We start from the raw sequence: 72,089 nt of genomic DNA on the forward strand, positions 1-72,089 counted from the left end.
TGGTTTAATTTATTACAACAATAAGTACACACACGTTGATCCGATCCCAAATCAAAATAATTTTCTACCATCAAGTATGTGGCTAAATCCTTCCATTCACTATTATTTTCCCTTTCACTTTTTGCATATAAATCCACTACCTTAGTCTGATTCTTATAATAAGTGCGTCGACAACATACACAAGTGAAATTAGGCCTCTCACTTGATTTCATCTGAAACGTGGCAATTTCCTTCTGAAAATTATCTGTACTGGAAACCTGTACATTATCTACCACATTACCCTCTACTTCAGGGTCAATTTGAACATTCTCATCTTTACTACCAAAGTAACAAAATTCAATTTCTTCACAAAGATTCTTCACATCTATTTCAGAACCATGCAAAAGAGCAGCACATAACTGTTTAAGCATAATTGCCTGACTCTTAGCATAATACAACATTCTCACTAATTTTCTCACTTTATTATGATGCACTGCTAGCATCCTGAAATGATGAAAAACACTCTGGCATACTCTCCTGGAAAGACAAGCCAGTGAATGACCACGCAAACCTGTCATTTGTCTCACTCTGCAAGGATCTAAATCTTGCAACAACTTCATTTTCTGCTTCAAACTTTTCTTATTAAATGTCCGTATAAAATCACAAAGCAAATTGATGGAAACCTGTCGCACACTGCAAATAGAACTACACTTCCAAATGTACACAGGACCCTTAGGACGTCTTCCTAAAACCTCATCACTTAGCGCCTCTTCTGTCTCTGTTGTCACAAGTTGTTCTTTTTCAACTGGACAACCATCCTTCACTTCATAAGCTCGACCACTGATGTCAACTGCATGCACCAAATCATTATCCTGAAAATAAGTCTCCTCATTAAAAAATGCCTCAGAACTTGAACTATGCATCCATTCTCCAGAAAAAACTTCACAAAAGTTAGTACGATTTACTACTCTCTTCCATCTACTTTTTGTTTTGAAATCAGAAATTACCTTGCTTAGTTTCCTAATTCTATTGATTACCAAAATAAACAACTTTCGCTTGATTTCAAAAGCATGATCAATAATTTTCTCTACATTTTTCTTCTTCCTATAAAATGCCGCTTTCTGTTGGCCTTTCTTTTTAATATTTTTCAATAAATTAACTAATATCCTATTACGGAACATTCGTTGTCGAATGTCCCTAAACTGTTGTTTCCTTCTACTATCATGCACAGAGTTATCTCTTCCTCTACCAGTAACATTTGTGATGTGTCTCTCCTTTCCATTTAAATTACTTTTCTTTTTGTGAACAGACACATTTTTTTGAGCAAAATTTTTTTTACTACAAATATTTCTTAAGAATGATTTCGTGCTCTTACCCGGACCTTTCTTGGTGTTTTGACAAGTATTTGGGGAAGAGGACTGCTGCAATAAAACATCATCCTGCTGTCTTTGACGTTTTCTAGCCTTTCGTATTCGACTTCTGGAAGGCATTTTCCAAACTATGAAAGAATCTGCAGTTGAATCTGTGAAAAAATATAATATAAAATGTTATTAACCACTATTACCAAACAGTAAATAAATAACAGTCATCTAAAACTTAATGCCGTACTAATTATTTAACATAGCAAATATTTTCCACCAGCACTGCATCACAAAAATGACACTCAATGGTACAAAACAGGCATACAACACTCATAAATCACTCCCTAATATTTTAAATCATTAATTCAGGATGACGATAAGATGTAGCCTATCTAAAGGTTTGTTTAGGCCCAGATCTTTGGACTGGGGTGAATGTGTGTCATTGATCCACATTCAGTCCATCACCTGTTTTGTTTATTTGAGGTGAAGCCAACACATGGTTGCAGATAAGATTTTCACTGAAAAAAAAACCAAGGTAAAAAAACATGTGAAGGCCTACCAATGAAGTAAATCATTAAATGAAAACCAATACATTTCTGGAAATATGCACTACTAGTGCTTCATAAGATGTTTTGGGTCATATTTATAAGTTATTTGAGTATCTAGTATGCTATTTTACATTCTTCATGGTGCAAATTTATTGTAAATACGCTCCCACCTGCGGTTGGCAAATTTAGATTTTGATTATGGGAGTTAGATAGGCATGTTAATAATTTCCCAAAAATGGTATATAACCCCAAACAACCTTTGAAGCAAATGCTCTTAGCCATGTTATCCACCTTCCATTGGATAACATGGCTAAGAAGTGCTTGCAAATGTGATAATAAAAGGCCTGCAATGCATGAATATCGCAGAAAAATCAGCGATATTCATGCATTTTCCAGCAAATGCTCTTAGCCATGTTATCCACTTCCTATTAAATAACATGGCTAAGAACTGCTCAGGGCCCCATGAGGAACGCTTTCCATTTAAAAAGGGAAAAATAACATCAAAGACACTAAAATGCCTTCTAAATATGAACCCAAACAACCTATGAAGCAATGTGAAAAAAACGGCCGCAATGCATGAATATAGCAGAAAAATCAGCGATATTCATGCATTTTCCAGCAAATGCTCTTAGCCATGTTATCCACTTCCTATTAAATAACATGGCTAAGAACTGCTCAGGGCCCCATGAGGAACGCTTTCCATTTAAAAAGGGAAAAATAACATCAAAGACACTAAAATGCCTTCTAAATATGAACCCAAACAACCTATGAAGCAATGTGAAAAAAACGGCCGCAATGCATGAATATAGCAGAAAAAATCAGCGATATTCATGCATTTTCCAGCAAATGCTCTTAGCCATGTTATCCACTTCCTATTAAATAACATGGCTAAGAACTGCTCAGGGCCCCATGAGGAACGCTTTCCATTTAAAAAGGGAAAAATAACATCAAAGACACTAAAATGCCTTCTAAATATGAACCCAAACAACCTATGAAGCAATGTGAAAAAAAACGGCCACAATGCATGAATATAGCAGAAAAATCAGCGATATTCATGCATTTTCCAGCAAATGCTCTTAGCCATGTTATCCACTTCCTATTAAATAACATGGCTAAGAACTGCTCAGGGCCCCATGAGGAACGCTTTCCATTTAAAAAGGGAAAAATAACATCAAAGACACTAAAATGCCTTCTAAATATGAACCCAAACAACCTATGAAGCAATGTGAAAAAAAACGGCCACAATGCATGAATATAGCAAAAAAATCAGCGATATTCATGCATTTTCCAGCAAATGCTCTTAGCCATGTTATCCACTTCCTATTAAATAACATGGCTAAGAACTGCTCAGGGCCCCATGAGGAACGCTTTCCATTTAAAAAGGGAAAAATAACATCAAAGACACTAAAATGCCTTCTAAATATGAACCCAAACAACCTATGAAGCAATGTGAAAAAAAACGGCCACAATGCATGAATATAGCAGAAAAATCAGCGATATTCATGCATTTTCCAGCAAATGCTCTTAGCCATGTTATCCACTTCCTAATAAATAACATGGCTAAGAACTGCTCAGGGCCCCATGAGGAACGCTTTCCATTTAAAAAGGGAAAAATAACTTCAAAGACACTAAAATGCCTTCTAAATATGACCCCAAACAACCTATGAAGCTCTAACAGTACATATCCTGAAATTTAATTCATTTCAAAATTCGTTTTTAAACACAGCATATAAATCAATTGTATACCTGCATTCATGAAGAAATAACTAAAAATGTCCTTGAGACACATGAAAGTGTTTTCTGGAATGCCCTAGCACCATTTTTGGGACACTATTAACATGGCTAGGTAACTCCCATAATCAAAATCTAAATTTGCCAAGCACAAGTGGGACCGTATTTACAAGACACTTGCCCCATGAGGAACACTTTACATTTTAAAAGGCGAACACAACATCTTAGACACTCAAATACCTTATAAATATGGCCCAAAACAACCTATGAAGCTCTAGCAGTACATATCCAGAAATGTAATTGATTTCTTAAATCGTTTTTAAAAGCAACATATCTGTTTCAGCTTACATAACAGACCATGAAATGGCCTCCATGTATTACAATATCTTGTGTTACTGCATGCCAGAATGTTACACCAAATATGCAATTATAATTTCTCTATGAAACTAATTCTATTAGTATATCACTAGAGACAAAACCACATTTTAAAAACACAGCTTTCTTCATCATTTTCTCCTTAAATCATACTATTCTCTATCTAAATTAAATAAATCTTTTCTCACCTTAGCAAATATTTTTTGAGTTTTGAAAACAGTCTCAGAAATACACCAAATTGTCTTCAGCAGAAGAAAAAGGATGCACTCCAAAGGCTGCAGCTATTGAAAGCACAGAAATACAGATATTCTTTTCACATATCTCTCATATTAGCCAATCATACCTCTTCCCTCACTTTTTTCAAATCAAAACCCTTCCCCCCTCTGCCCTGTCTGCCTTGTTTCCATAGCAACCACCTCCTGGAAGACCTCTCATGTTTGCAAATTCACACAACAATGTTTCAATTGAACTCTGAACTCTCAGTGCTCCTGCGTATCCAGTGCAATCTTTCATTAATTGTTTCTTCCTTGACCATTCAAATTACATCTTTCAAAGAACACATCCATGCACCCTAACTTTCTGTTTTCAGAAATGGAAATGCACCAATCACTGCTAATGAATCATTAGCATAGTAAAACCACAGTTTTTTTTCTTTAGAAACTCCTACTGTTTCAACTGCCCTTTCATTACCACACTTCATCTGACTGCAGAACAACCTTCTTCCACCATGTTTAACGTCTGGATTGTTGGACATAGTTACATCCACTGGGCTCAAAGGTATGCTGAGAGCAGAAATTTACACAACCTCAATTTACAAGATGTGGAAATTAACTGGTTGGGCCAAAGAGGATTAAAATGTCACCAATTGATTCCATTGGTGAAAACCTTTATGCATTTGCCAAAACCTGACCTGTTAATAGTGCACTGTGGAGGTAATGATTTGGGCACTTTGACAGGGGTAGGTCTGGAAATGCTTTTAAAGGACACCTTGGAGCAATTAATGGCACTTTTTCCTCAAACTGCCTTGGTATATTCCAATATATGCCAAAGACAGAAATGGAGGTGGTCCAACCAATTTTGTCCACAAATTGAGAAAGCGAGGAAGCATGTAAACAAATCTGTTTCAGCTTACATGAGAGACCATGGAATGGGCTCTCTGTACAACAATAACTTGCGTTACTACATGCAAGATATCTACAGAGGAGATGGAGTTCACTTCTCAGATGAGGGCAACAGAATTTTCATTCTGAATTTAAGACTGTGCATTGGTACCTACTTATAAGTACCTAAATGTACCATAAACCCAAAAGCTCTTCTCAGAGCTACCCTACATCTGATCACTCACAATTATTATTTTTCTCTAACTTTTTTCACTAATTTTCCACAAAATTCGCTCCCCGGAGCGCTACCCGGTTCGCTAACCGAAAGCTAACCTCGCGGAATTTTTAAAAAAAAGTTTTTTTTTCCGCACATATAAGCCTCCTCAGCCACGCTCAGAAAACCTAGGGGGTCAAGATAAGTCTACCATGACCCCTTCTACCCATTCTAAACATTATTTGCCCTCCATCTTGTATCTTAATGCGAACGAAACACAAAATGGTGGACTCCCGTGACGCTTAAGGTTCGCTAACCGGGCAGCTTCCCGGAAAGCGGTCCTAAAAAAAGGCGGGAAAGTAATTTACAGAAAAACGACTAGAGACACTCTCACCAAATATAGATTAGCTCATACTACATAACAATCCCTTCCATTCTCACAAATTTCATTGAAATTCCATTTAGCCATTTAGCCTGTAGACCTCTCCAAGTACCGTGAGGTAAATTACTTCACAAAACACATCTGAATTGTTGGAATTGACAACCAATGAAAATGTTACTTTCATTTTCTACTTTTATTACCTGACATTTGATTGGTTATATACCTGTATATATATAAAGGGAGAGAAGGAAACACAGCCATTTTGACTACTACTTCTTGTTGTACCTCCTATTTCAAAAGCTTCAAAAAACTTCAACTTCTTTGTGAAGGTAAGTTATAATTTAATATATTGTGCACTATGACTTAATATAGTAGACTTTTTCTGCTAGATATACACTATCCCTCTGTAGTAGTAATGTATTTAGATAGACTTCTCTGTTATAGTTATCAATGGAGTAAGGCTTGTCTTGGTTAAATCACATACACTTTTTTATAGTCCTATTTCCACTCTCATACTATACACTGCCAAAAGATAAATTCACTGATAAAAACTGCCTATCTAAAATTAATCCCAACAGTGCCCTATCTCTACTAATATATATTTTCTTATTCAAAATTTCAGGCAAAATGGAAGGCGAACAACAAGTTTCATTTTCGATTGAACTGAAAGAGAGCAGCCAAGACAAACTTGATGACTTTATGGATGACAGTAGAGACCACGAACTTCTACAATGTGTTGAAGCAGTAGACAACTTGCTTCAAAATGAAAAACAATTACACCCTATAATAAATTATGACATTTCTGACAATGAAATGTTAGAAAATTTAATAAAGTATGAAACACAATCATAATAAAAAAAATAAATAAACAAAGAAAACAAAAAAAAACAAGAAAAACAACAAACAATTAACATACAGTATTAGAAAAGTCTTTCATTCTTTTATCCATAAAGTTCGCTGCCCAGAAAGCTATCCGGTTCGCGAACTTGGCGCTTACCACGCAAAAAAAAATTTTTTTTTTTGGACCCTCCTAGGCCCTTTTAAAACCTCCACATAAAACCTAGGGGGTCAACGAGGATCTACTATGCCCCCTTATGGTAATTTCCCCCTTTGTTTTGGCCTCCTCTTGTCTCTCGATCCTACCGAGAGACAAGATGGCGGCCGCTCCGGACTGTTTAGAATGTTGACAGACACCGGAGGGCCAATCAGCTTCTCATCGCAAAGTTCCGTTACGCGAAAGGTTCGCTAACCGGATAGCTGCCCGGAGCGCTGTTACAGATATATATCTTGATTTAAACGTTAATTTCTCAAAATCCACTGAAGCACATATATTGAGACCTAGCAAAGGCACATCAGGCTAACAGTCCCTACAATTTTGCCAAGTTTCGTGAAAATCCATTCAGCCGTTCGGGCTAAAAGTGAGTCCAACCGCCCTATGGAAATTAACATGGGAAAAAGGCGTTTTGGGACCCCCCTTTTTTCTCGGCCCCCCCTCCACAAAACCCCCCCAAATTTTCAAGGGCTGCTCAGAAACAAAATGTGCCATTTTCCTGAAAATTTCAGCCAATTCCGTCCACAAACGCAAAAGTTATTAGGCATAGAATTTTCAGAAATCCCATAGGGAAAAAATCCTAACTATATATACCTACTGGCTATCGCCAGTAGGTAATATATATATATATATATATATATATATATATATATATATATATATATATATATATATATATATATATATATATATATATATATATATACATACATACATACATACATACATATATATATATATATATATATATATATATATATATATATATATATTCACTGACCATGTCATGAATGATGTAATATGTGACATCATCAGCAGTGGATTGCGGGTGCGCGATATATAGTTAGTGCAACTAACTATATATGGAATTTCAATGGTTTTGTGTGAGTAAAATAAGGTTTTGTAAATGTGAATTCCTAACTATATATGGTCTATAACCTATGGTTTTTTCAGTGAATTTTCAAGGTTTTGTAAATGCTAATTCCTAACTATATATGGTCTATAGCCTATGGTTTTTTCAGTGAATATATATATATACATACATATATAAACATATATCATCTGTATATCTATATAAAGACAAACATAAATGCATGCATACATATACTTATATGCATACAGATGCATGTTATTTACATGAAAGTTGAAAAAACACTAATAAAAGCAAAGCTAAAAAGCCACCTCATTACAAACAGAATGGCTTTAACTTAAACGAGGGCGAGATCTATTGCATTTTCAATGCTTGTTTACTTTGGTTCCATCAAGAAGGCATTCAGATGTGTCACACATTTGCCATAAATTCTGAATGTTAGCACTCTAGTTGCACATTAGATCACTGTAGTAAAGCTACTGCTCACCAGGGACGTCTGCTGCTGGTATTCAAAGTGCATGTGTCAGTCTGCATGTCAGAATTTTTTTTATGAAATAGAAGAGGATTTGAGAAGTCACTCAAAATGATCCCTAATTTTTCTTTCTGAAGCACTAATCATACTTTCTATGGCAAAATTAACCCCCTCATGTTGTTCCTTTTTAAATTGAGTGTTTTCAGACTTACCACTTCATTCCAATCAAGATGGCTTCTGGTGTGCCATACTTTTGTCATAAGTAAGACTGTTAGCGCTCTAGTTGTTCTTTAGAACACTCTGGGACATTCTGTCATTGGGCTATACTTGGGGTACATCTGGGTGATATTTGGGCTACATTTAGGCTCTTTTGTCTCTGGTGGCCATCTTGGGAGACTGTATGTCAGAATTTTTTAATGAAATTGAAGAGGGTTTGAGAAGTCACTCAAAATGTGCCCTAATTTTTCTTTCTGCAGCACTAATCATAATTCATATGGCAAAATATTCCCCCTCATTTTGTTCCTTTTTAAATTAAATGTTTTAAGAGTTACCACTTTATTCCAATCAAGATGGCTTCAGGTGTGCCATACCTTTGTAATAAGTAGGACTGTTAGCGCTCTAGTTGTTCTTTAGAACACTCTGGGACATTCTGTCATTGGGCTATACTTGGGCTACATCTGGGTGATATTTGGGCTACATTTGGGCTCTTTTGTCTCTGGTGGCCATTTTGGGAGACTGCATGTCAGAATTTTTTAATGAAATAGAAGAGGATTTGAAAAGTCACTCAAAATGTGCCCTAATTTTTCTTTCTGCAGCACTAATAATACCTTCTATTGCATAATATACCCCCTCATTTTGTTCCTTTTTAAATTAAATGTTTTAAGAGTTACCACTTTATTCCCATCACAATGGCTCCAGGTGTGCTATACCTTTGTAATAAGTAGGACTGTTAGCGCTCTAGTTGTTCTTTAGAACACTCTGGGACATTCTGTCATTGGGGTATACTTGGGCTACATCTGGGTGATATTTGGGCTACATTTGGGCTGTTTTGGCTCTGGTGGCCATTTTGGGAGACTGCATGTCAGAATGTTTTAATGAAATAGAAAAGGATTTGAGAAGTCACTCAAAATGTGCCCTAATTTTTCATTCTGCAGCACTAATCATACTTTCTATGGCAAAATATACCCCCTCATGTTGTTTCTTTTTAAATTAAATGTTTTAAGAGTTACCACTTTATTCCAATCAAGATGGCTTCAGGTGTGCCATACCTTTGTAATAAGTAGGACTGTTAGCGCTCTAGTTGTTCTTTAGAACACTCTAGGAGGCTGCAGTAGAACACAAAGGAATCAACTGACAGTCTCTGTCCTTGTTGGATGTACATGTTTTACTGAGAATGTCAGACTTCATTTTCACATGACTGAGAAAGATAATGTGAATTTACAGAAAATATGCTTTCAGTTTAGCTTATAGATCCCCTTCCAAACCACTGTGGGAAAATCATGAGATATTAGTTTTCTTTCAAATAATATTCATGATATCACAGCAGAAGGTTTTTTCACATGGTAAAATCACCTTAGAACCCACCACAATTCCTAAAACGAGTATGGTACCATCAACAAATGATTTATAATGTAACTAAAGTCCTAAAACCCTCTATTAACTACAATGCTTTTTAATGAGGTGCTATCATGTATATTGGTCCCAAGATGGCTGCCAACACTGGATGAAGTGCTGACAGCCAATCAGATCAGATGTGTGGTTAGGCTCCGCCCAGATATATATCTTTTTTTGAACCTAAATTACTCAAAATCCACTGGAGCACATATATTGAGACCTAGCAAAGGCACATCGGGCTAACAGTCCCTACAATTTTGCCAAGTTTCGTGCAAATCCATTCAGCCGTTCGAGCTAAAAGTGAGGCCAACCGCCCTATGGAAATTAACATGAGAAAAACGTGTTTTGGGACCCCCTTTTTTTCTCGGCCCCCCCTTGATGAAACTCCCCCAAATTGTCAGGGGCTGCTCAGAAACAAAATGTTCCATTTTCCTGAAAATTTCAGCCAATTTCGTCCACAAACGCCAAAGTTATTAGACATAGAATTTTCAAAAATCCCATAGAGAAAAAATCCTAACTATATATACCTACTGGCGACCGCCAGTAGGTAATATATATATATATATATATATATATATATATATATATATATATATATATATATATATATATATATATATTCTTACACGAACCTCCGAGTAGGGAGCCTCCAACCCTGCAGGGTGGCCTCTTGAAAACGGGCACGGAGACGCCCGCCAACTTCACTCTCCATGAAAAACACACTAGAGGCCCACTTCAGGAAACGGAGCTTTAATTCAAGATTTGTTGCACAGCGCTTTCTGCAGTCCAACTAGTTTCGGCACTACAGCCTTGATCACGGGCAGAAAGTTTCACCAGGTGCTTCTGTGCTCGCGTTATTTGTAACGTCTCTGATCACGTGACTGATGGTATATATATGTATATATATATATATATATATATATATATTTATATATATATATATATATATATAATTTATATTTATTTATACATATATTTATTTATTTATTTATGTTTTTAAAAGCATGAAATTTTGTTCATAGTGTTGCACGAGGTTAACCAACAAACAACAAAACAAGTGAAAAGAGAAATTGCATATCCATCCACAGATACAATATGCTTTGTGTATGCAAACGCAAGGATAGAACACAGCTCACTGTACAATATTGTCACTGCAATGTAACTCAAACCACCAATAATCTTGCCTCATGCCCAATTTGCTTGTGTTTTTAACATCATAGCAAATGGCACAGGAGTGCATCTCACCCTGGTGCAAGGTCACCAGGGCCCCATGGGGTACATGGATCCTGCAAAATCTTTTTAGACTATTTCTAGTAAAGTATCAATACTGGTGAAACAAAGACCATGTTCTCTCTTGCACCTAGCTCTAAGTTCCAATGCAGCGAGTTTAAACACTTCCAGTTTTTCACAGACCGGTATATCAAACTGTGTGTTGAGGTCCTCAGCATCCCCATATTGATAATCACAACTGCTCTGTTGTAGTTTTTAAAGGGAGGCAGTGGCACAGGAGGTAGTGTGCCTTCCTGGTAGGTTGGGGTGACCGCACATGTGCTTGCGACACAATGGCCATTTTCTGCTGGGAGGTGCAAGTCAAAACTGACTCCATCTTTGATCAGTTTGTTGAAAATGATAATGGCTTCCTAAAACAGACAGCATATTTGAGCAGAGTATTCAAAAAATGATAATGGTTTGGTAAAAAGTATGGCAGTAGTTAATCGTCATTTTTTCCTAAGACTAAGCAGCTCCCAAGGTCGAGTGCCTAATTCCAGCGGATAAATGGGTTAATCACGTTTCTAAAATATTTGATTCTGATAATATCAGCAACCAACAAGACACCAGGGTTGGAGAGGAGATCATTGATTTGCCCACCAGTTTAGCCGTTAGTTAATCAATCGGGTCAAAAAGGCTTTTTCAAAACATTTCTTTATTGATTTTAGTTAATCAACAATAACATTTGGAGACAAAGTGCAACATCAGTTGCGCTGACAGTTCATTGTATGCATAACGTAAACATGTCATCCCCTCCCATCCCATTCGCCTATCCTCCCTAGGTACAAAAAGTCGAACATAACACATATTGTTGGCGTATATCCTTCATAAATCTTGTCATCATAGTATCAGAAATAAATTATTAAAACATTGCAATACGGTGAGAGCATCCCATTGTGGGATTGAAATTCATTTTGCATCCAAAAATCAGTGTAAGATATGCATGAACATAAAGGCAACAGAATGATATTCATCATAGGGTGACCTCAAATTGCCAACTCTGCTTCAGCCTAATTCACTTGATCGTGCATTATCAGGTAAATATGCAGCGGATCCCAGATTACTTTAGCAAGGAAACAGTAGTTCAGCACATAAGGACAATTGGTCATTACAGTTAATTAGGTCAGATGGTCAATCTTTCAATGTTGGTGCTCGTCCATGGCCCTGCAACAGGCAACCCTACACTTCACCAAGAGCAAGGCTAGTTCTACATATTTTTTTAAGAGACCTCAACTTCCCCCGTGTGTCCCAAGAGTGCCTACAAGAAAGCTAAATGTACCTGTCAGGTGTATACCATTTTTAACATGTTTAAGAGGGATGAAGCTAGCACTTTACCACTGGTTAGCATATGTAAAGTGTACAGAGTCCTATGGTCAATAAAAATGGGTTAGAACACAGAAGGAAAAAATCTCAAGGAAAACCACACAATGGATGATTATTTCAAACATTTTGTTACCCCTAGATGTTTGTAAAATTCCATGAAGATATCATGAAATTACACAAAAATATGTTTCTGAGTGAAATGAGGTGTGCCAGTACCTCATGCAATACCTTATCAAGAGAATGAGCATCTTGCCTTTAATAGTCTTGTGACATACCTGCAGGAGACTGGATCATGTAGACAATTTCTCTCAGCAAGACATGTTCTCCATGGTCAGGTCTCCCACTACTATTCTTTTTTACTTTCTTATGCAAGGTTAGGAGTTGTGTAAAAAAAATTGTTACTTCAAATTGTGGCTCATTATGTTAGCAACTTGTTTAGTAGAATCCTTTTGATGTCTTTCTTAAAAGTGTGGGTTGATAGGTTTGATTGCTCTCTTTGAAGGGAGAGTTCCATATCCTTGAAGCAGAGCTGATGAAAGTGTGGGTGTAGGTTTTTCGTATGGAATGATTGCCACCTGAGACACTTTGTTTTTTAGCAAGTTACTTTGGTTCATCCAGGAAGAGGGTATTGTGTATCATGCAAACTATTTTCAGCTGGCTCCTACGTTCAAAATGAGCCAATAGAGAGACTCAAGGGGGGAGGGGGTGTGGCGGTGTGATGTGTTCAAACTGTCTCTTTCCTGATATTAGTCTTGCTGTAACATTGAGGACCAACCTGAGTGTCATCTGCATAAATTTGGTAATCAAGGTTAGTGATGAAAAGACGAAGTATCCAGTCAAGTGAGTAAACTCTTTATTACCAGCCTCCTCTCTCCACCAACTGTGCAGCAACAGCCATACCTGAACATTCCAAGGTCGCCTCCAGGGAACAGAGAAAGAGACCAGGGTAAGAGAACAGGGGGAAACCAGGGGAGGAATATACCAACAGGATTATACCAACATTAAATAGTGAAGATAGGAGTAGGGAGTAAGCATGGGCAAATTTTGCGAATCTCGCGTTCGCGAATTTTGCGGATTTGCGAACTCGCAATCCGCAAAATCCGCGAATTCCCGCGAATTTGCGGATTTTTTTTTTTTTGTGTTCGCCCGTGTTTCTGCCAGTTCGCGAGGGTTTTTACAATTTCGCAATTTGCGAACTTACCTGTCGGGTCGCAAGTTTTGCGAACTTGTTGTTTCTACGTGTCCAGCCTGTTTGGGACACTCTTCTTTATCACTGCCACTCTCTGTCACCACTGCCACACTCTGACTACTCATGCCACCCTCTGGCCCACCCATGCCACCCTCTGTCTCATCACCACACCCTCTGTTTGTCCAGTGTACAATATTTTCGGCAAAGTAAAGCACACCTTCCCTGCCTCAAGTGACCTGAATTAATTTGGGGCTGATTAATGTGTCACAGAATATTTTTTTAGCTGGCACCTGCTTCCTTAGTGCGCCCTGATTAGTGATCTTTTGCACTTGCTAAGTGCTTTCATTGTTGCAAAATTAGTTACAACACCTGCCCTGCCCCAACTGACAATAATGAATTAGGGGCTGATTAATGGATTTTAACTTCCAGCCTGGCTCCTGCTTGTCTCCCTTAGCTGTAATTCAGGACCTTTGTGGCATATGTGTAACTATTCTGAGGTTCAGAGCAGGGTCACATAATAGTTGCAACTGGCAACTGAACTCTGGAGGGGCCCCTCAGGAAGCACTACAGGAAATGGCTACTAATGATGAGCCTGAACTTTTGAACCTGGTAAGTAGTTTCAGTTTTGCTAAGATCGTATTTCTGCAATTTAGCACTTATTCGCGGGGCGCAAAGTTGTACTGGGAAGCCGCGAACTCACGCGAACAGTGCGAGCAGTGCGAGCAAAATCCGCTGCTCGCGTATTTGCGGATTTTGCGGGAGATTCGCGAATCTCGCGGATTGCGAATTTCCCGAAAATCCGCAAAATCCGCGAGCGAAACGGATTTTCCGCCCATGCTTAGTAGGGAGTGACTTCAATTAAACAGATAAAATTAACTACACATTGTAACATATCTTCCTCCTCCATAATGAAAAGAAAAGAGGAATACAGCAAAGAAAGATCATTTGGACATGACATAGTCTTGTTGCCAACTGGGTGCTTTGCGAATTCTCTGCATCATAGGCAAGTTGTGTGGAGCCTGATTGTGGGACTTAGTCAATCTGTCCATTCTCCACATTTGTTTATTATCCATTATGGCTGTCTTTCTTCTGATCGCTGTGATTTGCATAGATTTGGAAAATGTGGGGTTCTTAACACATACCCAATCTCCTACTCTACATTTCGGAATTTTGGTTTCATATTTGAGGTCATAATGAGTTTTATACTTGGTTTGGTGTGCATTTATTTTGTTTTAAGATGCCTGAATGTTGTTCATAACACTAGGTCCACCTCCCAACCAGTTTGGAAAGAATTTGGTGCAGGGTTTCCTTCCCTTTAAGGCAGAAAAAGGGGAGATGCCTGTAACTTGGTTAGGGGTAGTTTGGTAAGCCCATCACATCTCATGTATTGCCTGTTCAATTGGGATTCTGGTAACACAAGCTAACTGTATGCAACCCCTTGATCATGCAGTTCATTCTTTCTACCAGGCCCTTGGCCCTGGGCAGTAGAGGGGAATTTTCAAGTGAACTATATTCAATTTATTGAGGAACTCTGTCATGGTGTAAGAAGTAAATTTAACCCCATTGTCAGTGATTATGAAGGATGGGATGCCTTCCAGGACAAATGCATCTTTAAGAAATTGAATGGCAATGTCAGTGGTAATTTGGTTGACCATCTTTACTACAGTCCAGTGAGAATGGTAAACTATTATGACCAGTGCAAATTGTTTTAATACTCCGCTGAAATTGAAAGGACCAATTATATCAAGAGCAATCTTCTCCCATGGTTTGTCTGGTACTGATACAGGGGAGATGGGTGCTTTCCTAGTTATTTTTTTACTTATCACTTCTGGCACAAGTTAAACAGTTCTTTACATTGTCTTCCACAATCGAGTCCATCTTTGGGAACCAGTAGCGTTCATGCAGCCTAGCTTTAGTTAAACTTCTTCCAAGGTGACCCTCATGTACAAGATCACCAATTTTGTATCTCAATGGTTCAGGTGGTACTATTTTGTCACTTCTAAATACGACTCCCTGCTAAATGTTGAACTCATGACGAACCTACTAGAATTTCTTGATATCTTCACTTACAGAATCAGAGAAAGTTTGTTTGTTTTGTTTGAAAGGTTTTATATAGCGCTGGCTAGACCCGGGGCTTTCAGACCGCTTTACATGAGTATCAGACCATATCCGAAGGTAAGTGGCCAACCCTGTACTGTGTAAGTTAAGAGTCGGGTCATTGTGGTGTCTTTGCTCATGTAACCTAACCATTCTTGGGAAGTGATGCGGGTGAGACTAAGTTGAAGGATGGGGTACTCAGAGGTGTTAAGTTGCTCCTCCTTTCCTAAAGGACTTCTTGAAAGAAAGTCTGCTGCAGAATTGTCAATACCCGGAACATATTCCACCCTAAAGCAGAAACCCTCTAACCTAAGAATCCATTTGGCTATGTGGGGGGTGTTGCAAGAGTTATTTTTTAGATTGAACATGGAAATTAGGGGTGTGTGGTCCATGAGTATGCAGAATTGAATGCACCATAGGAAGAATTTATAATGTTTTACACCCCAGAAACAGGCTAGGGCTTCTCGTTCTACTACAGACTAGTTCATTTCTGCTTTAGGGGGTGTACGTGAGGCAAATGCAACAATTCTTTCCTTGCCCTCAATTATTTGGGAGAGGGTAGCCCCTAAGCCCTTTTTGCTTGCATCAGTAGTAAGTATAGTTTTACGGTTGTGTTCAAAATTGCATAAGTGTGGAGCTGAAAAAATTGTGTCTTTTACTTTCAAGAATGAGGCTTGCTGTTCGATTGACCACCCGAAGTGTGTGTGATTCTTTATGAGTTCTCTCAGGCTGGAGGTTAGGTCAGCAAAATGATCTACATATTTTTCCATAAACGCTGCCAGCCCTAAAAATGACTTTACTTCATCTTTGTTATTAGCATGATTTTTTTTACTTGAGTTTTGTCATCAGAGGCACCATTTCCCCAAGTTTTTAATCCATTGTGCTATGCACGCATGGGTTCGGATCCCATCCTCGCTGCCAGTGATGAAAAGACGAAGTCTTCAGTCAAGTAAGTAAACTCTTTATTACCGGTCTCCTCTCTCCACCAACAGTGCAGCAACTGCCATACCTGAACATTCCAAGGTAGCCATCAGGGAACAGAGGATGATACCAGGGTAAGAGAACAGGGGGAAACCAGGGGAGCAATATATCAACAGGAATATACCAACATTAAATAGTGAAGATAGGAGTAGGGAGTGACTCCAATTAAACAGGTAAATGTAACTACACATTGTAACAGTTAGCTTATTTGAGGATCTGCATCAACGGTAAATATGAAAGTTGAAGAGCGTGGAAGAGATAGTTAAAAAAAAAAGGAGTGATTGCAAGAGTAAATTTCTACCTGTTGGATAATAAGCCACTAGTGTTTGTCATTAATTATGATCTTGTAGAGAAGAAGGGAACCAGATATACCCATCAACACCCTAGTAAATCTAAGAGGCTGCTGTTGATTGTGTCAAATACCAATGACATATCGAGGAGTATGAGTAGGCAGGACTAATTCCAGGCTAGTATTTTTGGTGCACAACCCATGATATGTAGAATGGCAGTCTCAAGGAAAGAAGCTGTTTATTGTGAAGAAACATATTGAACCTACAATGTTTCATGGACTAAAATGGGAGATTTGTTAATGGAAATGATTTCATATGGGAAAAATTGAAAATCAAACATTAAATGTAGAGATTTCAATAAGTATTTACCATAAGCCAAGTCTGGAGTGGATGTGTGTTTATGGAATGCCTCAAACCTTTTTGACAGGGAACCCCTGCTCCCCTTAGCCCAAACCAATGGAAGCTTGTAGGTGCTTATCTTGTGTCTGCAAGGCTGTTTAATTTTAACCTTGAACCTGCTGATACCATGCTCAATATCTGAGAAAATGTCTCTACTCTTCATGTATGGTGATCATAATGTGAGGCATTATGTGCTTTGAAGTTAAAGCTCATCACAAGGAGGAAAAAACAATTAGCCTTAAAGCAACATCTATGACAAATAAAAAATGATGCACCAATCACATTTTATTTGATCCAAAAATGTTGTTTTAAAATGCATTTACCAAACAGGTGTCTGTTTATAAATGTTATTACCTTGAGCCATACTTAAGCATTAAACATTTACACATATGTTGAAAATATACACGATGTATAAAAAGTAAAACAAGAATAAGGGGGCATATTATCAACCACAGGCGATACATTATCGCCGCTTTTATCGGCAGGAAACTGCCGATAAAGCGGCGATAATGGCCTTGATAATATGCTCTATGAATTCCAATCGAAGCCCATGTTCGATGTAAACACATCTAACATGGGCTTCGATTGGAATTCATAGAGCATATTATCAAGGCCATTATCTCCGCTTTATCGGCAGTTTCCTGCCGATAAACGCAGCGATAATGTATCGCCTGTCCTTGATAATATGCCCCAATGTTTTTTGTGCATTTAGTTTTCTTTACCTTCGTTTATTGTTATTGTAAAATGTGCCTGCACTCAGGCGCCGCTAGTCTGTGATGCATCAATGCACATTAGTAACATCACAAATACTTGTCATGACTTCAAATGCAATACCTGATACCAGCTCCAAGGTTCCAAATAGAAGTAGCAACATTGAGAACACAGAGGGGTATATTTACAAGCCCCTAACACAACTTAACATGGCTTAACGCCACCTTGTGAATATATACCCCTTTCTGCAGTTGTCTACTGCGGCAAAGGGTGGGCAATGGGTGTTGCTGTGTGTGTTCCTCTGCAACACCCATTGCTTTTTGTACGCTGTCCCAGATGTACAAGGTTGGGACATCGCCAAAAACCAAGACTAGGTATTACATGGTCTTAGAATGGCTATTCAAGGAGAAATTATTAATTTCTCCTAGTTTTTTGCTCTTTCTCTGTGTGCCGCATCATGCACCACAAAGAGAAAGAACAAATCAACATTATAGGAATATTAAACATAAGCAATCGCCCCTGCAGCCCAGGCACCCTGGCAAAAGGGTGCAACGGTGCCTGTGCTTGCAATAGTCATCTTTTTTAGCGCCAGAGCTATGGAAAATGCAGGGCTGCGCCATATTTTTGTAAATACGGCGCATCCCTACATTTTGACAATGTCAGAGCGCTGTCAGGCTAAATTTGGCACAACCCAGTGCTTCAGCATTTTCTCGTTAATATCCCCCATAGTTCCGTACACATTATCTGCATTTAGCAATGTATATTTAAGTACACAGTAAATATGTACCTTTGTTCATTGTTTGATACTATGCATCTGTTAGATGCTTATAAATGCATAGATTGTGCTGTAAATTTAGACTCTGGTATTGCTTAAAACATTCACTGATTTACATTCACAGAGAACAAGTATGTTTTGTTTACGTGTGAATAAAGATATTGGAAACATATGTAAGTATGTAATTATCATCTTCATATATATTTATCTATTTATTTATGTAGCACAACTAATACCCTAAGGCGTCTAGGCACTTGGCATCCAACCACATGGCTTCACTGAAAGGCTCAGGATCTGAATATGAAAAGCTATGAGGGAAATTACCAAATCTTTAGACCTTTCCTAAAGGCGAGCAGGGCTTAATTGTGAGTTGCTTATATTAATTAGTCCCTTTGGTATCTATTTTAGGTCTGCGGCCTGGTATTTGACCTAAACATAGTTTGCAGTAAATAAGACTTCTTAATTACCATTTTAAAATTCATGCTTTTTTGAAACATTCACAGACCGTCCCTCTGTAAGCCACACAATTTTGTGGAGAAACCAAAAAATATTAACTTTGATTCCATAAATTGGTTAAGTATTTTAACCAAATCCATGTCACCTTCCTATTATTATAAATAACTTTTAATTTCAACAACTTGTTAAGACTTCTGAGAAACTCTTGAAATTAGCTGTTTAAGAAGAGTATGGGCAGAATTTGGCCAGCAGTATTTTCTGACAAAACATTATGGCTATCCTGTCTGCCTGATTACAAGTACCATCGGATATAATGCACTTGAAATAAGGTGGAGGAAATTTCCGTGACATTTTTTGACAGGGCTACGGGTTAGCCAAACTCGAAACCAGCTAATGTGTCTGTTATCACAAATAACAAAATGTATATGGCTGAGATACCCGCCACCCCCTCTCAACACAATCCCCAAAAGGAAGGGAAACCGGAAACTGTTCTTAAAGTTTTTGGATGTGGGATGGAGTGACCATCCCGGCCGTATTTATTAAAACAAAAGATTAAAACATTAAACGTTTTCATGTTATGTACAATTTCATTATCACATTACGATGTTTGGCTAACCTTAACATAATCTCTAATACAGAGGTTCTCCTAGCCGAACTAGCATCCTACAAAACATTCTCTAAGAATACTGAAATTGTACATCCTAACGTTTAAGGGCCAACGGCAAGGTCATAACCGGTGTCAAGATCCCTAACCAGACTTACCCCTCCCACTTAGGAGGGGCGATGGCACAGGGGCTTACCACAAGTGCAACTACTAACAATTTCCCTTGACTTGACGGGGGCACTTAAGACTCGACGCCATTTAAAGGTCGTTCGAACACTTGTGTGTGGTATCTAGAAGGTATCGTTGACCTCTCCCCACCCCACACAACTTACCGCATCTGCCGTCGCAGATGACACTAGCCCCGGGAAATTCCCCAGGAGGGGGCTGTAACCCCTCCTACAAAGGAAGGGGCCTTGACCGCCTTTCCTTTACTTCCGGCGACCCGCCCTTAGACGGGACCGCCTCCCCACTGAGGGGCCAATGGCCACCTCTCCCGAGCGCTCCCATCCGTGTTGGGTGACGCCCACTCATAGGGATCTACCAATTAGTGCTCACCGATCATGACCTTACCGCCTACCAAAAAATAAATACGACAGTTCTTCACCCTATGAAAACATTGGTCGCTACGACCGAAGGAACATGCTAAAAATGCAACATCACATCAGATCACTTTAATCATAACAACCTAAACGATATTCACCATCTTTATTAACTACAAACTGCTACTGTTATAGCCTGTAAACGAAACGGAAAAACAAACTTATCAATTCACTTTATTGCACAACAACTTTGCTGTCCTCAGGGGCTGGTGGGTGGGTCAAAATTGGCTCTTCGTTCCGTCCCGAGCTCACGTGTAGCGAGGAGGTGCAGCTTCGGAGCACAAGAACAAGAGGACGTCTTCTGGTCTTGCGCCTTCTTTTATCCGTCTTCAGGGCGGGCGAAAACCCGCCCCTGCCCGCCCCGGGGGCGTGGCTGGCTGCGTCGGTGTCTAGGCCAGCCCACTCTAGGGCGGGAAAAGGCGCGCCCCGGCTACGCCGCTTCGGGCATACCAGCCGAGACGCGCCTCCCGCCCAAAAATGGCTTCCCGGGGGGATCGAGGCACTCATCCATACGTTCGGGGGGACCGAGTGGTCGCCCCTTTCCATATGGCTGAGATACCCGCCACCCCCTCTCAACACAATCCCCAAAAGGAAGGGAAACCGGAAACTGTTCTTAAAGTTTTTGGATGTGGGATGGAGTGACCATCCCGGCCGTATTTATTAAAACAAAAGATTAAAACATTAAACGTTTTCATGTTATGTACAATTTCATTATCACATTACGATGTTTGGCTAACCTTAACATAATCTCTAATACAGAGGTTCTCCTAGCCGAACTAGCATCCTACAAAACATTCTCTAAGAATACTGAAATTGTACATCCTAACGTTTAAGGGCCAACGGCAAGGTCATAACCGGTGTCAAGATCCCTAACCAGACTTACCCCTCCCACTTAGGAGGGGCGATGGCACAGGGGCTTACCACAAGTGCAACTACTAACAATTTCCCTTGACTTGACGGGGGCACTTAAGACTCGACGCCATTTAAAGGTCGTTCGAACACTTGTGTGTGGTATCTAGAAGGTATCGTTGACCTCTCCCCACCCCACACAACTTACCGCATCTGCCGTCGCAGATGACACTAGCCCCGGGAAATTCCCCAGGAGGGGGCTGTAACCCCTCCTACAAAGGAAGGGGCCTTGACCGCCTTTCCTTTACTTCCGGCGACCCGCCCTTAGACGGGACCGCCTCCCCACTGAGGGGCCAATGGCCACCTCTCCCGAGCGCTCCCATCCGTGTTGGGTGACGCCCACTCATAGGGATCTACCAATTAGTGCTCACCGATCATGACCTTACCGCCACAGGTCCGGATAGTTGACCGGCTATCCGGACCCCCCACAAAACTCCTACCTAAAGGTCATGTTCCAAAGATTTTAACCAGGCTAGGAAGTCTCCTATGAGTAACTCATTCCCCGCCCTCGACAAATGCACACCATCCCCCAGATACATACTGTCATCATTAATACAATTATGCGAGATCGAATGCAATGCCTTGGAACGGAACAACCTACTCACTTTGTTATTCAATTTTCTAACCGAATGATTCAAAGCAGGGATCGAGATAGCCCCCCGCCACACTTTTCGTGGGATCATATGAGACCATGCGATTAGGCACCCCGGAACTCTCCTCGCTAACCAACTTACCGTGGAAAGCATAGCCTCCAGGAGAAGTCGTCTACCGGTGGTGACCAAATCATTGCCCCCCAAATGCACTATGACTATGGACGGCGGTGACCTCATCCGCTCTAACAAGCCCTCAAAAAATTCCTGAAACTGGTCAATACAGAGACCGCCCCTTCCGTAGAAGGACACTCTGTACCCGTATTCCTCAGGTACGTGAACCATGTCACCTGCTTTGAATACGTCTGCAGCCCGTCTCACGTATGAGTGGCCCACGACCCAAACCTCCTTCCTCACAGCCGGTGACGTGCGACCGCTGACCTGGTGTTGGGTCGACTGCTCAGTCTGCCCTGCCGCGTAGGCTTGCGCAACTGAAAACAAACAAAAACAAGAGGCGTGAGTACATGATTACAGTTTCACAACATGTGCAATCGCACGTACCTCTTATAACAATTGGAGGACCAGCGCCCCACACGTTTCACTTGTTCTACATTAAGACCTCTGGCTGTAGCTTCAGTGGCAGCCCCTATACGAAAGGAGTGGGTCCCAAATTCGCCCGGGTCCAAGCCCGCTGCAGCAATGGCCATTGCAAGCACCCGTTGAAACTGAAACCTCGTCAGCGGGGTGGCGTCTGCATGCCTCAACAATGTCCCTCCCCATGATGCCACCCTTCGTGCTAGGTAATCTTCTAAGCACTGTACCGGACACATGGATGAGTCGAGGTTCCTGCGGATGATCGTGCAGTCCCCTCTCCCATCTTGGTCAGTCTTGGACCTGAGAAAGGAGACAATCATCGCATCACCCCTGATCTGGACATGCTCCCTGCACAAGCCCCCCGTCACGTCCCGTTTGTTCCTTGCAACCAGCTCACTAACTCTCATAGCCCCGTGAAATGCCAGCGTAAATGCAGTCCGGAACAAACAGGTCTCGAACGGGGACGAGCATGTGTTCGGGAGCGTGACCAGTAACTGGGACAACCTGTCTAGACCTATCGGTCGTCGTACATCTACTCTGCGACCCTCTAGACGTTGCCACCCACGTAGCGCTTTTTGTACCGTGAAAGACGCTGTTGGGTCCAGGATGCCATGGGCCCTGGCAACAAAGGAAATGGCGGCACGATGCCTTTGGGCCGTAGCCACCGATTTCCCAGCCCTACGTAAGGACATCAGAAAAAGTACTACCAACTCCTCCTGACCCCAAAGTCCTCCTCTCTCTGCCCCCAAAAAGGCTAAATAGGCCTGGAACGCCCCTTCATATGCCTTCCTTGTCCTGGGTGCTAGACTCTCTCCCACGAGGTGACGAAGTTCGGGGCACCGAGAGACCAGAGAGCTTCGGGGAAGGGTGCCGGCTCCGGGTCCGCTGAAGGAAGGAAACCCGAGAAAGCCTGCATGTGAAAACGAGACAGTGCATCAGCAGCCTGATTCATCACCCCTGGGACATGTTTTGCTCTGAATACTACGTTCAGTTGCATACACAGTAAGACAATTTCTTTGAGGAGCCTCAAAATCAACTTACAACGGGCTGCCTGACTATTGATGCATTCTACCACGGTCATATTGTCGGACCAGAACACAACAGAATGATCTCTGAACCCTTCTGGCCAGGTTCTCAGGGCCACCAGAATGGGAAATAGTTCGAGGAAAGCGATGTTACTTGTCAGCCCCTTCTCGTGCCACCATAGGGGCCACTTTTGTGCCGACCATTTTGTGCCGAAGATGGCGCCAAAACCTACGCTTCCTGCTGAGTCTGTCCATAGCCCAAGCTCTTCAGAGGAGACGGCTGGCTTGTTCCAGACGACCCGGCCATTGAAGTCCGCCAAGAATGCTAACCAAATCCGCATGTCCTGGCGGACCTCGGCCGATAACCTTGTGCGATGATGACCCTCCTTTAAGCCAACCATCGCTTGGGCAATTGAGCGGGAAAAGGGGCGAGCCATTGGTATCACCCTCAAGGCAAAGTTCAACTTTCCCACTAACTGTTGCAACTGATGCAGTGTAACTTTGGATGCCTTTAAACATACTTGGAGGGCTGCCCTGAATTTCGACACTTTGCTAGCTGGTAAACGGAAGCACCCCTCCCTTGAGTCCAACTCGATCCCCAAAAACTCGAGGCAAGTCGTGGGACCCATAGTTTTACCTGGTGCCAATGGCACGCCAAGATGATCCATTAACACACAGAATTCAGCTAAGGCCCGGGCACATTCGGAAGTACCGGCGGGGCCAAGGAACAGAAAATCGTCAAGGTAGTGCATTACATTTCGGAAACCCGTTTTCTTAGTGAACACCCATTGCAGGAAAGTACTGAATTGCTCAAAGTAAGCACATGATATAGAGCATCCCATTGGCATACACCTATCCATGTAAAATGACCCCTGAAACCCGAATCCCAGAAGACGCTGATCGTCTGGGTGTACCGGAAGCAACCGGAACGCTGACTCGATATCAGATTTCGCCATCAACGTCCCGTGCCCCAGGCGATTCAAGATGGCTACCGCCTCATCAAAAGATGCGTATCGCACCGAACAAACTTCTGGCTCAATTGCGTCGTTCACCGAAAGACCATATGGAGAAGATAGATTATGAATCAAACGAAACTCACCCGGGTCCTTCTTGGGGACCACCCCTAACGGAGAACAAACGAAATCCGGTACCGGGGGCTCACTAAACGGGCCGGCGACCCGTCCCCGGCTAACCTCTTTCTGAATTTTTTCTTGCACTACAGATGCATGTTGTAAAACGGAAAGTTGATTTTTGCACATCCCTACACCCTGAAAGTCCCCTACCGGGATGCGGAAACCATGTGTAAAACCGTTCCGCAGCACCCCGGCAGAAGTGCGATCCGGGTATTCGCTGAGCCAGGGAATCATTGCCAAGGTATCAATCGGGGTTGGTAAAGGCGCCCCTCGGCCTAGCTTAGACCTGTTTGGCGCCTCCCTTACCCCCATTCTCACTCGTTCTGGCTCTGCACGATGACTCAGGATGGGACGACCCACACGTACTACACTCATGTTTGAATTTACACGATCCCGGAGGCCTGGTACACTTCCCCTTGTTAAAATTAAAACAGAAACCCTTTCTCCCTGTATTGCCTGCGGGCCTCGACTGGTCGTCGGTGCTCGTACTTGGTCGAAAGGGCGTCCCCACATTTTGGCGGGAGTAATCAACAACAGTGCTCCCGACCAATGGCATTCTTAACATTCCCGATTCTTTCATCTTATCCCATGTTAAAGAATCGTAACAATCCCAAGTCAAACCCTTGTTATGTTCCTTTTCTTTCCTGAACAAATTGTCATAACAAAACCAATGGTTACCTTGATACGCTGTCGAGTAACCCATAATTCGTGATTGATAAACGGGAAACTCAGGAAGCAACTCGGGCCTACGTTCCCCCAAAATTGATGTGAAAATACCCCATGCATTGCCCCAGTTGCCAATGTTCTCATTTACCTTAAAGGCGGCCATCTTTGCGCGCCAAACACTCGGATGCATTAAGTCCTTCTGACTTTTTACATGTTCCACATCATAATGATCAACAAGCAGGGAAAAAATATTCACGTACTCCCCCGCCCAGATCTTTTCCTTTATAGCTAAAGGCACATGTTGTCCTAATCTCTCTCTACGAGAGGGTGCTGACTCGTCCCTTGCAATCGGCAATGGCCGCTTACCTGCACCGGACGCAGCTTCTGCCGCTTGCGGCTTGTCTATCCCCGCCAACGGCGTAGCCACTCTAGCTGCCTCTTTCTTCTCACGAAGCCCTTTTATCAGCGCCTGTGCTTCGGCAGCCGTGGCGCCATCACTACTATCCCCCAACCATGCTGCTAGCTGTGCTGCCAGCTCGGGGGGCATGTCTTCCTTGGATGTCGGGGTGACGACAACGGGGATTGGATTCCCCTCCATCGGTACTGGGGTCGGCGCCTCGAGCGGGGCAGAGGGAACCGGGACGGCCCCACCGGCTGGAACCTTTCTCGGCCTCTTAGGTCTCCCTCCGGCCGGCGGGGTGCCCGAACCCTCCTCCCCATCTCGCTCCGCCAACCGTTTCTTTATGTCGGACACTTCTTTGCAAAGGGCCCGCACCATCTGATCGGTCGTCATTCTTTTTGCGCCTTTCTTGGGCATCTCTCCGAGGAAGTATCTAGAAGACAAAGAAAAAGATCAAAACGCTCAAAATTGGCTCTTCGTTCCGTCCCGAGCTCACGTGTAGCGAGGAGGTGCAGCTTCGGAGCACAAGAACAAGAGGACGTCTTCTGGTCTTGCGCCTTCTTTTATCCGTCTTCAGGGCGGGCGAAAACCCGCCCCTGCCCGCCCCGGGGGCGTGGCTGGCTGCGTCGGTGTCTAGGCCAGCCCACTCTAGGGCGGGAAAAGGCGCGCCCCGGCTACGCCGCTTCGGGCATACCAGCCGAGACGCGCCTCCCGCCCAAAAATGGCTTCCCGGGGGGATCGAGGCACTCATCCATACGTTCGGGGGGACCGAGTGGTCGCCCCTTTCCACAAATAACGCAAAATATTAAAGATTGTTTCCAAATACTAACTGAATTTTGTAGTTCACGAGTTACTGTGCTCTGGTTCTTATTTTAGTAAAGCCCCATTTTTATGATATTTGAAAGACGACTATCTTAGGCGTCTGAGCACATAATGAATCATAATGACAAATATGCAGGCACAAACTACTGCTATGAATGGAATTGTCTTCTCAGCCTAAATCACTTTTTCTCACTTGATTTTTTCATTTTTAAATCTGCATTTTCTGTCCGGAATAAATCTAGTTAACTGCTCCACAGTTTCGGCCAGTCCTGTCAAAGCAAATTTATGCTGGGGCAGCCATACATTATTAACAAGCTATGAAAGTCACTGGCTAAATGCCATGCATCCTGACATATAGCATTACCCCAGGATTCCCCCAGCAAACAGTTAATTTTAATTGCATTAGACCACAAGGTGTTTTGACATTTAAGGGGCTGAGTTTTATTTTCTTTCACCACCACCTTTAGCATTAGACCTTTATATTCACACAGCATTCTCAAAGTGAACAGATTTTGCATTATCGTTACGACAAGATTAAGATTTGCGATCAATTCTCACTTTCAGGTGAAACACAAAAAATACTCAGGGCAGGAGTAAAACTGTAACAGAGCAAAGGTACAATAAACAATAGCTTTTCATGTATGTTAAAAAGCTTCATACTGAACTAATAAGACACATATTTGAATGTAATTTCGTCTATTTAATTACATTTTCATACAGTCTTACTTTAGGGACCAAAGTGTGCCCCTTTAATGGGATTTCTGTACTTTATTATGCCCCTTTTATTCACAAAAGCAAAAATAACAATTCATGGACAGAATGCTGAACAATGTCAAACAGTCACCCCAGTACAAAGGTCTCGGGCCTGAATCGAGCGTTTTTATTTTGCTCACCATGCCATTCTAGTTTGTTCCCAGTCATATGCTAATCAGTCTTGACCCTGCTCGCCATGGGAGCAGTCCAGTTCGAACTGCATGGCCAGGGACCGGTTTCCACTTATCACCCCATATCAGCCAGGCTAGCTTGACTCCAGTAGCATGGAGAGCATGGTACCCATGTCTGGGCAGACCTATGCCACACAGTGTGACAAATGCAAAAGAACAATTGAAGAACAGAAAGCTGAACACTGTCAAACATTCACCCCCACTACGGAGATCTGGGCCTGGAATCACTGCTTTCTTTTTGATCATCATGCCATTCCACTCTGTTCCTAGCCATATGCGAATCAGCCTTGACCCTGCTCCCAAACGTCCAGCATGAACTGCCAGGCCAGGTCCCCCCTGGACCAGAAAATAGCAGCCTGGAACCAGTCTTGGGTTATTACCGCTCAGCAGACAGGCCAGCTTGACTCCAGTAGCATGGAGAGCACAAGACCCACGTCTGGGCATACCCGTCTCACTTGAGGCGAACAGTAACCTCCAGTACAGAGATTTGGGCCCTAAATACATCTGTTGTTTTGCTCACCATGCCTTTCCAGTTTGTTCCCAGCCATATGCAAATCACTCTGGACCCTGCTCCCAATGGGAACAGTCCAACCCGAACAGCCAGGTGAAGTCCTCCCTGGACCTGAAACAAGCAACCTGAAACTGGTTTCAGGGTATTACCCCTCATCAGCCAAGCTAGCTTTACTCCAGTGGCATGGAGACCCCAGGACACATGGTGAAGGACTGGGTTCTTTAAGACCCAGCGGTGCCAGGGGACAACACCTGAAACCTTCGTGGGTAACCTGCTCCGGCGTACGAATGACAGAGACACGGGACACTTCCTTCGGCGTCAAAGATTAAAGGTTTATTTGCTGCAGGGAAACACAGAAATCACGGAAGTACAACGAGTGTAGTTCAGGGAGACTGCTTCAAATTGGTTCTGTGGATCGCTCCTTTTATACACGATTTTCCCATAGGTTTGCATAGCAGACAAAGGTTTACAACCCGGTTCCCACAATTATCCCCGAGAGGGGTCGCTTTGGTCACTTTGATACTCATAAGGTCCGGAACATAAGTGCGGAAACATTTGGCGGTTCCCAACTGTAAAAACCCATCTTCCCACCATTAGTACATTCCAATCAGCAGTAAAACAGATCGAAAAAGGAACAAGGACAGGTGCAGAGGAAGATGGAAACAGTGGGGAGATTGAAAAGGGTGTAAAAGGGGAGGTATCGGGAAACACGAACTACAGGCATCAAAGGGACGTGCCTAATGAGATGCACGGCTGAGACAATAAACCGGCACGGCGAGATGAGCCTCGAGCGGGGCCATCTGCCTTACAGTATCATCCCCCTCATCATAAAGACACTTACAAAGGACATGTGTCTTCCGCAAATATCTTGGGAGTCCCAGGGTCGCGAAGCGGACAACGTCCGTTCGCTGGCTACTTGAGGGCAAGAGACAAAATGGATGCCGTATCTAAGACGGAACCCGTGGGTACAGATGAAAAACCCACGTAGCAAACGAACGGTTTAAGTTAGCACAGCGAAACTGCGCACACTTACTAAACTCGTCATTTGCGGTTCGTAGATACTAAACTCGACTATATTCGTACGAGTCGAAAACACCACTTACAATTGTCACTGGACCTCAGACGCTCCTTTTGCCCTCATGTAGGCAAGCACTAGTCGGAATCATACTCGATATTCATCAGACCATCTAGATGTTGCTGTAGCATAGCTCTGTCCAACCGAGTTCCATTGGTAACAGGCGGCTGTCTCATACACGTTGTAGCACAGAGGCCACATAAGGCAGGACCGCACTGCACACAAAGGCAACACATGAACAGGAACGCCACAACGACTCCGATGATCATCAGAATCTTCCAACCCCAAGTCGACATCAGGCCCCAAAACCACCCAAGTAGCGTCCAATCCCCTACATCCACGTGTATGGATTCAGAGATCTTATGCAACTTCGAGATGGCTTGATAGACAGTCGGAGCGTTATCAGGAATGAAAATACAGCAGCTCGAATGGATCACCTTACATACCCCACCTCGATCTGCTAAGATCACGTCTAAAACCATACGGTTTTGTAACGTCATAAGTCTATCCGCCTGAAGTTCTGTGGTGATATTACCAAGGGCACTGGCAGTAATATTAGCTGTCGATTCTACCACTCGAGTCAACTGTCTCAGGTTCCTACTATTAACCATAGGTCCCCAAAATGGGAGGAAACCCTTGAAAAAGTCTCCTGCCTCTTGACCGGCAGTATCCTCTTCGCTAATTACGCCTCTCACAACTCTAGTCTTGTGATAATCTGCATCTACAGTAAACGTCGGAGGCAACAAGTTTGCGATAAAACATGAGCCCATGAAGTCAGAGGGCAACCATGCATACGCACGATCATGACAGATAAAGTATGTACCCTTGGCAGCCAGAAACACAGGGGACGAGACCATCGGCAGAATGTAATTTTCAGTGCAAGCACTCTCTCCAAGTCGGGCTTTCGATCTTCGGCCACGACCCATTAGACAAAAATTACCAATGTGGGGTACGACCCATATCGGAGGCGAGCTTTTAAGTTGTTTTTCACTAGTGAACACACTATACTCGCCTCTACTCAGGACCCTGTAGGCTTGTACCTCTTCTTCTGGAATAAGCGAGGGATCATAGATATCGCTATCTAAGTCTTCAATCGCTATAGACAAAGGTTTTTGACACGAGCTAGGACCAGAGTAGGGGGAACGTGGTTCTCGAATGGGGTGGAAGCCTAGTGCGCTTCGAAACATTGTTTGAAATGCTCGAGCAGACCCTTGGGAACTATACGGTAACACCAGATATGGAATTCCCTTATCCGTAGTGTGTGGCATCAACCCACACACCCAACAATTAGTAGTGTTAACCACTAACTGATGCTGATGAAGGAGCTGAATAAAGGAATTGTTGCGGAATTCTGCACGTCTAGCCTGCTCGTGTTCAGGTAAGATATGAAAAGAATGAGGAGAAGCAGTGGAGGTGAGTTTAGGGTCAGGGGTAGGAGTAGGTATGGCAGAAGGTAAGAAGTAAGACATCGTGTAATACACCCCACCTGCCAATAATGCAGAAACAGTCAAAAGCAATACAAATATTTGGAACATAAAACATTTGGTACGACTAAGTTGTTGCAACTTGAACCTTTGCGCCTGAGCTCCTTCCAAGTCCATCAGCTTCGAAAATGCCATCCCCTACGACCGTCCGCAACGTTTCTTGACGCACTTCGTTCTGTGTAGCAGTAGTCAATCCCTAGGAGTTCCCAGGAACCGACGGTCTTTAACCTAGTGTCAAGACCTACTAACCAGAAGGAAGTACACGCGCGGCCCTACGGCCTTTATTCACAATTATGTGTATGCAAAAGTGTCTCTCAGCTGTGGAAGCAAAAATATGAGGAACGAAACTCAGTGTATATATACAAAAATAATTACAATGATACGAGTGTTCAAACTGATCATGGAAAACGGGATAATGCAATTGTCAAGGGACAGAACAGGATCTTTTATTAGTCTTTAGTGCTGGATCGGAAAAAGTATCGGGTTTTCCCAGGACGTGTCTGTTCGTCAAACAAAGGATCCGTTGAAGAGACAGCGTTCTGTTGATCAGTTGAATGTTCTGGTCTTGAGTCTTTTGATGACAAATGTTCAACAATGTCTTTCTGCTGCACTGAGGATTCTCCGACAGGTTGTGCGTCGCTGAAAGGTACAAACGCCGGCAATCCTTCGGTTTCAGTTGATGCAATGCCTCTCCTCACCCACGAGTCTGCCGGCAACGGAATAGGGACCCTTTTGGTATGGGTGGCATGCACCCAGTTTTTCCGACCCTCTAGACGAACTGCAGTTCTCGTGGCAAGGAGGACCTGGTAGGGTCCAGTGAATCTTGGCTCCAAGTTCTTCTTGCGCGAAAAATTGCGCGTCACCACCCAGTCTCCGGGCTGGAGCTGGTGGCCTGGACCCTCCGTCTGCGTCGGCAATGCTTCGTAAACCTGTTGGTGAATTAACCTCAGTTTAGCAGTCAAGTCATGAAGATAATCGATCAACATTGGATACTCAAGATCACAGAACACACCCGGCCTAGGGACCCCCCAAACATTGGCAGGACGACCGAACCCTATTTCATAGGGACTAAGCCCTACTCGGGAGTGTACGGTTGCCCTTGTTGACAATAATGCTAAGGGTAAAGCGTCAGGCCACGAGAGACCAGTCGTAGCCTGAATCTTCGCTAGCTTCAGTTTAAGGGTGCCGTTGTACCCCTCAACCAAACCAGCTGACTGGGGATGATTGGCGCTATGGAATTTCTGATTAATTCCAAGGCCCTTACACACACTCTTCATCACACTCCCCACAAACTCACTTCCGTTATCGGACCACACAACTCTAGGCATTCCGTACCGAGGAAAGTATTCCTTCAGTAGGATTTTCGCAGTTGACAAAGCAGTGTTGTCCTTAAGAGGGTAGGCTTCGATCCATCGGGAGAACGCGCAAACCACAACTAAAACGTATTTCAGGTTATTGCATCGCTTCATATGGATGAAGTCTAATTGGATCACCTCAAAGGGACATGAAGGGGGAGCAAAACTACCAGGAGGAGTTGGGGTTCCCTTACCAGGATTGTACAACATACATACCATACAATTCTTAACCAATCGTTCAGCACATTTTGTAATACCATCATTCTTCCACACAGGAGACAACAACTTGCAAATACCTTTCGCGCTAATATGTGCTAACCCATGCGCCATTGTCACAACAGCCAGCACATACGCATCAGGCAACATCCATCTTTTCTGTTCCGACAAATCAACCCAACAACCATTTGCATCCAACTTTCCCGTACTTTCTTTCCACTTCATCTTTTCAGTCTTGGTGGCCTCATTCTGAATTGCTTTCACACTCTCGATAGTGTCCTCACACATGCTCGATTCTGTAGGCCACCTAACCGAACTCGTCACATACATTCGAGTGCTAAGGTTCCGGGCAGTCTCCTTAGCAGTCTCATCCGCAAACGCATTACCACGACCAACATCATCCGTCACCTTACGATGCGCACTACATTTAACAATCGCCACTTGTTTAGGCAACGTAAGTGCATCCAAAAGATCATTCACAAGCTGACCATGCTGAATCTTCGTACCATGCGATGTCAGAAAACCTCTCTCTCTCCACAACCGTCCAAAACTATGTGCGACGCCAAAAGCATATTGGCTGTCGGTAAACACATTCACACGTTTCCCTTTCGCTAACACACACGCTCTGGTGAGAGCGATCAGTTCTGCAGCTTGGGCAGAATTCTGATTTAATCTTGCAGTCTCAACAACAGTATTCAACGTTACAACAGCATATGCAGTAGTCACATCGCCATTCGGTCATTTAAAACATGAACCATCCACATACAGCGTTCCATCTGGGTCTTCCAAAGGAGTGTTTTTAAGGTCCACTCGACCTTTTGTTTCCTCTTCTGTCCTCAAATAACAGTCGTGTTCTGTTATTTCATCTGACTCTGAGCTAATTGGTAACAAAGTCGCCGGATTCAGGACATTACAACGTTTTATCTGAATGTGGCTTGCCAGCAGTGTCAGCTCGTACCCAGACAATCTCGCACTCGTCAAGTGCTGGGTTTTCGTACAATTTAAAAGAGTGTCGACTGCATGCGGCACCATCACCGTAAGCATATTATCCATGACCAGTCCTGCTGATTGTCGGATGGACACCGCAGCTGCCGCTGTTGCTCTCAAACAACTCGGCAATGCTCTAGCTACCGGGTCCAAGGTCGATGAAAAATATGCGCATGGACGTTGCTTACCACCAAAAGGTTGCGTTAAGACACTCAACGCACAACCTTCCCTCTCGTGAACATATAATGTAAACGGCTTGCTATAGTCAGGAGTACCTAACACAGGAGCCGAACACAATGAATCACGTAATTCAGAAAAACTTTTCTGACATTCTTCCGTCCATGGTAAAGGAGTTGAAACATCCTTGCACGTAAGAGCTACCAATGGTTTCGCTAGCAATGAAAAATTTGGAATCCATTGCCTGCAGTACGACGTGATACCTAGAAAGGCACGCACATCTCTTTGGGTTGTTGGCACAGCCATTCGCACAATCGCTGCAATTCTCTCTGGGGTCAACCGCCTTCCCTCCTTTGACAATAAGTGACCTAGATAGGTTACTTCTTGACAACAATATTGGAGTTTAGAAGGTGACACCTTGTGATTTAACTCGCAGAGATGTTGCAGCAGCGACACCGTAGCAATTTTGCAAATGTCCTGAGTATCTGCAGCTACCAATAAGTCGTCGACATATTGGATTAAGGCCGCACCAGCCGGCAATGAAAACGCATCCAGTTGACCCTTCAAGGCTTGACTGTAAATCGATGGACTCTCACAGTAGCCCTGAGGAGCGCGTTTGAACCGGAAGCTGCGTCCACCAAGAGAGAAACCGAAAAGGTCTCTACTCTCTTCTGCAATGGGAATGCTGAAAAACGCATTCTTCAAATCAATCACCGAAAACCAAGATGCAGAAGCTGGAATCAGAGTCAGTAGTGCCGTGATGTCAGGCACAACGGGGAACTGAGGAATCACAATTTTATTCACCTCCCGTAAATCGATAACAAAATGATAAACAGGTGGTTTCGAAGGATCAGTACGTTTAAGGATGGGCAGCACAGGGCTGTTGCACACGTTTCCCCGCGTTTCCTCAATAACGTCTTTCTCGATCAAATCATAGATGATCGCTAACAATGCTCGTTCACCATCAAGAGAGATACGATACTGGGGAATACGTGGCAACCGCACATTAGATTTCAACTGAACAACATAAGGGGAGATGTCAAGCAGGCCCACGTCATTGGGACCTGTTGCCCACAAAGATGCAGGAAGAGAACTCAATTCCGGTGGAAGCTTATCGAGAGACAAGTACATAGGAGAGACAACCTTCTCTCCCAACGTAAGCTTTACACCCGCAGGGGAACAATACAGAGTTGCATACAAACGTTTAAGCAAATCCAGACCCAAAAGATTTTCACCACAACCCGTGGTCAAAATCAACGGAGCTTCTAGCTCACGAGGCCCAATTGTGAGGGGCAGAGGGCGCGAAACTGGATTGCTGACAGGGGCACCAGAGAATCCAACGGAAACATTTGTTAAGCCAGACAAAGGTGCGCCAGGGAGTTTCGAATGCTTTATGGAACTTTTCGCTGCACCAGTGTCCAACAGAAAAGGCTCAACGACGCCCGATGTAGCAACTGCGACGTAAGGCCCTCTCTGATCAACCGGAACTGATACCACTCCCTCTCCTTGTCTATGGCTGTCCTAATAATTACTGTCGTCAGTTCCCTGATCAACGTAATAATCGTCTACATTGTACTGCGCAGATCGTCCTTGCGATGATCCACGTTGATCAAAACAATTATCGGAATTTGATGAGTTATCTGAACGGTCATTCTGAGCACCACGACCTCTACCACGTGATGTCTGCTGTGAACCACCACGACCTCCTCTAGATGAATTACCACTATTACGATTGTTTAGAACAGGACAATTGAATTTGATATGACCCTCCTGTCTACAATAGGCACATTGGTTGTACCCTAACGAAGATCTTTGGGAAGAGGAGTCATTACGAGATTGTGATCGGTTCGATTGCGGCTGCGATCTATTTTGTTGCGAAGCATTCTGATTCGAACGTGGAGGATAGGCCTGCTGTAACAACACTTTAGTTTTGAGTTCTTTTGTCTTTTTATCAGCACGGTCGTTCTCTTCTTTCTCTCTATTCTCATAGTATTGTGCCGTAGCCAATATTTGAGCTGAAGTAGAAACGGCCCACGCACATTCCGAATTTTTCAATTTATTGCTCAAATCGGGCAATAAGTTTGAAACGAATTTGTCCACAAACAACCGTTGACCACCCTCCGTGCTCATATCCTGGCCACTATGGTCGATGAATGCCTCCTCGAATGTCGTAAAGAAGTCGAAGACACTCTCGTCCTTCTTCTGTCTACAAGCTGACAATTTGTCCCAATTCACCCTCATAGCTGGCATAAGAGTTTTCATAAGCGTTATTATTCTTTGAGGAAGAGCAGCAATCAGCTGCTCGGGTTTAGCACCACCAGTTTGCAAACCATCCGCCGCTACAATGGCAGCCCAATCACCACCTAATTCATTTGGGTGATTCTCCTGACGAATCTTAGCCCATACCGGTTGAGGCACAACATTGCCGAACAACATGTCGATATCGGCAAGATTCATTATCGTAGCGTCTACGAGCTGCGATAATTCTTTATAGTACCCTGCAGGATTTTTGCGAGGGTCAGGCAAAGATTGCTTTACCTGTAACACTTCTGATCGTTTCCATGGGAGATGGATCCATACTCTCTGGAAATGTGGCAGAATAATAGGATTAGCATTAGCATCACCTGGCATCCATACTGGTGGAACTTCACGCATAGGAAATTGACCAGACTCATCTGGCTGTCTTTCAACATCCTCAACAAACAAGGCTTGAGGTATAGGAGTGGGACGAAAAGATAACAACCGTTCAACAGCACGTCGAACATTGGTATCCACTATCAGTCCAGTCGAGAACTGAAGATGCAAATCAGACAAAGCGGTCAGCACCTCGTCAGGTGCGTCGGCCGATATCTGATCACGAAGAACCTTACACATTTCTTCAAACACGAATCTTTGGGTTGGTATATTGAATTGACAAAACGTGTCGAGCACAATACGTGGTGGATTTCTAAGGGGATGCGTCATCCAACCCATCGCCATATTATATAGCGAAGCGCGTTCCCTGTTACCTGGAAGCTGACTACGTCTCTGAGGACCATCGGAACCAGCGGACCCAAGAACAGGTCCGAGCGAATGGAAGAAGCTAGCCGCAAGAGGAGAAGTACGACTACGAGTAGAGGGAGAAGTATAGGACACAGGACTAACAAGCGAAGGAGTAGAAACAGAAACAACAGCAGGAGTTAACAGAGCAGGAGCAGTAGCGGGAGCAGGAGTATGTGGAAGCGGAGGAGCAGTAGGGATAGCAACAGGCAAAGGAGCAGGAACAGTCGGAAGAACGGGTGCAGGTTGAGGAACAGGCGGAGGAAGAATAGGTGGAAGAATAGGTACAGGGGGAACCACAGGAGCTGTGGTACCCTGTACATATGGAGGTGGCGACTTCATAAGATAAGACATTAAAGGATCCTCAACTGCGTCTTCCTTCTTTTCCGGCTCCGTAGGCAAAGCAGGATAGCATTTATCTATAGTCATGCTCTGTAGTCTATCAAACACTTCCTTTTCCTTAACCTCCTTATCACGCTGAAATTGCTCTGCTTTCTTTACAATGGTAGCAACACCATCTCTCTGATTTCGTTTAGTCTGATTTCTTTCTGTCGGGCTTCTTTACGCCACAACCGAAAGGCATCAAACATGGCCGGCCTTGACTTTTTCTCGAACAATTTAGCCTCTAAGTTATCTAAGATCGGGGTCTCAAAGCTACCGGTTGGTGGCCAACTAAGGACACCGTCCTTCTTAGTATAGTGAATCCAATAATCATTAAAAGTAATCGGGCCTAGCCCATGTTTACTGTACAGTTCATAAGTCGGAGTTCCAACCGGAGGTATCGGACACGAGTCCTCCAGTCGGGAATCCGCACCACAAGGTCTGAAACAACTAAACAAAGTACTACGACCAGGCATCTTGCACACTAGTCGAGTTTCACAAACTTCAAGGGTTACGGGATTTACCAAGTCCCAGCAAAAGCAAAAACCCTCGGTTTTTGGCGGCTGCAGTCGTCAAACAACACAACAAAGTACCAAGAACTACAAATGCAATGGAACCATGCAACCACTAAGCAACCACAACCAAGAACTCTGGGAGCGACCCACAAATACTTAACTCAAAGATCGATGGCGTCCCCAGGAAGGCCCGTCAGTCGTCTCGCTCTACCAAGGTCTACGCCAGGCGCCAAAACAGGTCTACAGTCAGGGCAGCAGTCCGTCGCAGCCGTCAGGAGGCGGGAATCTTCGCGGGAAAAGTCTTCGGGCCACTTGTTTCGACAACAGGATCGATGAAGCGGAGTGCACCTTCCCTCGGAGATTTCACACGAAGTTCCTCACAATCGTCGGGCTTGGACCGGTACCACTGATGCAGCCCCACATTGGGCGCCAACTGAAGGACTGGGTTCTTTAAGACCCAGCGGTGCCAAGGGACAACACCTGAAACCTTCGTGGGTAACCTGCTCCGGCGTACGAATGACAGAGACACGGGACACTTCCTTCGGCGTCAAAGATTCAAGGTTTATTTGCTGCAGGGAAACACAGAAATCACGGAAGTACAACGAGTGTAGTTCAGGGAGACTGCTTCAAATTGGTTCTGTGGATCGCTCCTTTTATACACGATTTTCCCATAGGTTTGCATAGCAGACAAAGGTTTACAACCCGGTTCCCACAATTATCCCCGAGAGGGGTCGCTTTGGTCACTTTGATACTCATAAGGTCCGGAACATAAGTGCGGAAACATTTGGCGGTTCCCAACTGTAAAAACCCATCTTCCCACCATTAGTACATTCCAATCAGCAGTAAAACAGATCGAAAAAGGAACAAGGACAGGTGCAGAGGAAGATGGAAACAGTGGGGAGATTGAAAAGGGTGTAAAAGGGGAGGTATCGGGAAACACGAACTACAGGCATCAAAGGGACGTGCCTAATGAGATGCACGGCTGAGACAATAAACCGGCACGGCGAGATGAGCCTCGAGCGGGGCCATCTGCCTTACAGTATCATCCCCCTCATCATAAAGACACTTACAAAGGACATGTGTCTTCCGCAAATATCTTGGGAGTCCCAGGGTCGCGAAGCGGACAACGTCTGTTCGCTGGCTACTTGAGGGCAAGAGACAAAATGGATGCCGTATCTAAGATGGAACCCGTGGGTACAGATGAAAAACCCACGTAGCAAACGAACGGTTTAAGTTAGCACAGCGAAACTGCGCACACTTACTAAACTCGTCATTTGCGGTTCGTAGATACTAAACTCGACTATATTCGTACGAGTCGAAAACACCACTTACAATTGTCACTGAACCTCAATGGCGAGGTGGCAAATGCAAAAAGAACAATTGATGCATGGAATGCTGAACAAAACACCTCAGTGTACCCCGCAGTAATGAATACTTTAGAGAAAATAGGTTAAATTTTTGTGAGCAAAAGGACATCATCCCCAGAGCATTCCGGAAACAGATATTATGGCTTTCATAGTATCATTCCTATATGAAACCTTGTGCTCATACATAAGTAGTATCTCTCTCTGGATCTCCTTTCTTCTATCATTAGGACTGTGCTAATTCTAACACATCTTGACAAATTAACTTATTAATCAATCGGCTGGTACTATTTACAGCTACAAAACACAGTTACAAGCTGCTTCAAACCGAGTCATCTGTCTGCTCCATGGGCAAAACGTTAAACCTGTTTATCGACCTGGGAAGCATATTTGCATCCCTTAGCGTATGCTAAACATTGCAAGGAACAAATCACACACTCTCTTTCATACTCCAGCACAATTCTGTACTGACATTAAAAGCGCCTGGTTTGCTAATTTAGATACGAGGTATCTGTGAAAAGGTCCCTTGAGTTCCCAAATGTCTGCCGATGGATCGGGAATCTCTACAGTATTATTTTTGTGGATCTACACAGCTTTTGAACAGCTTTTGAAATTTTCATGCAAATATCAATATTTACCTAATACCTCATTTTGGTACTAAAACATGAAAATCTACACAACTGTGGTAAGAAAACCATGTGATGAAATACTCCTTGGGATTTTGGACATCATGTCACTGCTCTGTAACAGTTTAGCAGCTAACAGATGTAAAATAGGCCTTTGTTAATGTAGTGCAGGTTTCTGGTTATTAGATGTTTCTTTGTTGCATTTAGAATGTTTTATAAGGCGTACAAACAAGGCCAAAGAGTATTAGTGCACTAGATCAACGCTGCATCTAAACTGGAAGTTGAATTCAAAGTGCAGGTACATATGAAAATATGCACAAAAGTGTGTACCGAATATAGAGCAGGAGTACAAAAAAATAAACAAAATATTATCTTTATAAATAAAAATTGTAAATGTTTGTTTGTTCAAAATCGCAAATCTCCGAAAGTTCTTCACCAATTGGTTTGAAATTTTGACACATCGTTGGATTCGAATAGGGGGCGTTTTTATATACACAACGTTGGATTCCAATACGCGCAAGTCAAATACGCACATGTTTTTAATCGAAAGCCCGAACAGAGGCATAAAAATGTCTATGTTTCTTTGTTCAAAATCTTAAATCTCTGAAATTTCTTCACCGATTGACTTGAAATTTTAACACAACGCTGGATTCAATTAAGCGCCTGTTTATATATTACACAACATGGGATTAGAATACACGCGTGTCCAATAAGGCCGAACAGACCCAAATCGTTTGTTCAAAATCGCAAATCTCCAAAAGTTCTTAATTGATTGCTTTGAAATTTTGACACAATGTTGGATTCCAATAGGGGGGTGTTTTTATATACACAACGTTGGATTCCAATAGGTGTGCGTCAAATACGCATGCGTTTTTAATTGAAAGCCCGAACAGACACATAAAAATGTCAATGTTCCTTTGTTCAAAATCTTGAATCTCCGAAAGTTCTTAACAAATTGATTTGAAATTTTGACACAGCATTGGATTTGATTAAGCTCCTGTTTATATATACACAGCGTGGGATTAGAATACGCAGGTGTCCAATACGCTCGTGTTTTTAATTGAAAGGCTGAATAGAGCCTATCGATTTGGTTGCTGAGCAAAAACTACAAGGGACGCATAGAGACAATAGTCTACATATATTAGGATGGACAGTTGGTGTCAGGATGGCAGACCGGGAAGTGGGTGGAGGGAGCGGGAGGAGTTGGTCCACTTTGCAACATTAGCGCGTGTTTATATATACACAACGTGACAATAGTCACAAAAACACATTGTGTGCCCACGAGCATTGTGAAATTAAACATATTAGAAACGTGCGCTTACTCTTTTCTTTCTCTTCCATTCAACCAGACTGAACCACAGCAACGCGTGGCAGGGTACAGCTAGTATTGAATAAATTCTAGGCCCATAAAGCATTCTTTATTCAAGTGTAACCACGTGCAGATCTGGATTCCTGGCTACACCTTTTTTTTAATTGATGCATTTTTAATTTTAACACAGACAACTGCCTAAGTGCAATTCACTTAGTAGCTGCACTTGTCACAAACATTTCCCATATCAACATGGTAAAAAGTATCCAATTTCACCCATTAAATTCCATGAAAGTATTCATTGAGAACTTGAAGGAAAATAAATACACAATAGTTGACAGGCTATATGCAGGGTGAATATCATAAAACAGAATAAATCGTGCACCAAGGAACCGACCATGAGTAAGATCGTCTGAGGGAGATTGTGATTTTAGCTGATAACAGTGCACCAGCTTACATGGAGGTGTATATCCTGCAAGATAGTGGCAGGCAAGGACCATTAAGAAGCTAGACAATAGAATTGGTCAATATACACATGTCTTTTTGGAAAGAGTAACAAAGTTATTAATGTAAATGAGCATGGGAATGAGAAGGAGAGGAGATCTGAGAACTCATGTATACTGTCATGCTTAGGGTGATCTTTCCCCAGACACTGCATTTTACCTCCTGTTTTGCTGATGTTGTTTGTTGGACTTAGGACTCTGAGCACTTTACCACTGCTAAGCATTGCTAAAGTGCATTTGCTTCTCCCCTAAACATGGTGACATTAGTCTATTTGATTTACTAGTAAGTCCCTTGTAAAGTGGTATAACATGTACCTAGGGCCTGTAAGCCACATGCTACTAGTGGGACTGCAGGACTGATTGTGGCTCCCACATAAGTAGCCTTTCATACTTGTCTGTGCAGTTTTCTTGGCTTTTAAAACTACCTGTCGAGCCTTAAACCACCGTGTTACTACATATGATCACCCCTAAGGTAGGCCCTAAGTAACCCTAAGGACAGGGTGCCATGTAGGTAAAAGGTAAGCCATATGTGTTTAATCTCCACATGTCCTGGTAGTGAGAAACACCCAAATTAATTTTTAACTACTGTGAGGCCTACCTATCTCATAGGCTAGCATTGGGAACTCCTTAATACACTTGTAATCTATATTTCCTGATGAGAGAGGAGTAGCTTTTTCATGTTTCATATGTTTGTAATCGTATTGATAAATCCTCCTCACTGGTGACGTTGCATTTGGCATGACTGTTTTAGAATTGCAACTTTTAGAAAGTGGGCATTTCTCTGCACTTACTGCTCTATGTACCTGACAGCATATCTCCAATAGACATCTGGGAAGAGTGACAGCTACACTTTGTGCATTCCCTCTTTACAGCCATAACACAGGAAGGGTTGGTGTATCTGGATACCCATCTACATATATCTGCATTCTGATGGCCTTGCCTAGGGAGGATGGAAGAGAGGGGCTACAGCTTCACTTGACTAGGCAGTGTCCTGTCTCTCACATAGGACTTGCTAACCTCCACAGATAGCATGACATACAGGACTGACTTGAAAGCGATACTTTTGCACTTCAGAGAGCTGCTTTGAAGTCGCCCACAAATCACAGGAACTTTTTAGTATAAGTACTCGGTCTCCGACTCCCCAAAATCAGATACTAAAGGACTTGGAACTAAACCCCTGCCAGAGGAACTGATGTGCTGCTGAACTGCCTCAACTGGACTACTGACCTGGAAGGCCTGTATTTCTGATTGTTGAACTGCTGCTGCTCTCTGACTCTGCTGAAGGAGAGTTAGACTGTGCTTTCACTACATGTGATCTCCAAGGATTTGTTGACTTGCCTCCTGTTGCTTGAGACTCAGGGATGTCAAAGTCTCTACCTCTGCTCCTGTGCCTGGCTTATTAGAAGTGGGCCAGATACTTGCAACATGGATTTCAAGCATCCCCTGTTTGTGTGTAACAGAACCAGTGCACCAATCCAGTTGCGGGAGTAAAATCAGTGAATCGCATCAAAACCAGTGCGTTGCCTCCAGATATTGATGCATCGGACAGGGTAATGTTGGTGCCGCATATTGGTGAGATCGATGCATCCCCTTGACTGCGTGGCTGAATCCGGTGCATCGCTCAAAGCTTCTCGACCCCAGGACCCGCCTTCAGATCTGACACATCGCCTTTACTGCTTGAAGATTGATGTATATTGTTGTTTGCATTCAGGAAAGGTACTCTGTTCACAAGGGCCTGCAAACTTTGACATTGCTCTAGTCCAGTGCGACCTACAGTAACCTTTCTAAAGCTACTTGCTCCAAAGGCTTTCCTGCATTTATTCCTTTAAAATTCAATATCTTAAATTCTATGCATTAGAATTTGCTCTTGTTGCATTAAGAACCCTTTAATAATAACTGTTGCTAAATCTGTGTGGACTCTTTTTATGGTGTATTCATTGTGTTAATGTTTGTTTCATAAATATTTTAAACATTACCTCTTTAGGTAAGCCTGACTGCTGTGTGCAAACCTACTAGAAGGTGAGCACAGGTTATTTCTTAGTGTGTCTCTAGCTTAACATGACTAGAGTAGTGGTTCCTGCCTGGTTTTGATGTTTAGCTAAGCCATCCAGGAATCCCATTTCTAGCAGGCAATACAAATAATTTTCTTTTTTAATGTGCGGTTCTAACATTCTTCTCTATGTTACTAACTGTGCCATCATTGTGAGCAAATGCACTCTGATGGCTTCTGTGAGAAATATTATGTTCCCTTAAGTCTTATCTTTATGTATACTATGAAGCTTGCTTTACAAAAACTTTTGCCACACCTATGGATTGTTCAAAGTCAAGTTCAAAACGTTCTACCTCCTACTGTTGAAACAAGTAATTTTATCCCTCTCGTAACTACTCTGGAGTGAATGTTTTACTAGATTTTTTATCTTTGGATAATATGGGTTTCCCCAGCCTTTTTAAACCACTTCCTATGTATTTAAGATAGCAATGAATGGCAAGCCCGTTCAGTTATGAACTTCTATCCTTTTTTTTCCCATAACAATCATTTACCCCAACAACTTTCTCTCTTCAATTGCAAGGTGACATAGTTATTCGAAATTGTTCTTAAACTCCTTCAGTCAAAGCAGGTTCAGATACACATTTACGCCAGGGATCACCATACATTTCAGACATTTTCTTAATTTAATCTTACCATTTTTACTCTGCATTCGTTGGACTCCCAGACAGTAGACTTGGGAGATGGAATTTAAGTCTTAGACTGTGTTATCATCTTCTTTCAACTCTCATGATTAGTTGCAGCCGCTTCTGTCAAAAGCTTGTATTTGGCGGCCTGCACCTTTATTATGTACTGCTGATCTTATGACATAAGATGTAATTATATCAATATTGTTCCCTGGACGCAGAGTTAAGTAGTAGTCTACGTGATATCTTGTTTATACTGTTTAAGGAAAAACCTCTAGCTTGATCCTATTTATTTTTTACAGTCATATTTGGCTAAAACCCACACTCCTAAAGTGTAGACTAACTGCAATAAATCTTTAGATTAAAATCTGACACTTTTATGAGACCATCAAAACTGAAGAGTTTGAGTTAACTAGTACTCTTTCTTGTGTTCAGCATTTCCGTTCACCTCTAAATTTGAATTAGTACTTCTTTCTTACCTATGGCCTCTAGTTTTATACCGGACTAGGTTCTCAAGATGAGAAAACATATAAGATATTAATCATTATCAAACTTTTTTCTGCATTTGCCATGCACTATCTCAAGTGGCTTTCATAGAACCTTTGATCTCTTTAGGTAGTATCATCAGGGGCCAATGCAAATGCTTTGTGGTGTTTCTGATTACACTCATATGTATCTTTCCCCTTGTTGCAACTCTTGTTCAGATTCACCCTTTTTGTTCCATGCTCCAAAGTATGCACTTATATCTAACACTGTATGTGCTTGTAGAACTATTTCAAATGCATTTATTGGCTTTCTCTATTCTTTTGCCTTTCCATTCCTTCATCATTTGAAATGTGTATATTCTTGAGCTTGAACTAATGTTCCTTACATTCAGTTAGGAAATATTTTAAAAACTCTGCAGTGGCTTCTTGAGGCAGAAAGTCAGGCTATTACACAATAGTATGGTCTGCACTGATACAAGAAAACACTAATATAGAAAAGAAAGTATGGTGTAGGCCTGTTCACTTGCCAAGAGGCCGAACAGTAAAAGAATATAGAAAAAAGCAGTGCAGGCGGAACTCCTTATGCAATAATATGAGCTCCATGTTTTGTATATGACTGATGGGTTAGAATTCACATTTGTTTGCATGTGATACTGCAAATGAGTTGGTGTGGCGACTCTGTCTTCTGCTATTCTGTAGTGAACTTCTATTTCACCTTGTAGGTCTACTAAGTGTTCTTTTTATTGCAGTTTTAACAGTTAATATGGTTGGAATTGAATCCTACTCTTTATGTAGCTTTACCAAACTATGTGCAGTCCATCCACATCATTGTTGCATGGTTGATTGCTAGGGAGAGTGTACAAAAATGCCAAATATCAGTAGTACTCTCTTGTGTTACCCTGCAGTGTGATATGTTTTAATCATTGTTTCATACACATAATAGAAGTACAGTCATTATGCTACAGAATTTAAAATTATGTCTCCGATATTTCGGACATGATATGTTACTTAATGTTTCATACCAAAAAACAGCTCATGTCTCTAATCATCTAGTTAGGATAACAATTGAATAATCAGATTTGAATCAGGCTAAAGTTTTCCTAACTGAAAATAAAGATGTCCTATCATCAGCAGTAATATGGATATGGTGAGTGGGTAGTCAACATAGTAGCATAACTGAGAGGCATAATGGTTACCCTATGGGGTCTGCTTTCCTCAACAGGGTCATTTTTGGGGAACAGGTGGGAGTGGAGTGGGTGCCATCATTAATTTAAGCTGATTAAGACCACCCTCAATATCCAGGGTCAAAATGGACCTACAAGTACTCATAGGTCACCTGGAATATGTGAAGGTCACCCACAAGTATGTGTGAATGAAATTTTGAAACTTCTGTTAAGTTAAAATCTGGCACATGGCAGTTACAACGACTTCTCTAACATATGAAGTAATATTGTTTTTAACTTTTTGGCACAGCTGTTTATTAGACAAAATAACCTGTCCAAATTTTCTCAGGACATTTTCTGTCTTATGGAGGATAGAAATGTTGGTTAATTAAAAATGCTCTATACCACACTTTAGGAAAGTAGGATCTGCTTTCAGGATTACCCCCACTTTATGCTTGGAGTCCGTATGTTTTTGACCTTGTCTGACTCAGATCCTGTCGGTGACTAGGTGGTTGGTGCTCCCGCCAGACAACAACCACCTAGTCACCGACATCCGGCAAAGGAAAGCTCATGCAGGGCTCTTAGTCTAACTCAGCCTGGTCCTCACAGCTGCAGCGACAAGGTCACTGTTGACTCTCTAGAACCTTCTGACATCGGTTGGCATTGCTCCTCTGTGCCTCCTGGTCACTCCTAAGTGGCATAGACTCTGTCCCATCTGCTTTCAGCTCTCCACTTCCAGAATCCACCCTTGAATTCCACCAGACTTCTTCACCTTCTTACATAGAGGCACTTTCTTCCAAATATTCCATTGTCATTTACAGAGATTTCCAACGTCTCCTCACCCATATGCACCTGGCTTCCCTAGTGTGGGTAACCTGTTTCTCTGGCCTCCACGGGTAGGGTGGCTCTCCAACCTTCTGTCCTGCAAGGGAAATCTTCAGGGTCCTCTTCTTCTGCAAAATGGCAACAGCGACTTCTCCATTGAATACCATTGGTCATGTGGCTTTTTCCAAATCTGCACACAGCCTCCGTGGAGTTCCTGTGTACTTCTATTGGGTTGTTACTTGTGTATCTGGCTTCTCTGGGGCTTCTGGTCCAAGTCCCATGCTCTTTTCCACTTTCATACTCTATGGTTTGGTCACCCCCTGGAGACCACTGTTTTTGTGCTACTTATTGCATATGAAGTATTGTTGTCTATTGTGCTGATATCTCCGGGTAGGAGATAAACCAATGTGTTAGTAACTGCTGAGTAATATATGGACATATTTTTATATAAATACTATATTGTTCTTTTTTATGTAATCTATACTGTAAGACTAAACTGGTAAAACAAGCTGCATAACCCTCTTTCAAGATAAGCATGAAGGCTGGTCCTCTCCACAGCTACCAATTTGAGAGCTTTATATGGTTATCAAATACCACTGAAATCACCCTAAGGGTATCCTGGACTAGTGCAAGGTTCATCACTGAATAAGTGTGCACCATATAGTAAGCCAGTCTCCTACACATGCCATGCACAAAGATGATGGGCCAATAGATTGACACACATTGCAGAAATATTTTAGTTAATCTTTGTTAGACCTGTGATCCTTGGGGTAGTCTTCCCCCAATGTGTTGCCCTCTTAGGATGCTGAGCACTTTATCTGGGGAAAAGGCCTTTACAACATGCTCTGAGCCATGCCTGCCATTTACCCACAAGCGTAACAATGCTTGCCTGAACCAAGCATCAACCTAAACCACGCATATGCGTGCTTAAGGCAGATTGTGATCTAGTGTATGGATGGGTGAGGAGAGGAAGAGGATGCATCAGAACAGGAAGCTCTGGATGCAGACAGGTAAGTGGGGCTGGGGTTCAGGTTTGGTGGGGTAGTTTCTAGGGCTGTGGTCCAGTTTTAGGGTTCAGGGTGGGGGGAGGTCAGGATAGGTTTGGGACAGGGCTGGGTTTTAGGGCCAGGGTGGGAGGAGATGTATAGTTTTAAGGACTGGGTGTGGGTTTGGGGGAGTTTTTAGGGGTGGGGGTTGGTTTTAGAGATCTTGGTGGGAGGTTTGGGGTACTTTTTAAAGGAGGCAGGGTTTTAGGTGTTAGGGTGGGGGAAGGGGCAGCAGTAGTTTTAAGGGTAGCACAGGGGTATGTTTTAGGACTCGGTCGGGGTACCTTTTGCTAAGGGGAGTAGCGTCTACGAGCTGCGATAATTCTTTATAGTACCCTGCAGGATTTTTGCGAGGGTCAGGCAAAGATTGCTTTACCTGTAACACTTCTGATCGTTTCCATGGGAGATGGATCCATACTCTCTGGAAATGTGGCAGAATAATAGGATTAGCATTAGCATCACCTGGCATCCATACTGGTGGAACTTCACGCATAGGAAATTGACCAGACTCATCTGGCTGTCTTTCAACATCCTCAACAAACAAGGCTTGAGGTATAGGAGTGGGACAAAAAGATAACAACCGTTCAACAGCACGTCGAACATTGGTATCCACTATCAGTCCAGTCGAGAACTGAAGTTGCAAATCAGACAAAGCGGTCAGCACCTCGTCAGGTGCGTCGGCCGATATCTGATCACGAAGAACCTTACACATTTCTTCAAACACAAATCTTTGGGTTGGTATATTGAATTGACAAAACGTGTCGAGCACAATACGTGGTGGATTTCTAAGGGGATGCGTCATCCAACCCATCGCCATATTATATAGCGAAGCGCGTTCCCTGTTACCTGGAAGCTGACTACGTCTCTGAGGACCATCGGAACCAGCGGACCCAAGAACAGGTCCGAGCGAATGGAAGAAGCTAGCCGCAAGAGGAGAAGTACGACTACGAGTAGAGGGAGAAGTATAGGACACAGGACTAACAAGCGAAGGAGTAGAAACAGAAACAACAGCAGGAGTTAACAGAGCAGGAGCAGTAGCGGGAGCAGGAGTATGTGGAAGCGGAGGAGCAGTAGGGATAGCAACAGGCAAAGGAGCAGGAACAGTCGGAAGAACGGGTGCAGGTTGAGGAACAGGCGGAGGAAGAATAGGTGGAAGAATAGGTACAGGGGGAACCACAGGAGCTGTGGTACCCTGTACATACGGAGGTGGCGACTTCATAAGATAAGACATTAAAGGATCCTCAACTGCGTCTTCCTTCTTTTCCGGCTCCGTAGGCAAAGCAGGATAGCATTTATCTATAGTCATGCTCTGTAGTCTATCAAACACTTCCTTTTCCTTAACCTCCTTATCACGCTGAAATTGCTCTGCTTTCTTTACAATGGTAGCAACACCATCTCTCTGATTTCGTTTAGTCTGATTTCTTTCTGTCGGGCTTCTTTACGCCACAACCGAAAGGCATCAAACATGGCCGGCCTTGACTTTTTCTCGAACAATTTAGCCTCTAAGTTATCTAAGATCGGGGTCTCAAAGCTACCGTGAGGTGGCCAACTAAGGACACCGTCCTTCTTAGTATAGCGAATCCAATAATCATTAAAAGTAATCGGGCCTAGCCCATGTTTACTGTACAGTTCATAAGTCGGAGTTCCAACCGGAGGTATCGGACACGAGTCCTCCAGTCGGGAATCCGCACCACAAGGTCTGAAACAACTAAACAAAGTACTACGACCAGGCATCTTGCACACTAGTCGAGTTTCACAAACTTCAAGGGTTACGGGATTTACCAAGTCCCAGCAAAAGCAAAAATCCTCGGTTTTTGGCGGCTGCAGTCGTCAAACAACACAACAAAGTACCAAGAACTACAAATGCAATGGAACCATGCAACCACTAAGCAACCACAACCAAGAACTCTGGGAGCGACCCACAAATACTTAACTCAAAGATCGATGGCGTCCCCAAGAAGGCCCGTCAGTCGTCTCGCTCTACCAAGGTCTACGCCAGGCGCCAAAACAGGTCTACAGTCAGGGCAGCAGTCCGTCGCAGCCGTCAGGAGGCGGGAATCTTCGCAGGAAAAGTCTTCGGGCCACTTGTTTCGACAACAGGATCGATGAAGCGGAGTGCACCTTCCCTCGGAGATTTCACACGAAGTTCCTCACGATCGTCGGGCTTGGACCGGTACCACTGATGCAGCCCCACATTGGGCGCCAACTGAAGGACTGGGTTCTTTAAGACCCAGCGGTGCCAAGGGACAACACCTGAAACCTTCGTGGGTAACCTGCTCCGGCGTACGAATGACAGAGACACGGGACACTTCCTTCGGCGTCAAAGATTCAAGGTTTATTTGCTGCAGGGAAACACAGAAATCACGGAAGTACAACGAGTGTAGTTCAGGGAGACTGCTTCAAATTGGTTCTGTGGATCGCTCCTTTTATACACGATTTTCCCATAGGTTTGCATAGCAGACAAAGGTTTACAACCCGGTTCCCACAATTATCCCCGAGAGGGGTCGCTTTGGTCACTTTGATACTCATAAGGTCCGGAACATAAGTGCGGAAACATTTGGCGGTTCCCAACTGTAAAAACCCATCTTCCCACCATTAGTACATTCCAATCAGCAGTAAAACAGATCGAAAAAGGAACAAGGACAGGTGCAGAGGAAGATGGAAACAGTGGGGAGATTGAAAAGGGTGTAAAAGGGGAGGTATCGGGAAACACGAACTACAGGCATCAAAGGGACGTGCCTAATGAGATGCACGGCTGAGACAATAAACCGGCACGGCGAGATGAGCCTCGAGCGGGGCCATCTGCCTTACAGTATCATCCCCCTCATCATAAAGACACTTACAAAGGACATGTGTCTTCCGCAAATATCTTGGGAGTCCCAGGGTCGCGAAGCGGACAACGTCTGTTCGCTGGCTACTTGAGGGCAAGAGACAAAATGGATGCCGTATCTAAGATGGAACCCGTGGGTACAGATGAAAAACCCACGTAGCAAACGAACGGTTTAAGTTAGCACAGCGAAACTGCGCACACTTACTAAACTCGTCATTTGCGGTTCGTAGATACTAAACTCAACTATATTCGTACGAGTCGAAAACACCACTTACAATTGTCACTGAACCTCAATGGCGAGGTGGCAAATGCAAAAAGAACAATTGATGCATGGAAAGCTGAACAAAACACCTCAGTGTACCCCGCAGTAATGAATACTTTAGAGAAAATAGGTTAAATTTTTGTGAGCAAAAGGACATCATCCCCAGAGCATTCCGGAAACAGATATTATGGCTTTCATAGTATCATTCCTATATGAAACCTTGTGCTCATACATAAGTAGTATCTCTCTCTGGATCTCCTTTCTTCTATCATTAGGACTGTGCTAATTCTAACACATCTTGACAAATTAACTTATTAATCAATCGGCTGGTACTATTTACAGCTACAAAACACAGTTACAAGCTGCTTCAAACCGAGTCATCTGTCTGCTCCATGGGCAAAACGTTAAACCTGTTTATCGACCTGGGAAGCATATTTGCATCCCTTAGCGTATGCTAAACATTGCAAGGAACAAATCACACACTCTCTTTCATACTCCAGCACAATTCTGTACTGACATTAAAAGCGCCTGGTTTGCTAATTTAGATACGAGGTATCTGTGAAAAGGTCCCTTGAGTTCCCAAATGTCTGCCGATGGATCGGGAATCTCTACAGTATTATTTTTGTGGATCTACACAGCTTTTGAACAGCTTTTGAAATTTTCATGCAAATTTCAATATTTACCTAATACCTCATTTTGGTACTAAAACATGAAAATCTACACAACTGTGGTAAGAAAACCATGTGATGAAATACTCCTTGGGATTTTGGACATCATGTCACTGCTCTGTAACAGTTTAGCAGCTAACAGATGTAAAATAGGCCTTTGTTAATGTAGTGCAGGTTTCTGGTTATTAGATGTTTCTTTGTTGCATTTAGAATGTTTTATAAGGCGTACAAACAAGGCCAAAGAGTATTAGTGCACTAGATCAACGCTGCATCTAAACTGGAAGTTAAATTCAAAGTGCAGGTACATATGAAAATATGCACAAAAGTGTGTACCGAATATAGAGCAGGAGTACAAAAAAATAAACAAAATATTATCTTTATAAATAAAAATTGTAAATGTTTGTTTGTTCAAAATCGCAAATCTCCGAAAGTTCTTCACCAATTGGTTTGAAATTTTGACACATCGTTGGATTCGAATAGGGGGCGTTTTTATATACACAACGTTGGATTCCAATACGCGCAAGTCAAATACGCACATGTTTTTAATCGAAAGCCCGAACAGAGGCATAAAAATGTCTATGTTTCTTTGTTCAAAATCTTAAATCTCTGAAATTTCTTCACCGATTGACTTGAAATTTTAACACAACGCTGGATTCGATTAAGCGCCTGTTTATATATTACACAACATGGGATTAGAATACACGCGTGTCCAATAAGGCCGAACAGACCCAAATCGTTTGTTCAAAATCGCAAATCTCCAAAAGTTCTTAATTGATTGCTTTGAAATTTTGACACAATGTTGGATTCCAATAGGGGGGTGTTTTTATATACACAACGTTGGATTCCAATAGGTGTGCGTCAAATACGCATGCGTTTTTAATTGAAAGCCCGAACAGACACATAAAAATGTCAATGTTCCTTTGTTCAAAATCTTGAATCTCCGAAAGTTCTTAACAAATTGATTTGAAATTTTGACACAGCATTGGATTTGATTAAGCTCCTGTTTATATATACACAGCGTGGGATTAGAATACGCAGGTGTCCAATACGCTCGTGTTTTTAATTGAAAGGCTGAATAGACCCTATCGATTTGGTTGCTGAGCAAAAACTACAAGGGACGCATAGAGACAATAGTCTACATATATTAGGATGGACAGTTGGTGTCAGGATGGCAGACCGGGAAGTGGGTGGAGGGAGCGGGGAGGAGTTGGTCCACTTTGCAACATTAGCGCGTGTTTATATATACACAACGTGACAATAGTCACAAAAACACATTGTGTGCCCACAAGCATTGTGAAATTAAACATATTAGAAACGTGCGCTTACTCTTTTCTTTCTCTTCCATTCAACCAGACTGAACCACAGCAACGCGTGGCAGGGTACAGCTAGTATTGAATAAATTCTAGGCCCATAAAGCATTCTTTATTCAAGTGTAACCACGTGCAGATCTGGATTCCTGGCTACACCTTTTTTTTAATTGATGCATTTTTAATTTTAACACAGACAACTGCCTAAGTGCAATTCACTTAGTAGCTGCACTTGTCACAAACATTTCCCATATCAACATGGTAAAAAGTATCCAATTTCACCCATTAAATTCCATGAAAGTATTCATTGAGAACTTGAAGGAAAATAAATACACAATAGTTGACAGGCTATATGCAGGGTGAATATCATAAAACAGAATAAATCGTGCACCAAGGAACCGACCATGAGCAAGATCGTCTGGGGGAGATTGTGATTTTAGCTGATAACAGTGCACCAGCTTACATGGAGGTGTATATCCTGCAAGATAGTGGCAGGCAAGGACCATTAAGAAGCTAGACAATAGAATTGGTCAATATACACATGTCTTTTTGGAAAGAGTAACAAAGTTATTAATGTAAATGAGCATGGGAATGAGAAGGAGAGGAGATCTGAGAACTCATGTATACTGTCATGCTTAGGGTGATCTTTCCCCAGACACTGCATTTTACCTCCTGTTTTGCTGATGTTGTTTGTTGGACTTAGGACTCTGAGCACTTTACCACTGCTAAGCATTGCTAAAGTGCATTTGCTTCTCCCCTAAACATGGTGACATTAGTCTATTTGATTTACTAGTAAGTCCCTTGTAAAGTGGTATAACATGTACCTAGGGCCTGTAAGCCACATGCTACTAGTGGGACTGCAGGACTGATTGTGGCTCCCACATAAGTAGCCTTTCATACTTGTCTGTGCAGTTTTCTTGGCTTTTAAAACTACCTGTCTCCACATGTCCTGGTAGTGAGAAACACCCAAATTAATTTTTAACTACTGTGAGGCCTACCTATCTCATAGGCTAGCATTGGGAACTCCTTAATACACTTGTAATCTATATTTCCTGATGAGAGAGGAGTAGCTTTTTCATGTTTCATATGTTTGTAATCGTATTGATAAATCCTCCTCACTGGTGACGTTGCATTTGGCATGACTGTTTTAGAATTGCAACTTTTAGAAAGTGGGCATTTCTCTGCACTTACTGCTCTATGTACCTGACAGCATATCTCCAATAGACATCTGGGAAGAGTGACAGCTACACTTTGTGCATTCCCTCTTTACAGCCATAACACAGGAAGGGTTGGTGTATCTGGATACCCATCTACATATATCTGCATTCTGATGGCCTTGCCTAGGGAGGATGGAAGAGAGGGGCTACAGCTTCACTTGACTAGGCAGTGTCCTGTCTCTCACATAGGACTTGCTAACCTCCACAGATAGCATGACATACAGGACTGACTTGAAAGCGATACTTTTGCACTTCAGAGAGCTGCTTTGAAGTCGCCCACAAATCACAGGAACTTTTTAGTATAAGTACTCGGTCTCCGACTCCCCAAAATCAGATACTAAAGGACTTGGAACTAAACCCCTGCCAGAGGAACTGATGTGCTGCTGAACTGCCTCAACTGGACTACTGACCTGGAAGGCCTGTATTTCTGATTGTTGAACTGCTGCTGCTCTCTGACTCTGCTGAAGGAGAGTTAGACTGTGCTTTCACTACATGTGATCTCCAAGGATTTGTTGACTTGCCTCCTGTTGCTTGAGACTCAGGGATGTCAAAGTCTCTACCTCTGCTCCTGTGCCTGGCTTATTAGAAGTGGGCCAGATACTTGCAACATGGATTTCAAGCATCCCCTGTTTGTGTGTAACAGAACCAGTGCACCAATCCAGTTGCAGGAGTAAAATCAGTGAATCGCATCAAAACCAGTGCGTTGCCTCCAGATATTGATCCATCGGACAGGGTAATGTTGGTGCCGCATATTGGTGAGATCGATGCATCCCCTTGACTGCGTGGCTGAATCCGGTGCATCGCTCAAAGCTTCTCGACCCCAGGACCCGCCTTCAGATTTGACACATCGCCTTTACTGCTTGGAGATTGATGTATATTGTTGTTTGCATTCAGGAAAGGTACTCTGTTCACAAGGGCCTGCAAACTTTGACATTGCTCTAGTCCAGTGCGACCTACAGTAACCTTTCTAAAGCTACTTGCTCCAAAGGCTTTCCTGCATTTATTCCTTTAAAATTCAATATCTTAAATTCTATGCATTAGAATTTGCTCTTGTTGCATTAAGAACCCTTTAATAATAACTGTTGCTAAATCTGTGTGGACTCTTTTTATGGTGTATTCATTGTGTTAATGTTTGTTTCATAAATATTTTAAACATTACCTCTTTAGGTAAGCCTGACTGCTGTGTGCAAACCTACTAGAAGGTGAGCACAGGTTATTTCTTAGTGTGTCTCTAGCTTAACATGACTAGAGTAGTGGTTCCTGCCTGGTTTTGATGTTTAGCTAAGCCATCCAGGAATCCCATTTCTAGCAGGCAATACAAATAATTTTCTTTTTTAATGTGCGGTTCTAACATTCTTCTCTATGTTACTAACTGTGCCATCATTGTGAGCAAATGCACTCTGATGGCTTCTGTGAGAAATATTATGTTCCCTTAAGTCTTATCTTTATGTATACTATGAAGCTTGCTTTACAAAAACTTTTGCCACACCTATGGATTGTTCAAAGTCAAGTTCAAAACGTTCTACCTCCTACTGTTGAAACAAGTAATTTTATCCCTCTCGTAACTACTCTGGAGTGAATGTTTTACTAGATTTTTTATCTTTGGATAATATGGGTTTCCCCAGCCTTTTTAAACCACTTCCTAAGTATTTAAGATAGGAATGAATGGCAAGCCCGTTCAGTTATGAACTTCTATCCTTTTTTTTCCCATAACAATCATTTACCCCAACAACTTTCTCTCTTCAATTGCAAGGTGACATAGTTATTCGAAATTGTTCTTAAACTCCTTCAGTCAAAGCAGGTTCAGATACACATTTACGCCAGGGATCACCATACATTTCAGACATTTTCTTAATTTAATCTTACCATTTTTACTCTGCATTCGTTGGACTCCCAGACAGTAGACTTGGGGGATGGAATTTAAGTCTTAGACTGTGTTATCATCTTCTTTCAACTCTCATGATTAGTTGCAGCCGCTTCTGTCAAAAGCTTGTATTTGGCGGCCTGCACCTTTATTATGTACTGCTGATCTTATGACATAAGATGTAATTATATCAATATTGTTCCCTGGACGCAGAGTTAAGTAGTAGTCTACGTGATATCTTGTTTATACTGTTTAAGGAAAAACCTCTAGCTTGATCCTATTTATTTTTTACAGTCATATTTGGCTAAAACCCACACTCCTAAAGTGTAGACTAACTGCAATAAATCTTTAGATTAAAATCTGACACTTTTATGAGACCATCAAAACTGAAGAGTTTGAGTTAACTAGTACTCTTTCTTGTGTTCAGCATTTCCGTTCACCTCTAAATATGAATTAGTACTTCTTTCTTACCTATGGCCTCTAGTTTTATACCGGACTAGGTTCTCAAGATGAGAAAACATATAAGATATTAATCATTATCAAACTTTTTTCTGCATTTGCCATGCACTAATTCAAGTGGCTTTCATAGAACCTTTGATCTCTTTAGGTAGTATCATCAGGGGCCAATGCAAATGCTTTGTGGTGTTTCTGATTACACTCATATGTATCTTTCCCCTTGTTGCAACTCTTGTTCAGATTCACCCTTTTTGTTCCATGCTCCAAAGTATGCACTTATATCTAACACTGTATGTGCTTGTAGAACTATTTCAAATGCATTTATTGGCTTTCTCTATTCTTTTGCCTTTCCATTCCTTCATCATTTGAAATGTGTATATTCTTGAGCTTGAACTAATGTTCCTTACATTCAGTTAGGAAATATTTTAAAAACTCTGCAGTGGCTTCTTGAGGCAGAAAGTCAGGCTATTACACAATAGTATGGCCTGCACTGATACAAGAAAACACTAATATAGAAAAGAAAGTATGGTGTAGGCCTGTTCACTTGCCAAGAGGCCGAACAGTAAAAGAATATGGAAAAAAGCAGTGCAGGCGGAACTCCTTATGCAATAATATGAGCTCCATGTTTTGTATATGACTGATGGGTTAGAATTCACATTTGTTTGCATGTGATACTGCAAATGAGTTGGTGTGGCGACTCTGTCTTCTGCTATTCTGTAGTGAACTTCTATTTCACCTTGTAGGTCTACTAAGTGTTCTTTTTATTGCAGTTTTAACAGTTAATATGGTTGGAATTGAATCCTACTCTTTATGTAGCTTTACCAAACTATGTGCAGTCCATCCACATCATTGTTGCATGGTTGATTGCTAGGGAGAGTGTACAAAAATGCCAAATATCAGTAGTACTCTCTTGTGTTACCCTGCAGTGTGATATGTTTTAATCATTGTTTCATACACATAATAGAAGTACAGTCATTATGCTACAGAATTTAAAATTATGTCTCCGATATTTCGGACATGATATGTTACTTAATGTTTCATACCAAAAAACAGCTCATGTCTCTAATCATCTAGTTAGGATAACAATTGAATAATCAGATTTGAATCAGGCTAAAGTTTTCCTAACTGAAAATAAAGATGTCCTATCATCAGCAGTAATATGGATATGGTGAGTGGGTAGTCAACATAGTAGCATAACTGAGAGGCATAATGGTTACCCTATGGGGTCTGCTTTCCTCAACAGGGTCATTTTTGGGGAACAGGTGGGAGTGGAGTGGGTGCCATCATTAATTTAAGCTGATTAAGACCACCCTCAATATCCAGGGTCAAAATGGACCTACAAGTACTCATAGGTCACCTGGAATATGTGAAGGTCACCCACAAGTATGTGTGAATGAAATTTTGAAACTTCTGTTAAGTTGAAATCTGGCACATGGCAGTTACAACGACTTCTCTAACATATGAAGTAATATTGTTTTTAACTTTTTGGCACAGCTGTTTATTAGACAAAATAACCTGTCCAAATTTTCTCAGGACATTTTCCAGAATCCACCCTTGAATTCCACCAGACTTCTTCACCTTCTTACATAGAGGCACTTTCTTCCAAATATTCCATTGTCATTTACAGAGATTTCCAACGTCTCCTCACCCATATGCACCTGGCTTCCCTAGTGTGGGTAACCTGTTTCTCTGGCCTCCACGGGTAGGGTGGCTCTCCAACCTTCTGTCCTGCAAGGGAAATCTTCAGGGTCCTCTTCTTCTGCAAAACGGCAACAGCGACTTCTCCATTGAATACCATTGGTCATGTGGCTTTTTCCAAATCTGCACACAGCCTCCGTGGAGTTCCTGTGTACTTCTATTGGGTTGTTACTTGTGTATCTGGCTTCTCTGGGGCTTCTGGTCCAAGTCCCATGCTCTTTTCCACTTTCATACTCTATGGTTTGGTCACCCCCTGGAGACCACTGTCTTTGTGCTACTTATTGCATATGAAGTATTGTTGTCTATTGTGCTGATATCTCCGGGTAGGAGATAAACCAATGTGTTAGTAACTGCTGAGTAATATATGGACATATTTTTATATAAATACTATATTGTTCTTTTTTATGTAATCTATACTGTAAGACTAAACTGGTAAAACAAGCTGCATAACCCTCTTTCAAGATAAGCATGAAGGCTGGTCCTCTCCACAGCTACCAATTTGAGAGCTTTATATGGTTATCAAATACCACTGAAATCACCCTAAGGGTATCCTGGACTAGTGCAAGGTTCATCACTGAATAAGTGTGCACCATATAGTAAGCCAGTCTCCTACACATGCCATGCACAAAGATGATGGGCCAATAGATTGACACACATTGCAGAAATATTTTAGTTAATCTTTGTTAGACCTGTGATCCTTGGGGTAGTCTTCCCCCAATGTGTTGCCCTCTTAGGATGCTGAGCACTTTATCTGGGGAAAAGGCCTTTACAACATGCTCTGAGCCATGCCTGCCATTTACCCACAAGCGTAACAATGCTTGCCTGAACCAAGCATCAACCTAAACCACGCATATGCGTGCTTAAGGCAGATTGTGATCTAGTGTATGGATGGGCGAGGAGAGGAAGAGGATGCATCAGAACAGGAAGCTCTGGATGCAGACAGGTAAGTGGGGCTGGGGTTCAGGTTTGGTGGGGTAGTTTCTAGGGCTGTGGTCCAGTTTTAGGGTTCAGGGTGGGGGGAGGTCAGGATAGGTTTGGGACAGGGCTGGGTTTTAGGGCCAGGGTGGGAGGAGATGTATAGTTTTAAGGACTGGGTGTGGGTTTGGGGGAGTTTTTAGGGGTGGGGGTTGGTTTTAGAGATCTTGGTGGGAGGTTTGGGGTACTTTTTAAAGGAGGCAGGGTTTTAGGTGTTAGGGTGGGGGAAGGGGCAGCAGTAGTTTTAAGGGTAGCACAGGGGTATGTTTTAGGACTCGGTCGGGGTACCTTTTGCTAGGGGGAGTGTTTTAGGCCTCACGGTGGGGGGAGGGGTGGGAAGTTTTAAGGGCAGGGTTGATTTTAGGTCTCAGGACAGGGGGCAAAGGGGAAGGTGGGGAAATAGTTTTTAGGTCTTAGGGTGGGATATGGTGGCATTTAGAAATGCAACTTTTAGAAAGTGGATATTTCTCCGATGTTAACTTAGCTCTGTGTGCCAGCAGCCGGTTTCTAAAACATGTCTGGGCTGGGTGACAGCTACACTTTGTGAATTCTTGGTAAACAGCCACAAACACAGGGAAGGTAGGATGTGACAGAGGGCTCATATATCATTCATCTGCATTTGGATAGCCTTCCTGGGCAGAAGGGGGAAGTGGGAGCTGACACTTACATCTGAATAGGTAGTGTTCAGATGTATTTCAACAACAACAGCCACAACCCATTTCCACAATAGTAGTTGTCCCTCCCGAAGTAGAGAACGTTCAGGAAATCAAGCTACCTGCAGAGGAAGAATAAGAGCAAGCAACTCTTTCAGAAGATCCATTGTCTTCCAGATCCTCAGCAAGGAAAAAGAGGGTTAGTCCATTTAGTCTTCCTGAAAATCCCCCTTCTAATGATCTAGATGCAACTTGGAAGCCACCACCTTAGTCTGAGAGTGAGACATGCCATGAGAAAATGCTAGGGAATAGGAAGGTTCCAGAAAGCCTTAGAGTTTTGGAGCAAGATGGAGAAGAGGATGATGATGGTGATGATGAGATAGTCATCATGGATGTTAGTCCCGCCCCAGTGGAGACTGACATTACCCCATTTCAAATTGCTGGGAGGGAATAGGCACAAATATTACCAACACAGATAACATCAACACCACTCCAGCTTCCATATTTGCATTTGCAAAGGCCCAGCAGCGACCTACATCCAGCACAACCACTCCAGTAGAAGTAGGTACTGCAGAGGGTTAAACTCCATGCCCACCCACCAGTACATCCGGCATTGAAAGTTGCATCTGCTGCTCCAGAAAGTTCATCTCCCCAGTTTGGGACTTCTTTTCGGTTAGCATGAAGGAGGTGAACATTGCAATATGCTCCATTTGTGGATCAGGTGTTAATTGGGGTAAGCTTGGTACAAACTATTGTACCGGAGGCCAAATAACCCATCTGAAAAAACACCACTTGATCCAATGGGAGGCACGCCTTAGCGGCCAGAAAACTGCACCCATTGTTGTTGGTGGGGATGAAGGAGTAGAAGATCCGATCACGTTGCAAGGTGAACTAGAGGGAGATATTTTCTCTCATACACAAAGTAGTACGGCCCTGTCCCCAGCAGTGCAGTGGTACCGGACAGATCGGCATCTGCAACATCACAGTGGCACAAGAGTAAGAGTCAGGCTGAGACACTAAGGGGTCCCAGGCAAGGGAGTAGCACAATGAAACATGTGTTGAGCCTAACAATATCTGGCATCAAGAAGGTATCACAACAACAAGTAATATCTGGGGGTCAAAGAGTAGGTCAGTAAGTCAAGCAAGAAGGACCACTATACCACAAGCATGCAAAACAGTATCATTGAGAAATAATAGTAAGTGAAAGGCCAAGTCAAGGCTCAAGAGTATATGGAGAAAAATATTGTTCCCATCAGAAGCCACACTGTACCGCCCTTGTTGTCATCATTTGGGTTCTCCTTACCCAGGAGACACGACGGCCGGTAAGTAGTTACCGTGACCGAGATGTGATGTGAGGGCAGAACAGAAAGGTATGATAGTGGCTAATGAAAAAAGCAGTGTCTGGTGATTGGAGTAAAAAAGTGAAGGGTAATGATAAAATTAGGTGAATTGGGTGGAAAAAAGGAATTTATTAATATCCCCCAATCCCTAAGATTAAAAGGCAGGTGTGGGTGCAGGTTTTAAATAATAACCGCACGTATTGGTGGTCGACATGTTTCTGCATTCACAAGAAAGAAGTTTCTAATGCATTCTTCAGGACCTTAGAAAAACACTACTGCTTTGTAAACAAGAATGAAATAAATAATGAAAAAATATCACCTGGAAATCCCCCAAGCAGTACTGAAGACTGCCTGGAGACATCGACGGAAAGAGCGGTGCTCCTTTTACCTGCGCTGCAGCCAGGTGGGGTGAAGCCTCTCAACCTACATACAAGGTATACGGTTGAGTACGCCTGGATTTCCAGGTGATATTTTTTCATTATTTATTTCATTCATTTATTTCATTCTTGTTTACAAAGCAGTAGTGTTTTTCTAAGGTCCTGAAGAATGCATTAGAAACTTCTTTCTTGTGAATGCAGAAACATGTCGACCACCAATACGTGCGGTTATTATTTAAAACCTGCACCCACACCTGCCTTTTAATCTTAGGGATTGGGGGATATTAATAAATTCCTTTTTTCCACCCAATTCACCTAATTTTATCATTACCCTTCACTTTTTCACTCCAATCACCAGACACTGCTTTTTTCATTAGCCACTATCATACCTTTCTGTTCTGCCCTCACATCACATCTCGGTCACGGTAACTACTTACCGGCCGTCGTGTCTCCTGGGTAAGGAGAACCCAAATGATGACAACAAGGGCGGTACAGTGTGGCTTCTGATGGGAACAATATTTTTCTCCATATACTCTTGAGCCTTGACTTGGCCTTTCACTTACTATTATTTCTCAATGATACTGTTTTGCATGCTTGTGGTATAGTGGTCCTTCTTGCTTGACTTACTGACCTACTCTTTGACCCCCAGATATTACTTGTTGTTGTGTATTGAGTCCGGAGCTTATATCTGGCCGGTCGGTAAACCTGCCCTTAGACTCTCCCTAATTGTTTGTTGAACGTATCAAGAAGGTATCACCTGCTTCCGTGGCATCAGAAAAAAAAATCCAGGCTACCATTGTCAGCAGGGGCAGTATGAACCAACAATCCAACAGCACGTTTGTATAACATGTTAGCGCTGCACCTTCTCCCTTTTTCTTTTGTGGAAATTGTGGGTTTTCTTGAATTGATGACAACCATCTTCTCAAAATGGAAGGTTCCCAGCCAGTCCTATTTTGCCAGAGTTCCTGTTCCAGCACTACATCACAACGAGCTGGAATTGCTTGGACAAGTTTTGTAGCAGAGTGCTGTTCACACTATCCACCTGACAACAGACATGTGAACCAGTTGCCAAGCCACTGATTACATGTGCATCACTGCACACTGCATCTCTTTTGTGGGGGTTAGAGAAAAAATATCTGCAGGTGTTGACACTGCTGAGATTTGTAATGCCACTTGGAAACATGCAACTGTAGCCATGTTTGCTATTTAGAAATCTCATACTACTGCAAACATTTTGGAAGAGTTTAACAGTAAGGTCTTTGAACGGCTGCAGAGGGTTAAAATTGGTTTTGTTGCCACAGACAATGGCAGTAATATAGTTAGGGCCATGTACAAGGGTGGCTATTTCAGGGTCCTGTGTTTGGTGCACTGCATTAACATTTTTGTTCAAGACTTCCTAAAAAAATAAGACTGAGTCAGCAACTTACTGACCACCTGACACGTGAGGTCAGCAAGGAGGTCTGTACTATGGGCCAAGCTATCCCATTGTTGCACATGCTACAGGAACAGCTGAAGGGAGTGTCTGCAATGTATGCAGGTGCGGAGGAAAAAAAAGAAGCATATGAGATGGTGGAGATCTTAACCCTTCTGAAAATACAATAATGCAAAGGGGCTTGTGTCATCCAAACATGACTTTTCTGCCACAATTCTGGATCCACGGTACAAAGCAGTACTGAACACTAACACATTGATTCCTTTTTCAAAATTGGATGTTGGCAAGTACAAAACTTGGATAACTGTGGAAGCCAGTTGCTTAGAAAAAGAACGGCTGGGAATTAGGGGCCCGCTACTCCAGCCCACTACAAGTACTGCGAGGCAGCCTGCGTCAAGTTCAACTTCAGAGTCTGAGGGCAGTGCGGTCGGTTCAGAGCAGTTAAAACCACCAACAACACCAAGAACAACATCAGCAACAGCAACAAAAGGATCATCAACCTCAGTAAAATCAGCACAGGTATAATATGTACCACAAGGGCTTATTACGGTCCAGTGCGGAGGCAGAGCAATGCGGAGCACCCCTGAGCATTAATGCAGATGGTCCAAGCCTATCTGGATGAGCCAACTGAGGTCTACATTGATCAAAGCCCATTGATTTATTGGTTTGAGAAAAGGGGCAAATGGCCAGTGTCAGCAGGCTGGCGATAAATTACCTGGCTTGCCTGTCGCACATGTCTCTTCTGAGTTTGTTTCCAGTGATGCTGGTGCCGTTTTGACAGTGAAAGGGACTTTGCCCCCAAATCGGGGAGAGGTTAACTATGGTCAAAATGAATCAGAACTTTATACCACCGGATTACACCATACCTAGAGTAGCACAGCAGGAAGATGATGACAGCGACTTAGCCATAGCTGAACTCTGAGCCTGAGCCTTACCGGGATTGCGGGAGCAGGAAGCGCCATCGGGCTGTGCCGTGAGGTGAACGGCTGTGTCGTAGGCAGAGCGGGAGCGCCGGAAGACTCCCTTGGACTCCTGTCCCCAGCAGCACCGGGGGCGACGCGTCTGTGACGTGTTGGGAGCGCCAGGAGGTGGTGAAAAGGAGACGCCGCCGAGAGCCCTGGGGAGCCATAGCTGAACTCTGAGCCTGAGCCTTACCGGGATTGCGGGAGCAGGAAGCGCCATCGGGCTGTGCCGTGAGGTGAACGGCTGTGTCGTAGGCAGAGCGGGAGCGCCGGAAGACTCCCTTGGACTCCAGTCCCCAGAAGCAACCAGGGGCGACGCGCCCGTGACGCGTTGGGAGCGCCAGGAGGCGGTGAAAATGAGACGCCCCCTCTGGCCCCGCGAGTCGCGCGCGGGAGGCGCCCGGGAGAAGTCCGGGACAAGGGCGGGACAGTCTTAGACAGTCCTAGACTGGCCGGGACTGGACCGGGCCGGCCACTCTGTCTGTGCTACCATCAAAGCAAGCTGCCTGAAGTAAGACCATACCACCTATCATATAAAAACTGTGACCCTGGGATTGTATTTAGCGCGCACTTATCTGGTTGTTACTAGCTTGTGTTGTTTTGCCGCGCTTATTTTCATTTGAGAAGATGCCAAAGAAAAATGTTAATGGAGCTTCAGAGACGCTTAATACCATGGATAACTATATGGTTCAGGTGATGAACAAAATAAATAGTGAAAGAAGGCAATGGTTGGGTTTGAGTCAATCCCCTGTCCTTCATTTAGCGAGCCCCCCCACTAGTGCGCAAATGTCGGATACACCATTGCAAGACCTCAGCACGAACACCCCAGATACCAACCTCCTTGACATTGGAAATCATGATCAAAGTGTAGAATTGTTGGTTGACGTGGAGACAAATTCAGAGTCTGACCCTGAGCGATGAGAAAATGCAGAAAAACTCAGCCTAAACAGGGGGGGCCACGGACAGGGAGGAAAAGGACTGCTTCCCCACCAAAGTCTAGGGGGAAAAAAAACGGAGCATGAGGAAGATAACCTTAGACGATGACCTATTCAACATGATAGCGGACATGATAGATCAAAAGATAAAGACCATCATTAAGCCACTGATCGGGAAAATTGACAAGCTTACTGCCGAAGTGAAAAGGATGGGAGGGGTGCAATGTAAGGTAGCAGAGGAACTAGAGAATGTAGTAACTATTGTCTCTAAACCAGTAGATACTATAATGGGAAATAATGGGGGCGATATAGTAGCAGAGGAAGGATCGTCAGAGACCATCCCGCCTGGTCAGGTACCACCAGCTGTACTTACCCAAGAAGTAGCGAGTGAGGCCCCCATACTCCCATCCACTGTACCAACACCGCCATCCCTAGGGGATGACCCTTCACAATTTATAATGGAAGCTTCACCGCTGGTACTGGTACTAGCTAATGTACCCACCTTACCCCCTGGCCAAACAGAATCTATTCCATCCCTGACAAGTAAGGCGTTACACTGGCTGACAAGTAACATGAAGATGACACATTATGGGAAAGAGCAGTTGGCAGGGGAAATTGTAATGGCGAGGAGGATGACATGGATAGGGAATAGGCAAAAAAAGTTCAAGGGGGACTGCGTAGTGTTACATTTTTCAAACGCAGCCGTGCTCCCAAACGTCCTGTCAAATATATTTCTCCCCCAACGTAGAAGTGGTTCCATAGTCCCTCTTACCCTAAAATTCTTTTATAGTAAACAGCAAAATGCGATTCAGCCAATTGTCCCAAGACCAGGGTGGACCACAAGAAGCAATAGATGGGGTGGGGGTCTTAGACCTACACATAATGATTATGGTATGGGCCCAGTAAATAGATTTGGTACAGGGCCAGGTGACCATCAGAATGTGTTATTTGCCAGGACCCCTAGATCACACTGGAACACAATGAATAGGTGGGGGTTGGGTGCCCAGGTAAATGACCGTGGGAACTGTGGAAATGGGTTTGGAGCTTGGTTGGTTGATGAGCAGTTCCCAATGCGTGCCAATACACCACTACCCGGGTGGAACGCAGTATCAAATGGATGGGGATTGGGGGCCCCAACCCACGATTGGGGGTTTGGCATAGCGAATAGGTTTGGGGTTTTGGCAAACTTAAATGATTGCGATTGACGCACGGGGGGTCCAAACACGACAACACATGGAACAAAGGTTCCTTGTATAATAAGTAACCCCAAAGATAGGGCCAGAGGACTTAGTAATGGTATAAAAAGGAATGAGGATACAAGTTTGGAGGGCCGTAAAGTGCAAGTCGCCCCAGAAAGGGAAATTGCTCCTGATCAAACTCTGGCCGAGACTGTTGGTGGCTTCCTTAATAAGAATATTAGTATTCCCCACGATCAGTTAAATGCAGTAAAGATAGTGGTAACTTATCGGCCAATGGAATCCCCCATCCACGAGCAGTTGAGGGGGTACCCTTGACCGAGCCTGTGGCGAAGAAAATTGTAGAAACTTGCAAGATACTAAGTTGGAATGTAGCGGGTCTCAATTCCAAACGCAATTTCAAGGAGTGCCAAGTTTTGTTGTAAGACACAATATCATCGCCCTCCAGGAAACCTGGGATACTACTACTAATTTCTGGTTGGATGGGTTTACCAGCTTCGCCAAGGCAGCCATTCCTAGCCGCGCTGGCAGAGCTAAGGGAGGTCTGTTAATGTTATTCTCTCTAGAACTGAAGGGCTCCCTAAAACAGATTAGCACAGACTCGCACAACATACTCATAGTAGAGAGAGAGATCAACCCCACTAGGAGGTCTCTATACATTAACTTTTATAACTCAGGGAATAGGAACAATAATGGTAGCAATATTGCCATCGTAGACGCTATACTAAGGTCAGGCAGTCAGAACACACAGCTTGCCACAGAGTATATTTTATTAGGTGATTTTAACATTCATCCCTGCATGTTAGCTTGCAGTCTTAATAATAAGGAATGGGGTGAAAGCCTCGAGGGACCTCACTTCGAAGACGCCATAGAAGGAGAGGAGCTAGAAGATCTTCTGGCAAATTTCGATTTGTATGAACCAGAGGGTGGATCAAGAATAGCTACATTCACTGGTACCAGCCCAGGAACCATAATTGATTATATCTTCATCACGCAAGGTATTTTAAGTCAGGCGATCTCCTACTGTACCGTGCCATCTCACCACAGTGACCACAACCCTGTCGTACTTGAAGTGGCTTGGGGAGATTATATGGGGCCTAATCCGGGGAAAGTGAGATTGGATCACACCTTGCGTACCACTGATCAGGGTAGGAGAGTTAAGTGGGCTAAGGTGGTCCCAGAAAACTTCTATGAGGAGGTTTTTCCGAAAATTAAGGTACAGGTCGAGGTGTGTCAGAACCCTCGCGCCCCGGGTTGCGAATCTATAGGGGCCTTTGAGTCAATCTGTGGTCAGGTGGCGCTGGATCTCCTGGCTAAGCCAATGAAAGGAGAACCGAATAAGAAGCGCTGGTTCGACACAGCATGTTCCAATGCACACAGGTCTCTGATGGTAGCCTTGAAAAAGGTGCCAAGGGTAAAGGGCGAGATTGCTAGATTGAGGAAAATCTACAAGTTAGCTATTAAAACTAGAAAAGACAGTATCAAACGGGAAGCCTGGGAAAATCTCCTAACTATGGCTGTCCTGAAGGACAGTCGGAAATTTTGGGAGATAATTAAACAACCACTCTTTTCCGACCAAAGTAATGAGGCCATGGACTGTGTCATCCCAGACGATAAGTGGTTGTCCCATTTTAAAAATGTGTATGGGGATAATGACCAGGCAATCCAAGATGTCTCGCTGGTCTCTTTAGACGCCACTCCAATACATTTTTATAGTACAGAAGTGGAGAAAGCTATTTTGGCCACAAGCAAGCATAAGGCCCTGGGCCCGATGGGGTGCCAGCCGATTTTTTCCTACATTCCCCAAAGCTGTGGGCAGAGGTATTGGCCAATGTTTTTTCTGCCGTCAATAGCAACCCCACACCATCCTCCTGGGACATTTCAATCATTGTCCCCATTTTCAAAAAGGGCCAGCGGGACGACCCCGGCTGTTATAGGCCCATATCCCTCTTGGACTCATCAGTGAAGATCTTAGGTAGAGTCCTCTTTTCCAGGTTGAAGGATAATGTAGAGAGCTGTGGAGGGTTGTCAGAGATCCAGTATGGGTTTAGAGAAAGGAACGGCACAATTGAACAATGCTCTAACCTGCACCTGCTCATATCAAAGTACACGGTGGCCAAGGAGGGGTCGTTATTTCTACCATTTATGGACCTCTCCTCGGCCTTCGATTTGGTGAACAGGGCCAAGTTATGGATGACCTTGCTAAGGATGGGGATCGACGAGGCATTGGTAAGATTCATGGCTTCCCTACACCAGGAGCTTTTTGCGGCCGTACGGGTCACAAATGAGGTTAGGTGCACGTCCCTTTTCAAATCCCTGAAGGGAGTAAGGCATGGCTGTATCTTGGCCCCCTTACTTTTTACCATCTACATCAACGGCTTGGGTGCACACCTGGAGGAGGAGGAAGTAGACGTTCCGCGTACAGGAGCAGTTAAGATTCCAGCGCTCCTGTACGCGGACAATGCCGTGCTAATTGCACGCACGGGTGTCGGCCGTCAACGCCTCTTAAATGCCTTTGGCACATTCATGGAACAGCTCGACTTGAAAATAAATGCTAGCAAGTCGCATACCATGGTGGTGGGACGGAAAAGCAGTAAGAGGAAATCAAAAGCCTTCACGTGTAGAGGGGATATGGTTTCTAGAGTCTCCACGTTCCCCTACTTGGGGGTCCTTTTTGACCAGAGAGGAACTTGGGGTCCCCAAGTGAGGGCGAAGAGGTTGGCGGTTATTAGATCATCGTCTTCCCTCTTGGGCTTTGCGGGCAGGTTGGGGGCCAGGCCAATGGAAGCGGTGTTAAAAATTTACAAGAGCAAATCGGTCTCCATTGCTTCATATGGTTCCCCACTATGTTAATGTGGAACCAATCCAGAGAGCGGAGAACAGATTTATTCGGACACTCCTCTCTGTGCCGCAGTCAACACCAACCTACTCTATACACATGGAGGTGGGCTTAGACTTTCTAACTGATGGGTTGAACATGGCTCCCCTGATCTTTTGGCTAAAGACGTGGGTTAATGAAGACCTCCCGCTGAACCATAAGATCATGTTCGATGTCTTGTCCCTAGACCATTTCAAAAAGATCCCCTGGCTGGCCTATCTGCTGAAGGCATTCTTAGATTTGGGGTGACCAGAGCTTTTTACCTCCCCCCAAGACATTAAGGCCCAAGACATCGACTTTGTTAAAAAGCACTTTATGGGGAGGGCACGAGCATCCCGTGAGGAAAGGGAGTTAGTGAAACCATCAGTAAGGGGTCATTATGTTATGTTATGTTATGTTATGAGAATTTGGTTCTGTTACAATCCCATTCCATAGGTTTCTTTTAACTAAGTTTAGGTTTATTTGTTACATTTTTATTTAGGCACTATTAAAATATGGGAAAAACCGGAACTAGCTCCACCCTGCAGCTGTGATCATTTCTCAGTCCAAGATACTATGCATTTTGTTATGTTTTGTGGGTTTTATTTAGAGCCAAGGAAAAAATGCCTGGTACCAGTCCTGAGGGAGGCGGGCTTCACACAAGTGAGACCGGCCTTGCTCTTTTTACAATCATTGACTAACCCACGCATTACCTTTTGTATAGCTAACTTCTTGGTAGCTGCAGCTAGGATGAAAAAACATATCCACTAGATCCATTGTTATCCCCTTTTTTTTAACTTTTGTATGCCTGCATTTGTTTTTAATGTAATTGATTTTACTGTCACATTTTAACATGTATGAAATTTTATTGATTCTACTGTCATATCTCAATATGTATGAAACGTTCCTAAAACTCCCTGTATGAAATGTTTTTTTAATCTCTTTGTATGACTTTTAATTAAGTCGAATAAAGATAATTTGACTTTTGACTGACTGACTGACTGACAGCGACTTACGTCATGGAAGTAGTGTGTTAGATGACCTACTTCTGGGTAAATGACCAGAATTTGAGGACGAGTTCCACTTCCCTAACAACAAGACTTTAAACGTGTTACTTTCTTTCTTCCTTATTTACTTTCATTATTTGTGTTTGTCTCTGTCTTTCTGGTTCGAATCACAACAAATCCATCACTACCGTCTTACTCTTCTATTGCTGGATTGGAGTTGCAACTGTGTGCAGTCATTAATGAAGTAAGTCCACTCCTCCGAGTCCTGCTTCAGTCCACTCCTCCTGACTTGCCCTAAATCCATTTTCCTCAAGCCAGAAATTGGATGGAGAATAGTACAAGAGATGTATGCCTGCCTAGTCGAGTCCATCCAAAGAACATGACTAATTGACTATAGCTTTTCTCCTTTCTGAGCCAAGAGGGACTGCCCCTTAAGAACAAGTATTGGTGATGGCATGCATTGGATGCTGACTCTGAGTGATTGGTGTTTGTTTTGTTGTGCATGAATTGTGCTAGTATTTAACCCCTTCACTGCTAGACATTTCCCCCGCTATGCCGAGTCTTTTTTAGGCTATTTGGGGTAGTGCGTGCTTAGGTCCCTGTAATTTTTTGACCACATAAGGTATCCACACCAAATTTGTGCCCTTTTCTTCTAACATCATGGGGATTCCAAAGGAACCCAATGTTTGTGCATTTCCCTGGAGAGGTCCCAGAAACTAGCCAAAATACAGCAACATTTTTTTTTTTTAATGGAAAAAAACAAGCTTCAAATGAAAGCGTCTGAGTTTTTCCTTGCAAATGTTATCAAAAAAGGGTCTGTGGGGCTGAAATCACCACTTTCCCAGATTTTAGGGAATTACAGACTTTTGTCAGAAAACCAAAGTTTTTTACACAGTTTTGGCATTTTTCGGGGACATAGCATATTTTTGCTTTTTTTACGTGCTTTCAACCTTCTTCCAGTTAATGGTAGAAATGGGTGTGAAAGCAATAATGGATAGTGGATCATGGACATCTATACATTTAAAAAAATAGACAAAATTCTGAATTCAGCAAGGGGTCATTTGTGTAGATACATCAAGGTTTCTTTATAGAAACTAACAGTTAAACATCAGAAAAATTGAACATTTGTTGAAAAAACAGCCTTTGGTGTCAACTTTTCACCTGTAACTTCTTGTAATTATAACAGCTCTTTGAAAGCAATATACTGTTACATCTGAAGGACCTTCTTGGTTGTGGGGATATATAGGACTTGTAGGTTCACAAAGAAACAGACGAACCCTGAGTCAAAAAGTGAGCAGCAATTTGCATTGGCTTTTTATTATGTACCTGGTAAATAGCAATTATTGTGGGAAAATGTATACATGGAAAAATCAGTATGAAAGACACCTATGTATTTCTGAACTGGGAACAATATATAGAGTTTAGAAACAGTACATATTTGCACATTTTAGAAATTGGGAATACTCATACTAGCATGAGAATTATCTGTCAGTTTTCAAAATTACTTCTTTTTTATACAACATCATTCATTTGGAAGGCAGAAATGCATCAAAAATCAATAGGTAATAACAGTTGTTTTACAAATCTACCCTAAGTCTTCTGATAAAAATGGTACCTCACTTGTGTGGGTAGGCATAGTGCCAACGACAGGAAATGGATCAAAACACAACGTGAACACACCACATTTTCACAATGAAAATTTACCCTTTTTTTGCGATGTGTCTAGTTGTAGTTTTTGGACACTAGCTCTGACAGCACCTTGGGAAACCTAACAAACCAATACATTTATGAAAACTAGACACCCAGGGAAATCCAAGATGGGGTTACCTAACTGCCTCCCACCAGGTTCTATTACCCAGAATCCCTTGCAAACCTAAATAATTGTCAAAAACTCACATTTTCCCCGCATTTCTGTGGTGGAAAGTCCAGGAATCTGCATGGATCAACAAATTTCTATCCACCCCGCGTTCTCCAATGTCTTACAAGAAAAATGGTACTTCACTTGTGTGGGTTGGCCTAGTGCCTGTGACAGGAAACAGCGCAAAAAGCAACATTGTCACGCCTCAATTTTGCAGTGAAAAATGACCCTGTTTTGGCAAAGTGCCTAGCTGTAGTTTTTTTCCCCTAGCTCTGCCGGCACCTAGGAAAACCAAGCAAACCTATACATTATCGAAAACTAGACCCCCAGGGGAATATAGGATGGTTGACTTGACTCCCTCCCAGCAGGTTATGTTACCCAGAATCCCTTGCAAACCCAAAGAATTGTCAAAAAAAATACTTTTTCCCCACATTTCTGTGGTGGAAAGTTCTGGATTCTGCGTGGATCCACACATTTCCACTCACCCTTCGTTTCCCAAAGTCTTCTGAAAAAAATGGTACCTCACTTGTGTGGGTCGGCCTAGTGCCCGCGACAGGAAACGGCGTAAAATGCAACGTGGTCAAACCTCAATTTTGCAGTGAAAAAATGACCCTTTATTTGCAAAGTGCCTAGCTGTAGTTTTGAACCCTAGCGCTGCCGGCACCTAGAGAAACGTAGGAAACCTATACATTTTTGAAAACTAGATACTCAGGGAATCCAGGATGGGGTGACTTTACTGCCTCCCAGAAGGTTCTGTTACCCAGAATCCCTTGCAAACCTAAAGAATTGTAAAAAAACCCACATTTTCCCACATTTCTGTTGTGGAAAGTTCTGGAATCTGCGTGGATCCACAATTTTTCACCCACCCGGAGTTCCTCAAAGTCTTACAAGAAAAATAGTACTTCACTTGTGTGGGTCGGCCTAGTGCCTGCAACAGGTAACGGCGCAAAACGCAACGTGGTCACACCTCAATTTTGCAGTGAAAAA

The sequence above is a fragment of the Lissotriton vulgaris genome, chromosome 6 (genome assembly GCF_964263255.1).
Source record: "Lissotriton vulgaris chromosome 6, aLisVul1.2, whole genome shotgun sequence".
NCBI lineage: Eukaryota > Metazoa > Chordata > Amphibia > Caudata > Salamandridae > Lissotriton > Lissotriton vulgaris.